This window comes from Antechinus flavipes, chromosome 5 (assembly GCF_016432865.1).
Source record: "Antechinus flavipes isolate AdamAnt ecotype Samford, QLD, Australia chromosome 5, AdamAnt_v2, whole genome shotgun sequence".
NCBI lineage: Eukaryota > Metazoa > Chordata > Mammalia > Dasyuromorphia > Dasyuridae > Antechinus > Antechinus flavipes.
In genome coordinates this window covers 254,664,272-254,736,360 of record NC_067402.1, presented here as the reverse complement: position 1 = coordinate 254,736,360, position 72,089 = coordinate 254,664,272, and the positions used below count along the sequence as shown (strand labels likewise).

Sequence of the window (72,089 nt, the reverse complement as noted above, 5' to 3'; positions counted from 1 at the left end):
TCTCCAGCTCATATTTTACAAATGAAGAAACTGAGGCAAACTGGATTAAGTAACTTGCCCTAAGTCATATAGCCAGTTTCTGAGGCTTGATTTGAATTCATGTAGATGAATCTTCCTGATTTCAAATCCAGTGCTCTATCCACTGTACCACTTAGCTGCTTCCCCCAATTCAACCATTACCTCTAGCCTTTCTCCCTTTCTCCCATTTCTCATGTCTCTGAATCATCTCAATTTCCATACATGTCTAAATATGACATATCCCTACACCTTCCAAAACCTCAATCTATATCCTCAATAATAACTCTTTATGATTTTTTCACCAGATTCCTCTCCATTGTCCTCTCACTTTTCATGCTAGACATCAATTTGCTACTGCACCCAGATAGCCCCAAAGGAGAAAATGAGGCTGGTGACTTTGCACAGCCCTCCCTTCCTTGAATCCAATTCACTTGCATGTCATGGCATTATTTCCTTGATGTCATTGTCCTCCTTGAGAACAAACAATAGACAACAACTTTTAATCTAGTATTTATGTTTCTTGTGCAGCAGGAGCTATTTTTGACACAGTATATAACACATAGTGAGCTAGTTGATTGATTGGTCAATTGTTTCTTTTAAGCTCTAGATGTCATCAAGCTATGATTATGTATCAGTATTGTGATCAGAAGAAGTGAAATTTGGATTCTTAGAACATTCAGTATCTTATATTTGGGGAATCCAAACAGTCAATATATTCAATAGAAAATAGGAGCCTGAGGGAAAGAATCTGATTATAACCAATTTGTCCTGAACTTGCTTTGTGACTGAACTGTCAAACAAGTTCTTTTTTTCCCCAAAGAAAGTTTACAAGTCTGTAGTGGGCCAGCTTTAACTCAGTGGTCCCTTCATTTTCAGTTGTGCAACTCACTTTCGATCATTTTGCTGTGGGTTCAAATTCTGAGATGAACCAAGACTAGAGGTTGCTTCCTGGACCACTACATTAGTCAATACTTGGGGGTTCTTGTGGGTCACTTAGGTATTGCTGATTGAGTCAGTTGGAGTCAAAGAGAACCTGAGAGTTCAGCTGCAACATATCCACTTACTGTTTTTCCTACTGACATTTTTTGTCCCAGATAATGGTGTTAATTCTAAGACAGGAGCTGCTTTTAAAATGCAAATCTACATTATTGAAGTCAGTCCTTCCTATTTGTTAAAGTAAAACATTTGACTTCAGTGGTCATATCCTAGGGATGAGTAAAATGTAATGACCATGACAAGTCTATGAATTACATCTAAAGAGAAAATGGCAAGACTCTTCTTTTGTTTTTCTCCATATATGTAATCCTCACTCCTATAACCATCTGTCTGTCAGTGGATCAAAATACCAAGGGTTACTGACCCCTACTTTGAGAGATCTGGCCTTTAAAATCAAATGTCTGGGATTAGAAGGAAAGCTATAAACTGGGAAAACTTTTTTTTAATAGCTAAAGGTTCTGATAAAGGCCTTATCTTCAAAATATATAAAGGCTCTATACAGGGCAGACCCAAGATGGCAGAGAAGGCATTTTTTAAGCTCCTCTCATGCCCTCATGACCAACATTAAATTCAGCCTCAAAAATAACACTTGACTACTACAATTCATGAAGATTAGAAACACAACAACTTACCAGCTGAAGATAATCTGGAAGATTGCCAGAGCAGGTTTATCCTGAGGGGTGGGAACAGACCAGTGCAGGCAGGGAGATAGGAGAGACTAGCAGCAGACCAGGGACAGGGGTGACCTCTGGCTAGAAAAGTTATAGAGATGGCTCTGCCATAGGCTAACAGCTCTGCTTTGATTACAAAGCAGTAAACTGGCAGAGAATTTAAATCCAAAGACATAGGGTACGAAAAAAAAGTGCCAGAACATAACCACCCAAAACTGGTAACCTCCTAGCCATGAAGGCAGACCCTACAGGCTTTTAAAAAATGAGTAAAAAAAATCAAAAGGACAATCAATAGCTTCTATATAGAAAGAGAGCAGGTTTTCAACCATGAGGAGACTAATAGCAGACAGTCTCCAGACAATTGTTGGTCCCCAACACAAAAGGCTCTCCTAGAAGAGACTATTAAAAACCTTAAAAGAGAATTAGAAGAAAAATGGAGAAAGGAAAGAGAAGCTATGCAAGGGAGCAAAAACTTCCTGAAATGTGAATTGGAAAAGATAAAAAACTTCCAAGAAGTGCAGGGAAACAGAATTTGTGAATTGGAAAAGGTAAAGAATTCCCAAGAAAGTAGGATTTGTGAATTGGAAAAAGAAAATAACTCACAAAAAAAAAAAAAAATTAGTGAAATGGAAAAAAAATTCCATAGAGCAAAACAACTCATTTAAAAACTTAATTGGATATATACAAAAAGAAGTAAAAAGAAGCTAATGAAGAAAATATTTCACTAAAAATCAGAACTGAACAAATAGAAATGACTGATTCATTGAGACATGGAGAATCACTTAAACAAAACCAAAAAAAAAAAAAAATTAAAATTAAAATAAAAAAAAAGTCAAATATTTACTTGGAAAAACAACAGACCTGGAAAATAGATCTAGGAGAGATAACCTGAGGATCATTGGATTTCCCGAAAATTATGATGAAAAAAAGAGCCTAGATACTATTTTACAGGAAATCATCAAAGAGAACTGCCCAGATGTAATAGAACCAGAAGGTAAAATAGGCATTGAAAGAATTCATCGAACACCTTCTGAAAAAGACCCTAAGATAAAAACTCCAAGGATTGTGGCCAAATTGCAGAACTATCAGACTAAGGAAAAAATATTACAGTCAGGAAAAAAAATTCAAATACTGAGGTGCCACAATAAGGGTCACTCAAGATCTGGCTGCTTCAACATTAAAGGATCAAAGGACCTGGAATCTGATATTCCAAAAGGCAAAAGAACTTGGAATGCAGCCAAGAATAAACTACCCAGCTAAGCTGAGCATTTTCTTCCATGGAAGAAAATGGACATTTAATGAAACAGAGGAATTCCATTTGTTTCTAAGGAAAAAAACAGATCTAAACAAAAAATTTGATTTCCAACCATAGGACTCAAGAGAAGCAGAAAAAGGTAAAAGGAACTCTTGAGAACTGTATTTCTGTTGGGGATATACATAAAGATTACATGTATAATTTGATTTTACTGATATAAAAAAAGGGAAGAAGAAATGGAAAGGGAATAGTATTAGAAACAGGGGAAAAGGGAGATAAAAAGAGGGAAACTACATCCCACGATAAGGCAAAGGAAACATCATATCTGAGGCAACTTAGAAAGGGGGAGGAGCACTGTGTGAATCTTACTCTCATCAGAGTTAGCACAAAGAGAAAATAATTGACATATTTGTTTTGCAGAGAACTTCTCTCACCTCATTAAAAAGTGGGAGAGGAAAAGGGAAAAGGAAAAAGAGTAATAAAGGAAGGGTATAAGAAAAAGGAAAATATTCAAAGGGAGGAGTGAGGATCCTAAAGAGGGAGAGCTGCAAGACACAAGTGGGACACATAAGTTTACTACTGGGAAAAGTGGTAAAGGGGGGCAAGAAAAAGAAAAGCATGATCTGGAGATATTATGATGGCAGGAAATACAGAATTAGTCATTTTAACCGTAAATGTGAATGGGATGAATTCTCCCATAAAGCGGAGGCAGATAGCAGACTGGCTCAAAAGTCAGAACCCTACAATATGTTGTTTACACAAAACACATTTAAAGCAGGTGGCTGGAGCAGAATCTATTATGCTTTAGGGGAAGTCAAAAAAGCAGGGGTAGCCATCCTTATCTCAGATCAAGCAAAAGCAAAAATTGATCTAATTAAAAGAGATAAGGAAGGAAACTATATCTTGCTAAAGGGTACTATAGACAATGAAGAAATAGCAATACTAAACATATATGCACTAACTTCCTAAAGGAGAAATTACAAGAGTTGCAAGAAGAAATAGATAGCAAAACTATAATACTGGGAGATCTCAATCTTGCACTCTCAGAATTATATAAATCACACCACAAAAAAAAAGAAAGAAATTAATGAGGTAAATAGAATATTAGAAAAATTAGATATGATAGATCTTTGGAGAAAACTGAATGATGACAGAAAGGAGTGTACTTTCTTCTCAGCAGTTCATGGAACTTATGCAAAAATTGACCATATATTGGGACACAAAGACCTCAAAATTAAATTAAAGACAGAAATAGTAAATACTTTCTTTTCAGATCATGATGGAATAAAAACTACATTCAACAAAAGTTAGGGGTAAATAGACCAAACATAAATTGGAAGCTAAATAATCTCATCTTAAAGAATGATTGGGTGAAACAGCAAATTATAGACACAATTAATAATTTCACTCAAGATAATGACAACAATGAGACATCATATCAAAATTTGTGGGATGGAGCCAAAGCAATAATAAGAGGAAATTTTGTATCATTAGAGGCTTACTTGAATAAAATAGAGAAAGAGAAGATCAATGAATTGGGTTTGCAACTTAAAAAGCTAGAAAAAGACCAAATTAAAAACCCCCAATCAAATACTAAACTTGAAATTCTAAAATTAAAAGGAGAAATTAATAATATAAAAAGTAAAAAAAAACTATTGAATTAATAAATAAAACTGAGTTGGTTTTATGAAAAAAAAAACAATAAAATAGATAAACCTTTGGTAAATCTGATTAGAAAAAGGAAAGAGGAAAATCAAATTGCTAGTCTTAAAAATGAAAAGGGAGAACTTTCCACCAATGAAGAGGAAATTAGAGCAATAATTAGCAATTAATTTGCCCAAATTTATGCCAATAAATTTGCTAACCTTAATGAAATGGATGGCTACCTTCAAAAATATAGGCTTCCCAGATTAACAGAGAAGGAAGTAAATTGTTTAAATTGTCCCATTTTAGAAAAAGAAATAGAACAAGTTATTAATTCACTCCCTAAGAAAAAATCCCCAGGACCAGAAGGATTTACATGTGAATTCTACCAAACATTTAAAGAACAATTAACTCCAATGTTATATAAACTATTTGAAAAAATAGGGAATGAAGGACTCCTGCCAAATTCGTGTTTTGACACAGACATGGTACTGATATCTAAACCAGGTAGCTTGAAAACAGAGAAAGAAAATTATAGACCAATCTCCCTAATGAATATTGATGCTAAAATCTTAAATAAGATATTAGCAAAAATCTATTTTTTCTAAGATATTAGAAAATCATCCCTAGCATAATAACACCATGACCAAGTAGGATTTATACCAGGAATGCAGGACTGGTTCAATATTTGGAAAACAATTAACATAATGACTATATAAATAACCAAATTAAAAAAAAAACCCTATGACCATCACAATAGATAAAGAAAAAGCATTTGGTAAAATCCAACATCCATTCCTATTAAAAACACTTGAGAGTATAGAAATAAATGGTCTTTTCCTTAAAATCATCAGTAGCATCTATTTAAAATCATCAGTAAGCATCATATGTAATGGAGATAAACTGGAACAATTCCTTATAAGATCAGGAGTGAAACAAGGTTGCCCACTATCACCATTACTATTCAATATTGCATTAGAAATGCTAGCTTTGGCAATAAGAGCTGAGAAAGAAATTGAAGGAATTAAAGTAAGTAATGAGGAAACCAAATTATCACTCTTTGCTGATGGCATGATGGTATACTTAGAGAACCCCAGAGATTCAACTAAAAAGCTATTAGAAATAATCCACACCATTAGCAAAGTTGAAGGATACAAAATAAACCCACATAAGTCATCAACATTCTTGTATATCACTAACAAAATCCAACAGTTAGAATTACAAAGAGAAATTCCATTTAAAGTAACTACTGACAGTATAAAATATTTAGCAATCTATCTGTCAAGGGAAAATCAGAAACTATATGAGCAAAACAGCAAAACTCTTTCCACACAAATGAAGTCAGATCTAACCAATTGGAAAAATATTAAATGCTCTTGCATTGGGCGAGCAAATGTAATAAAGATGACAATACTACCTAAACTAATCTATTTATTTAGTGTCATAATAATCAGACTCCCAAAAAACTATTTTAATGACCTAGAAAAAATAACAATAAAGTTCATATCGAAAAACAAAAGGTCAAGAATTTCAAGGGAATTAGTGGAAAAAAAAATCACATGAAGGTGGCCTAGCTGTACCAGGTCTAAAATTATATTATAAAGCAACAGTTACCAAAACCATTTGGTGTTGGCTAAGAAATAGATTAGTTGATCAGTGGAATAGGTTAGGTTCAAAGAACAAAACAGCCAATAACTTTAATAATCTAGTGTTTTACAAACCCTAAGACCCCAGCTTTTGGGATAAGAACTCATTGTTTGACAAAAATTGCTGGGAAAATTGGAAATTAGTATGGCAGAAACTAGGCATTGACCCTCCTTAACACCATACACCAAGATAAGGTCAAAATGGGTTCATGACCTAGGCATAAAAAATGAGAATATAAATAAATTGGAAGAGCATAGGATAGTTTACCTCTCAGATCTGTGGAAGAGGAAGGAATTTTTGACCAAAGAAGAACTAGAAATCATTATTGATCACAAAATAGAAAATTTTAATTATATCAAATTGAAAAGTTTTTGTACAAACAAAACTAACTCAGACAAGATTAGAAGGGAAGCAATAAACTGTGAAAACATTTTACAGTCAAAGGTTCTGATAAAGGCCTCATTTCCAAAATATATAGAGAATTGACTCTAATTTATAAGAAATCAAGCCATTCTCCAATTGATAAATGGTCAAAAGATATGAACAGACAATTCTTAGATGAAGAAATTGAAACTATTTCTAGCTATATGAAAAGATGCTCCAAGTCATTATTAATCAGAAAAATGAAAATTAAGACAATTCTGAGATACCACTACATACCTGTCAGATTGGCTAGAATGACAGGGAAAGATAATGTGCAATGTTGGTGGGGATGTGGGAAAACAGAGACACTGATACATGGTTGGTGGAATTGTGAATACATCTAGCCATTCTGGAGATCAATTTGGAACTATCCTCAAAAAGCTGTCAAATTGTGCATAACCTTTGACCCAGCAGCGTTACTACTGGGCTTATATCCCAAAGAGATTTTAAAGAAGGAAAAGGGACCTGTATGTACAAGAATGTTTGTGGCAGCCCTCTTTGTAGTGGCCAGAAACTGGAAAATAAGTGGATGCCTATCAATTGGAGAATGGCTAAATAAATTATGGTATATGAATATTATGGAATATTATAGCTCTGTAAGAAATGACCAGCAGGATGATTTCCAAAAGGCCTGGAGAGATTTACATCAACTGATGCTGAGTAAAATGAGCAGGACCAGAAGATCATTATATACTTCAACAACAATACTACATGATGATCAATTCTGATGGACGTGGCCCTCTTCAACAATGAGATGAAGCAAATCAGTTTCAATAGAGCAGCAATGAACTGAACCAGCTACACCCAGGAAAAGAACTCTGGGAGATGACTATGAACCACTACATAGCATTCCCAATCCCTCTATTTTTGTCCGCCTGCATTTTTTATTTCCTTCACAATCTAATTGTACGCTATTTCAAAGTCTGACTCTTTTTATACAGCAAAATAACTGGACATGTATACATATATTGCATTTAACTTATACCTTAACATATTTAACATGTATTGGTCAACCTGCCATCTGGGGGAATGGGTGTAGGGAAGAAGGGAAAAGTTGGCACAAAAAGATTTGCAACTGTCAATGCTGAAAAATTTCCTATGCATATATAATATACATAAAAAGCTATAATAATTAAAATAATTAAAAAAACAAAAAACACAATATATAGAGAACTGGCTTCAACTTAGAAGAAATCAAGCCATTCTCCAATTGATAAATGGTCAAAGGATATGAACAGACAATTTTCAGATGATGAAATTGAAACTATTTCTAGTCATATGAAAAGGTGTTCCAAATCATTATTGATCAGAGAAATGCAAATTAAGACAACTCTGAGATACCACTACACAGCTCTCAAATTGGCTAAGAAGACAGGAAAAGTTAATGATGAATATTGGAGGTGATGCAGGAAACTGGGACATTGATGCATCATTGGTGGAGTTGTGAATGGACACAACCATTCTGGAGAGGAACTTGGAACTATACTCAAAAAAGTTATCAAACTATGCATGCCCATTGATCCAGCAGTGTTACTATTGGCTTATATTCCAAAGAGATGCTAAAGAAGGGAGAGAGACCTGTATGTGCAAGAATGTTTGTGGCCACCCTTTTTGTGGTGGCTAAAAACTGGAAATTTAATGTATGCCCATCAAATGGAGAATGGCTGCGTAAATTATAGTATATGTATATTATGGAATATTATTGTTCTGTAAGAAATGACCAGAAGAATGAATACAGAGAAGGATCAATTACATGAACTGATGCTAAGTGAAATGAACAGAACCAGTAGATCATTATACACTTCAACAACAATACTGTATGATGATCAATTGTGATGGACATAGCTTTCTTCAATAATGAGAGGATCCAAATCAGTTCCAATTGATATCTAATGAACAGAACCAGCTACATCCAGAGAAAGAACACTAAGAAATGAGTATGGACCACAACATAACATTTTCACTTTTTCTGTTATTGTTTGCTTGCATTTTTGTTTTTTCTTCTCAGATTATTTTTATCTGCTTTCTAAATTCGATCTTTCTTGTGCAACAAGATAAGGGTATAAATATGTATACGTATATTGTATTTAACATATGCTTTAACATATTTAACATGTATGGGACTACCTGCTATCTAGAGGAGGGGATGGAGGGAAGGAGGGGAAAAGTTGAAACAGAAGTTTTTGCAAGTGTCATTGTTGAAAACTTACATATACATATATATATATATATATATACATACATACATATATATACATATATATATAGTGTATAAAAAGTATAATAAAAAATAAAAATAAAATAAATAAAATGATAAATAAAGCCAAAAAAAAAAAAGAAAAGAAAAAAAGAATGCAAATGTCTAGCTTTCTATTTAAAAAAATAGTGCCCCAATCTGCCCCATAAGGGCTTTATCTCCCAAGTAAAGTGGTGACAAATACAAAACTAACTCCAGCATAAAGAGGTAAAAAGGATTTCTCAGGATCTAATAGCTAGTAACTTTCTGAAGTGGAATTACTATATATTACTATATATTCCATCTTGATACCTCTCTGTAAGTAAAGTCCTTTACGTGTTAATTTCAATATATTAATGTCAAGTTTGATCCTTTTAACAGCCTAAAATGAAGTACTACAGGCATATTATTATTATTATTATTATTATTTGCTTTAATGTATGTTTGCTTGTTTTTACTTTCTGGGGAATGAAAGGAGGTAGACACAACTCTAGACCAGTGATTTCCAATGGTATAGACAATTCCCTCTACTGATAATGATTGGCAATTTATTGATTTTCTCCTGCTTATAATAAAAAAAATTGACTAGGATACTGATCCATTAGGGACTAGATCGGTTTCCCTGTGTCACTGGCCAAACTGTAACAGACGCAGAATTAAATTCAGGGCTTACTTATTCAAAGACAATTGAATTAGCTTTTTATATGTTTTATACACTACTTTTCACCTTCATTTTAAAGACTTTGACTCTGAGGCCTCAGTGTCTAACCACTTGCCTATCCGTGATGAAACAACTAGCTAAGAGTAAGGGTTAAAATTTGAATTCAAGTCTCCTGACTCACCAGGATTAAAGACCTTTATTAAAGAGTTCATATTTTAAACTCACTAGCTATATGACCCTGGATAATTCACAGAATCTCTTATCACCTTTAATTTTTACAATACATAAAATGGGTATAATAAATTTGATGACTTCTAAGGTTTTTTTCTAAATTTAAATCTGTGGTCCTAAATCTTTAATGAATATCAACTGTACTGTTAGAGTTAAATTTGGAGTACATTTTAGTTTCATACCATTTTTATAGGCCTTGTTTGTAGATAATCATACTCACATTCTTGTATCAATCTGAGACTTCCCAAGCCCTTTATTGAAAACAATTGTCTGTTAGAAATATTTTAACTTTTATGATTTTCCTTTTACAGATGTTGAAACTAAAGGAATTTGCCCAGTCACCAGTGTAGTTAAAGTGTTGAAGATTGCTGTGTATAGCTCTCCTAATTCCAAATCCAACTTTTTTACCCATCACCCTTTACATGTTATCAGGTCTGGTTCAAGTTTGTTGTCGATTCATCAATCAATAAACAAATAGTCATTAATTGCTTACTATTTACCAGAGACTTGTCTCCCAGTCTTATCAATGGGCAGCTTTATAACTTGCTATTTGCACCTCACAAAAAGCCAGGCAGCATTATCAAATATTTTCCTTTTCAGAGTCTTTTGTGAAAGATCTTTTGTCTTTTCACATGAGAGATTTTGCTATTCAATCTGAAACAATTCATGTTTACATGTGTTCAGAGTTGCTGCTTCTACCATCTATCATCATAGTCTGGAAAAGGTTGAATCAAATAGTCTAGAGACAGCGGAAAAGGAACCAATAAAGTTACTTCTGATATTGACTTTGTAAGACTCACTCCCAGGAAAGTGAATTTTCCTGACAGTGGCAAAACAAAAGTTAAGCTCTAGGCAGATTGAATAGATATGTGTCTATTACAAATTTGCAGATAACATTGATTGCATCCCTCAGGGATGCATACTTTAAGAGAAGGCATAACAACAATATGTTTTTATAGACTAGGAATTTGGTAAAAGAGAGAGGTCTCGGGTCCCTAATTTACTTAACATTGAATAACATTCTTCTTAGTGGCCCCAGATGTCAGGGCCAAGTGATATACGAACTACCTCAGATACTCTGAATTTATATCCTAAATTATTAGTGCTCAAATATACATTTCTCTTATGGTTAAAGTATTTATTTAAAACAAAGCAAAAGAAAATATGAAAAGAAAAGAACTGAGATTAAAGTTTATGGATATAGTATATGGAAACTGTACAGTATAGTAAACACTTGACACTAGCTGTGTGATCCTAGGCAAATTATTTAATCCCAATTGTTTTGCCAAAATATAAATAGATGATAGATAAATAGATAGATGGATGGATGGATGGATACAGACACATACATACATACATACATACATACATAGACAGATAGATAAATAGATGATAGGTGGATAGATAGAAAATGACAAAAAAAGATAGATATAGTTAATATGGTATTTCTACTTTCACAAGCTCTATCATGTTTCAAGCGCTTACTCTTTCTTACCTGGCATATATTTTACAATAGCTTTGTTATTGGTCTCCTTACCATTAGCCTCTCTTTTCCTCCATCCATGTTTGACTTTCCATTACTCAAATACTTTCTCCAATCAATTTTTGACATTCCAATGAGATTCATGTTCTGATTCATTTGGAAGTTCCTTACATCAGTATGTATTCCAGCTTAATCATTCCTGTCCATTCCATCTGAATCTTGTCTAGAGATTCCCATAAGTCCAGCATAGATGGTCTATTCTATGTATTTGAAGTGTTTCTTAAAATGTCCTGAAATTTCAAGTCCAAAAGTGGAACACTTCAGCCATCTGCCTGTCATTTCTCATTCTCATGACTTGCCGAACTCCTTTTTCTTTCTTATTATGTATTTCCTTGACAAAAGGTAGTGCTTATATTTAATTTTCAAGTTTGAAAAGCATTATTTGCAGAAAAAGTCTGTGAAGTACTGTCATTATCCTCATTTTACAGGAGAGGAAGCCGAGTCAAGAATAGAAAGAGTGATTTATTCAGGGTCAAATATCTATTAAATGTCTGAGGAAAGATTTAGACACTGGTCTTCTTAATTGTAAGTTCAGCCCTATATCCTGTATATTATTTAGCTGATGAGAGTTCCTGTTCTTCAAAATCCCTCAATGCTTATATGTTCCATCCAACTCCCATCCAACATAATTCTTGTTCTTGTTTTTTAGTACTATTTATCTTTTTAATCATTCAGTAAATGTTGTATTCACAATCTCTTAATGTAGAGGAACATTTACCACTATACAGCTCCCAAATGAAATGTTTCTAAAGTACAAATTTGGTTTTATTTTGTCTTACTTTATGAACTTCAAGGACTCTTTATGGACACAATACATATTTTTAGAGCCTAATTTTAGGGCTCTTTATAATATAGCTCCAATCTTTTGTTTTTCATATGGATTTCACAGTAACTTTTCCCTACCATCTCTAATTTATTTATTATAGCTAAAACACCCCTCACTGCTTCCTGTACAAGACATTCCATGGCTTGGCAGTGTAGCTAGCTTATTACTCTTACTTTTGCCTCTGGGACCTTCTAGATCCATTCAATGCTAAGTTCAGTTACAATCTCCTTCAAAAGATCTTTACTGATTTCCCTAATTAATACTTTGTTTATTATTTTGTTTTTTTGTTTTTGTTTGATTTATTTATGTATTATGCAGGTTGTTTTCCCTAAAGGAAATTTCCCTTGATAGCAGTGGCATCTATTCTTCCCCCTCAATATTCTTAGCACCTAGCATGCTATATACATAAATAAATAATAAATGCTAGTTAGATTGACTAGAATACTTCCTAGATACCTTGATTTTTCTCCTCATAAATATGGTTATTTTCTTTACTGGTGCACATTGCAAACCATTTATGTCTTCTGATCACCCCTGATCCTTGTCATTGTTCTCATATAAGTCCACTTTTTAAGAGTTATTCATTGACCTAGAGATTTTCCTCTAGATCTTTCAAGAATAGCTGGCTTCTATATTATCTTTTTTCTCTGTTACATGACCAACAATTCTCTTTTCTTATCACCAATTTTTGATGGTACATTTCATGACACTTCCTGCAAACCCATCATCCTTGGTAACATACTATCATGTACTCATAGTCACAAATCATTTCCTCTTAAATGTAAACAAAGTTAAATCCACTATTCAGGGTTACTGAAGAAAGCTAGACATGTGCTTTGTATAAGTTTTCATCTTTGATATCCCAAGACAGAGGATCATACAAAAGTGAAATTAGGCTTTATTTCCAAATTAGCAATATGTCAGCAATGGAGCAACTGCTAAATTCCCAGCTTCTCTCCTGATGTGGTCCTAGTTATCCAGTAAATGTCTTCCATGAGCTAGAAATAACCATTCATAATGTGATAATTGTTGAGAAAAATCAATGTAGCAGCCATCACATGAAAATATAAGGAAAAAGTAACATTTGGAAAGGGTAGTATGACTTTTTACATGTGTCTTTCAGTTTAGAAGAAGCGATATAACTATTTTAAAGGGAATAGAATGTTAGGTATATTGGAGACAATATCTTTTTACTGTAATCTATTTAACTATTCAATGTTACAATTTTTCTATACTAGTTTATGTCTTGTGAATATGGTTAAAGTTATAGACCTGAGGGAGAGAGGAAAAAAAAGAAAGTATGAAAAGAAGAAAGAAAGAAAGAAAGAAAGAGAGAGAGAGAGAGAGAGAGAAAGAAAGAAAGAGAGAGGGAGGGAAGGAGGAAGGAAGAAAAGAAAGAAGGAAGGAAGGAAGGAAGGAAGGAAGGAAGGAAGGAAGGAAGGAAGGAAGGAAGGAAGGAAGGAAGGAAGGATTTTGAATAGATACTCATTAAAGTGGGTAGATTCTTATAATTCAGTCCTTAGGTGACATTTCCCTCATCATTTAGTCTATCTTGATTAAGAAGTGACATTCATGCCAAAGTGAACTGTTATTTTTATAGGGGACAAATTGAAGCTTAGATAAGATCATCATAATCATTCTTCTTGAGACTGAAGAATGCTTTCAGTGCTATAACTCATAGTCTGACAGACTAAAGCACTGAACAATCTTGCCAACCACTTTTTCTGTGGTTGGGGAATTTGAGTTTTTAAAAAGAGCATTCAGGCTTCAGGACTAGAATCAATAAACACTGAACATTTATTAAGTGCTTACTACATGCATTACACTATGCTCATTGTTAGGGACACAAACAGAAAATTCATTATTTATTGATACTTGCTCTCAAGGAACTATTCACAGTCTAATAGTGGGATCATCTGCAAATCAGCTAGTAGTCCTTACAGTACAGCAGCAAAGCAAATGGCAACATATATTCTTTAGTATTATTTTCACTGATAATACTATATCTATCTTTAACATTAAACTATTTCACTGTGACAAAGACTTTAGTGGTGAGAATTTTTACTGGGTCTTCCTTATGTTTGACTGTGCCACCAACAGAAGCCCTTTGAAGGGTCTATTTCCATGGGAGTTACTTCCTTGATTATGTGTTCAAAGTCTGGACTGGAAGCAGGACTAATGGTCTGGGTTCTATTACTTCTGGGGCTAAGAATAAAAGTCATTCCTAAATTGACAAATGGTCAAAGGATATGAACAGACAATTTTCAGATGACTTATTAAAGTCATCTATAGTCATATGAAAAATTACTCTAAATCACTACTAAAGAAATGCAACTTAAAACAACTTTGAGATATCACCTTACCTCTCACATTGGCTAAGATGACAAGAAACAATAATGATAAATGTTGGAGGGGATATGGGAAAACTGGGACACTAATACATTGTTGGTGGAATTGTGAAATGATCCAATCATTCTGGAGAGCAATTTGTTACTATGCCTACAGGGCTATAAAATTATGCATACTCCTTGTCCCAGAAGTGCCATTACTAGGTCTGTATCCCAAGGAAGTTATAAAGGAGGGAAAAAGACCTACATGTACAAAAATGTTTGTAGCAGGTCTTTTTGTGGTAACAAAGAATTGGAAAATGAGTAGATGCCCATCAATTGGGAAAGGCCAAACAAGTTGTGATATAAGAAGATAATGGACTATTATTGTTATATAAGAAATGATTAACAAGCTGATTTTAGAAAAGCCTGGAAATATTTTCAGGAACTGATGATGAATGAAACAAGCAGAATCAGGTATATATTGTGCACAAAAACAGCAAGAATGTGCAATGATCACCTATAAAAGACTTGATTCTTCTCAGTGATTCAGTGATCAAAAGCAATCCCTGTAGGCTTTGGACAGAAAATTCTATCTGCATCCAGAAAAAACAAAACAAAACAAAACTATGGGACCTGAATGTAAAGCAACAAATACTATGTTTACTTCTATTTTCTGGTTTTATTATCTCTCCCATGGTTTTTCCCTTTTGCTCTGATTTTTCTCTCTCAATGATTCATAAACCAATGTTTACTAAAAAAAAAAAATACATTTTAATTTTTAAAAAATCATCAATCAAGTCTATTTAGTCAGTCAGGTTTGAATAGTTTTTAAAAAGAATGTGTTTAACTAGAGCGAATGAATGAGGTTACTATTAAGGTCTTAGTATATACAAAGCACTGAGAATTGAAAAGTAAATGGAAGAAAATTTCTCCTCTAAAGGAGCTCCCATTCTAATGGGAAAGACAGCACATATATGGTGATAATTTATGGAATAGTCGGTATGAAACATCTCCAAAAATCTGTGGCATACTCTCACACTAGAACATACAGACAGTAAGGGAAAGTAAGATCAAGGTTACAGATCACATGTGAAAATGGGTTAGTTTACAACTTCCGATTTCTGGAAATTGTTTTCTTCCTTTTGTGAGATGCTCAAGAAATTCCCTTAAAACAAATATATGTCGTATTTGTTTTGTTATGATATTTGTAGAGCCAAGAGTCTATATCTGATCTGTCCTAGGCTTTCCACATACATTTGATGCTTTTGAAGCTCACAATTCCTTCCTCTGGTCAAAATAATGACTGAGGTAATAGTGGAGAGAAGGAGATAAAGAACAAGATCTCTTCCCCCTTTTTATCCATCTAAGTAATTCTTCTTTAAGGACCTTTATTGAAAAAAACATGGTTCTTGCTCCAGTATCTGGAGTAATCCCAGATCTAAACTATCTTGATATTTTATGAACTGCCCCCTTGGGTATAACCAAGTTTCCTTAGAGCCAAACAAAATTCCTACACAGCATCCTTCCCACTGTAAAGACTTTTTGAACTTAATCTAAAGTCAGTATTGATTTATTGAGTTATGCTTTCACTTTGTAGAGATATAAGGATAGTATTTTATCACTTACTTTTAGTAGGATAGTGTGACCTGAATGATTTACTAGATCAATACCCCACCATTGCAAATTACAAAAAAATAAAATGCATCAGAAAAAAAAATCCATATTATAGTAGTCAGTTCTAGAAGAAGCTATCCATGCTCTGTCTCCAGAAAAAAAAATGTGGCCACAATAGCAACTAATATATGAGGAGCTGATCTTTCTCTTTTTTTTTTTTTTTTCAGTTAGATTTTTAGGATTCTTTCTGGATTTTTATTTGAAAAAAAAAAAAAAACAACTTAGAATTAAAATTATGTGATAATATATTTTTATACAGAGAGACCTCAGAGGTAACCTATTCCAAACCCATAGTTTTATAGATTAGCAAACTGAGGCCTTGAGTGTGATAAGTGACTTATATCAGTTCTACAAATACTACTTGGTAGCAGTGAATCTTTTAACCCAGGTCTTCTGATATCCAAGGGAAAAAAAAAATTGTTCATCATACTGTGTGATACCAAACAGTACTTCTGCCTCATTGTTGAACTTCAGATATTATCCCTCTGTTGTTTCTTTTTATACATCTTATATTGATAAGACTCTGATTATGTCCCTTACTAGACTTAAGAAAGATGATTGGAATTGTCTAGTCTAATCCCCACATTTTAGAGGCACATTTTGCCCCCACATTCTCTCTCTTTTTTTAAATTTTTATTTGATAATTACTTTATATTGACAGAATCCATGCCAGGGTAATTTTTTTTACAACATTATCCCTTGCACTCGTTTCTGTTCCGATTTTTTTCCCCTCCCTCCATCCACCCCCTTTCCTAGATGGCAAGCAGTCCTTTATATGTTGGATATATTGCAGTATATCCTAGATACAATATATGTTTGCAGAACCGAACAGTTCTCTTCTTGCATAGGGAGAATTGGATTCAGAAGGTATAAATAACCTGGGAAGAAAAACAAAAATGCAGATAGTTCACATTCGTTTCCCAGTGTTCTTTCTTTGGGTGTAGCTGCTTTTGTCCGTCATTTATCAATTGAAACTCAGTTAGGTCTCTTTGTCAAAGAAATCCACTTCCATCAAAATATGTCCTCATACAATATCGTTGTCGAAGTGTATAATGATCTCCTGGTTCTGCTCATTTCACTTAGCATCAGTTCATCCCCCACATTCTCAAATCTTGAACCTACCCAAAACTATAGCCAGTCATGAAACTGGAACTTCTGCATTCTGACACCATGTCCTTATCTTCTTTATGCCCAAAGAACAATCAAACTGTGCATACTCTTTAATGCAGTAATACTACTACTCAATCCATTTGCCAAAGAGATCATTAAAAAAGAAAATAGGACTTACATGTACAAAAATATTTATAGCAGTTCTTTTTGTGGTGACTAAGAATTGGAAATCAAAGGAATGCCCATCAACCAAAAAATAGTTGGGCAAATTCTAAAATATTAATGTAATGGAATATTATAAATGATGAGCAGACAGATCTAAGAAAAACCTAGAAAGACTTACAGAAACTGATGCTGAGTGATGTGATCAGGACCACTGTATACAGTAACATTAACATTGTTTAGGATCAACTACGATTGTCTTAGTTCTTCTCAGCAATACAACAATCCAAAACAATTCCAAAAGACTCAGGATGGAAATTGTTATTCATATTCAGAAATAGAACTATAGAATCTAAATGTAGATGGGAGCTTACTATTTTATTATTTTCACTTTTTTGTGGGGCATTTTCCTTTTTGTAGTTTTTCTTCTTGCACAAGTTGACTAATATGGGAATATGTTTACATGATTGCCTATGTCAGATTGTTTGCTGTCCTGGGGAGGGAGCAGGTAAGGGACAAAGGCACAAAAAATTTGGAACTCAAGATTGCACAAAAATGAATGTTCGAAATTATCTTTATATGTAATTAGAAAAAAATAAAATACTATTTATAAAAAAGGGGCTTTGTGTTCTTTCTATGACACAGCACTTACAAGTAACATCCTTCTATCAAACAAAAGCAAAAACAAAACTTAGACTTTCATTGATATCCAACTGAAAGAGAGTTCCATCTTTTAAGTGACTTTACTATTATCTAGCACAGGGTCTTAACTGTTGGTGACTTGGTATCTATCTGGCAATGTATGATGAAATCAGACCCCAATAGACTATTTATGGTTACTCCCCATATTTTCCATCTAAATCAATATCACGAACCCAGTATTTTTGAAGTTTTACAATAATTTTTGGGGGGAACCCAAAAAATCATATGTAAATTCACATAATCCAATTCCCATTTAATACAGAATTGCTGTAGTTTGTCCTTTCTTCTCAAAGAGGACCAAGACATTAGGGAGATGATGCCATGACATGCAAGTGAATTGAATTTAAGCAAGGAAGGGTTGGGCAAAGTCACCTGCTCTTGAGTCATATGGGTCCAGTTGGCAAGATACAGATCATGATGATTGCAGATGGCCCTGATTGAAATGAGGAGACCTTCAGCTTTTTAAACTAACGTCTTCAATAGGTCTCAGTTTGACTGAGATTTCACCCAGTTACTGATTAAGACTAGGTTATAAATGGAGGCAAAAAAAAAAAATCTCCTCTTTTACCTAGGCCAAAAAAATATATATATAAATAAATAAATGAATCTGGGAGAAGAAGACCCTCAGGATTTTTGTCCAAAGGAAAAATGGCTGCTATTTACATTCAATCCAAATCAATCAGGACCCAAACAATGACTAAATAGTGCTTGGCCTAGGATATATTGGTGATCAGCTAGAATCAGATTGGTTTTGGCTTAAGGTATGGCTATGCAACATAAAGCATGTAGTATTTGAAGTTGGAGAGATGAGAATGAACTCCATTATCTTCTTTTCTAGTTCCCTGTGTGACCTTGGAAAAGACATTTACCTCTCTCTTAGTGTCACTTTGCTCATCTTTAAAATGAGGTTGTTGGACCTCTGAATATCAAAGAGCTATATGCTTTTTTTTCTTTTTTCTTTTCTTATAATTTACAATTCTATCTGTATATAAAACTAACTATTTTTGGTGAAGAAACTTCCTCTTCTAATGTAAACCAGCAACTGTTCTGAAATGTATAGTTTAGAGAAATGCTTGGGGCAATGTGAGATTAAGTGACTTGCTCATGGTTATATACATAGTAGTCTTAATGTTGTTTGAGAGAGGTTCTGAATTTCAGGTACAGTACAAGCAAAGAACACAGTAAGGCAAACCACAGCACAGGGGTTAACTAAGACACAAAACATAAAACTTACAAGTTTTGTTGGACAAGGAATACTCAAAATGGGAAGGAATAGTCAAGAAGAAGGGAAAGAATTCAGGTCTCACTAGGTGCTTAGTGAAAGGGGTTGCCAAAACCAGATAAACTCAGTGAATATTTTATGTGATTCTTATTTTGCGCTAAGCAACATTAGATATTAATGGGGAGTACTCACTTAGCAAGCCTGGACCTCATGTGCAGCTTATAGTTAGTGAATAATGATGAATCATGCTGGGGGGAACTTGGGAAATTTATGATTAACTAACATTGAAAGTCTTTAAAGAATTGAGGAGAGGGAGTTTGTTGGTTTGTTTGTTTTTTTTCCCTTGAGCCATCCTTGGTAATTATTTAAAATGGTGAGGTATTCTCTTGATCCATAGAACCTCACAAAATCATGCAAGTCAGGAGGCTCAAATCTCTGGATCCACTTTAAGAACATCTGTGAAAACAACTAAACTATTAAGGGCATGTGTACCCAGAAAGCTACCAAGTATTTGAAAGATGTCACATTGAAGAAACAATGTGTTCCCTATTGCTGATATAATGGAGTTGGCAAGTGTGCCCAGGCTAAGCAAGGGAGTTGGACACAGGGTCAGTGGCCCAAAAGAAAAGTACTGGGTTTTTGCTTCTTATGATCAAATTTAATGTGGATTCTCTTATCAAATGAGCATTTCCAGGATAACAAAGCTCCCCAAAATGTAACTGTGCTTACAGGGCTAATGGTTGAATAAAGCCATACATGAATTCTCCTTACTATATTGAGATGATACTTAGTGAAAAGGAACAAATTGTTCCTAAACCAGGAGAGGAAGTTGCTCAAAAGAAAAAAAAAAAAATCACCAAAAAAAAAAAAAAAAAAAAACTGAAGAGACAAAAACTTAGGACATGAGAGTAAATGTGATAGTGAAAGTAAAAAGAAAAGAAAGAAGGAAGAAAGGAAAAGAGGGAAAGAGGGAAGGAAGAAGGAAGGAAAGAAGGAAGGAAGGAAGGAAGGAAGGAAGGAACGAAGGGTGAGAGGAAAAGTGGGAGAGAGGGAGGGAGGGAAGGAGGAAGGAAGGAAAAAAGGGAAGGAAAGAGGGAGGGAGGGAGGGAGGAAGGAAGAAAAAGATAAAGAGAGAGAAATACCAAAGACCTTTCTTCTTTTCTTTACTTTAGTACCAATGTGTTATTAGTGACACAATGAATTTGGGCTTCTCAGCTACTTCAATTAGTATAATGGATAGGTTTTGTTGTTCACATTTTCAATATTTCTGACTCTTTGTGACCTACAGTGGGGTTTTCTTGGCAAACATACGGAAGTGGTTTGTCATTTTCTTCTCCAATTTATTTCTCATTAAAAAAAAAAAAAAAACTGAGATTTTTCTAAGGTCAAATAGTGTCTGAGTGAGATTTGAATTCAGGAAGACTCATCTTCCTGACTTCAGGCTCATATTCTATCTACTTTATTACTAAGCTGCCCATGGAAAGGCTGCTGAGGTCTACTGAGGTCTTTATAATAATCATCAGAGATAGATTTCAATCTAGCTTTTTTTGATAACAAGGACAATTCTCTACTTTTCAAAACTCTCTCTCATATCCTGCTTCTTGTCATGAAATTTTAAGTTTAAAAATGCCAATAATTTCTTTATGTGAAGAATTTTAATTAAAAAAAATCTACAAGCACACATACTAGAAGGGAGCCAAAGTGTATTTTACCTTCTCTAGGGTCTAGTACCACTTAAGTTGATAACCAAGAAGTTATTAGAAATTCTCCCAGTTATGAAGTTCTAGCAACTAAGAAAAAGGCCTAAACCTAAAGGTTCAGATTCCATTTCCCTCTCAGAAAGCAAATGTAAATATAGAAAGCAAAGATCCTGGATCTGGATGAATACAGATCAACAATCTTTCTTGGCTTAGGTGATAAAGTCTAGGTTATTGACTTAGTAGCCATGTCATCCTAAGCTGTTTGTCTCCAAAAAAGAGGAAAAAGTAAGGGAAAGTGAAAAAAGGAAAAAGGGGAATAAAGAGCAATGAAAAGAGAAAAGAAAAAGGTAAACAAAGGAAAGGGAGAGGGAAGGAAGATAAGAAGGGGGGATAAAATCTTCTAAATGGGATCACAGAGAATTGGAGATAAATAAAAACTTTGAACTCTTCTTGACTTTAGTCCACTGCTAAAGCAGTCAAGTGTTGGGAGAAACAAAATAAAATTGAAGATTGTAACCCCCCAACTCACTCCCTAGTCATTTTTTAGGTTAGTAATTCTTGCTAGGAAAGTGTTAAACTCAGTTTTTTACTAAAGTATTGGAGAAGCATAAGTGTTATCAGAGATCTCTAAATCCTGACTCCCTGGGGCAGAGTTCCAATAATGCTACCTTAGTTTTTGATTGTTAACAAAGATTATACTCTTCCCTTCATATTTTCTGATTCATGTTTTAAGCAGCTTCTATAGCTCAAAATTCATAACTTCTTCCATCATCTTGTAATAGCATTAGGAAGAACAGAACTAATCACTCACAATCATCTCCCTTCTCTGTTGTTTGTGTTCTTTCTTATTAAATACTCATTGAGTCTATCCTTGGATGGGACATTTCAGTTTTCCTCTTTCTAAATGTTTCATGCTTCTCTAAGTCAGGCCTGTAATCAATAGGTATAAGATTTTGCTGCTCCCCCATCAAGAGAATAGGTCAGTTGGGAGACTAAAGAAACAGTGCTCCATTTTCCCCAGAAAACCATTTCTCTGGCCTGATCATGCTGTCTTGATTATTGCCTCCTGGGAGGTTCACTTTAGCTCACTTGGTCCCTATGAATGTTTCCTAAGTAGCTGAATGTGACAAGATATTAAATGCTTCACTCCAAAGCCATACCCAATATTTAACAAGTGGGGTGGCTAAGAGCTTATCTACTGACTACTGATTATCACTGCACATTGCTGTAGATATAAAAATTAAAAGAGATTAGTCTAAATCTAGAGTGACTTTATGATATACCAAGGAAATTGCTTTTCTGAATGAATCCCTGCTATCAACTTGTTTATTTGTCATTTGTATCTTTCTCATAAAAAGAAAAGGAAAAGGGCATTCAATCTTTCCCATGGGAACTCTGAATAAATGGAAATGTACTGTAATTGGCTAGTCAGACAATCCATTGACAAAGGTTATATATAACTTTTCAGGCTAAAACTATCAGTATTCAGGTACTGTTTTTTAAAGTCTATCCTCAGCAAATTTTTATTTCCTACCCTCTTCTCTTTGTTTCTTAATAGAGTTACCTTTGTGTTTGTCGAGGGAAAATCAAACAATCAATAGGCATTAATCAAGTCCATTCTGTGAGACAGTTACAGTGCTAAGCACTGACCATACAGATACAGATGTGAAAGGATTCCTGCTTTCAAAGAGCTTAAATTCTACTAGACAGCCATAGTTATTTCATTATAAATGGTTCGTTTATATCTGTGTCTGTCTAATAGCTGTGTGTTATGAGGAGCCAGGATAGATAAGGAGCAGAAGCCTAGTTTCTCCTAGCTATAGAGGATGCATTTGTTTCAAATCTGAGACCTACTGTTTCTTCCTGTCTCTTAATATCTTTCTTTCTGTCCTTGTCTCTGATAATATAATTTTTACTATTCCTCTTGATCTTTCAGTCTCTGGTTTTCTCACTATCCATGTCTGTTTCTGTTGATCTCTATATTTCCTGCCCTTCTTTTTCTCTGCTTCTGACTCTTTTCTCAATGTGTTTTTCCATCAGTCTCCATCTCTTATATCCCTCTGCCCATTCATCTCACTGTTGCTTTTTCTCTCTTTGCCTCTGACTTTGTTTTTCTATGTTTATCTTTCTATCTCTATCTCTATCATCTCTGGATCAGTCTGTCTGTCTCCTTCATGTATAAACATAGTCACAGTTTGCTGATCTATGCATTTCACTCTTGAATTTTCTCTTGACCTGAGCAGTGGTGATTTTTTTTCCTAGGATTTTCTTTTTACTCAATTTCAATTGAGTATTCTAAGTTATTTCCCCTTTTCATTTTGAGAAGATCAGTTACATTTTACATGATTCCTATAACATTAGCCACTTATTTGTCTTTTTATGTATGTATGTATGTATGTATGTATGTATGTATGTGTGGGGGAAGCTGATGAACACACAAAGTCACTATATTTATTGATCCATTTTGTAAAGCTGCATTCCTATCACCAGAGTTGTCAGATACTAAATGTCATGTTACATGCTTCTTCGAATAAGCAAAAATGTGAGGATAGATTTGTTATTACAATGCAATTTAAGTATGGTGAAAGTTATTAGAATATGTACGTTGACATGACTTGGGACATCCCATATCATGATACAAAGTCTTTATTATTGGAATTATCAGTGAGACCTTGTAATAAGAAAATCATTTTCACATATGAAGTTTGCCAAAGATGGCTTTGAGAAGTGTAGATAATTTAATCATGGCATATATGTGGTTTAGGTGGATACTGGAAAAAAAAAAAAAACTACTGCACAAATACCCCAAAACATTTTGATAAATTTAGTTAGAATATTTAAAAGTTTCAGAAGAAAAAAAAAGAGGTTTGAGAGTTGGATCAGCCTTGATACTTTTGGCAAGCCTCCCTCTGAGAAGAACTTTATTATATGCTAACTGATCTGACCTACTAAGACAAAAAATGAAAAATTTAAAAAAGGAGCAGATGCAACAACAAAAATCCATAATGGACCAGGTGATGATGTCTTTTTTTTTTTAACTGAACTAAGCAATCATCTGAGGTGAGTAGTTTATTATTTCAACACTATCCTCTTCCTCCCCCTTTTTTGGGGAGGAGCAGAGGTTTTTAATGGTTGGTTTATTTTTGTTATTGTTTTAGATAACAGATCTTAGTGGTATTTTGATGAAAATTATAGAGCCCTTCCCTGAATAATAATCTTGAATACATGAAGGAAATACTGTATTTAAGTTAGAGGTTAATTAAATTAAATATGAGCTTCTTTTATTTTCAATGTGAGAGATCCTCTGAAATCTCTCCAGACACTTTTTTGTGACCTCCACTATGAGAACTTCTGCTTTAAGAGTTAAATTGTCCTTTAAACTATCCATAAGAATGGTCTGATGGCTAAACCCCTAACTCTTCTCTTCAGAAAAAGGACTAGTTATAACTTTGAAATGAGTAGGGTTACTTTTCATGTGATTTCAGAGGAAGTGTTGCATTTGGTTTTGAGGCCAGGAGGTAAATGTTAAGTTTATGTAAAATGTCTTTAAAAATAGTTCTATCTCTCAATATCTCTAATTTCCTTCAGAACTCAACTAGGCACTACAACATAGTGCCAGTGTTTCCCTGGTAAATTTATCATTTATTCTTTCATGTGTATACATATATGCATATCTTAATATATAGTATATGTTTATGTATTCCATATTAAATCATATATCACAATTACATTATATGTGAAAATTTAAAGTTTTATATATATATGTAAATGTTTCTAAATATATATATATATATATATATATTATATATTTCTGTGTGTGTGTGTTTGTGTGTAAACACATGTATTTATTGTCTCTTCCACTAGGATGTAAGCTCTTCAATGTCAGGGACTGCTTCATCTCTGTCTTTTTATCTCCAGCACCTAATGCAGTATTTGATATATGGCAGGCTCTTAATAATACTTGTTAATTCATTGATTTATAAAAAATGCAGTTTCACTGGATCAAAGAATACATATTAGAGAATAAGTTATAAAAAGACACTGGAAAAAGTGAGGTTTTGAAGGGATTTGAATGCCTAACAGAGCATTTTGTATTTCATCCTGAAGGCAATCAGGAGTCCCTAAAGTTTATTGAGAAGGGAAAGGATATGGTTGGAAATGTGCTTTAGGAAAATCATTTTGGTGCCTAAATGGAGGATGGATTAGAGTGAAACAGACTTGTGAAAAGAAGAGCAATCAGCAGGGTATTACAATATTCCAGGTATAAGGTGATAGGGCCTCATTCCAGCATGGTGGAAATATCACAGGAGAGAAGATAGTATATTCAAGAGATGTTGAAAAAGTTAAATTAACAAGTCTTGGCAATAGTTTTGATATGGGGACTGAGAAACTGATATATGTCTAGGCTAATTCTTGGTTTGTGATTTTGAGAGACTGGAAAGATATTGCCATCTGTGTGATAGAAGTAGAGAGAAGTTAGGGGGAAAGAAGATGAGTGTGATTTTGGGACATATTTAATTTAAAATGTCTAATGAAAATCCAGTTTAAAATGTTTAAAAAGTGGTTGGAAATGAATAATTTGAGATCAGTACAGAAGTTGAAGCAAGATAGGTAGATTTAAGAATAATCAGTATAACAAAATGGTAATTAGATTCCTGGGAGCTAACAGGATTATAGGAAGCCTATAGTAAAACAGAGAGATCTAGGTCCAAACTTCTTAAACTATGAGTCACAACCCTATATGGAGTCTTGTAATTGAACTTGGAGATTGTGAAATTATGATTTATTGTGAGTAAATGTTTGATTTGAATAACTATTTTATACACCAGCAATACATAAAAATTTCTCAGGTGAAAAGGGATCAGGAGTGGAAGCACTTCAAAAAGTCCTGATCTAAGTGAACAAGTCCAGCAAAGGAGGCTGAAAAGAAGTAAGATGGAAGAAAAGTTAGGCATAAGAAGGATCCTAAAAATCTAGGGAAAAAAGAATATGAAGAAGGAGAGGGTTATCAGTACTGTCAAAGGCAGCATCAAGGTGTCAAAGAGAATAAGAATTGAGAAAAGGCCATTGAATTTGGTAATTAAGGCATCATTGGTTACTAGAGAAAGCAGTTTCCAGTGAATTATAAAGCTAGATTGCAAGGGGTTAAAGGGTTGAGAAGTGGGAATCAGCTATTGTAGAGATTGTAGTTCACAGGAATAGAAGGTTCAAGTAAGGATTTTTTTCATGATGGGAGATACATAGACATTTTTATAGTCAAGTAAGAAATGATTTAAAGAAGGGATAAAATGGCATTGAAAGGGATGTAGTCTATTGGAGATAATGAGATGCAATGGGATTAGTTGAACAGGTAGAGGTATTACCCTTGGTAAGCAATAAGATCACTTCATTATATTAGACAAGCATAAAGGAGGAGAGAGTTGTAGAAGACACTTGAGTAATATGAGTTGAAAAAGAAAGAATATGGAGCTCATGGCGAATGACTTTTTTCCCCGTAAAATATGAGGCAAAGATCTTGAGAGAGTGGCAGAAGAGAGTTATGAAAACTCTGAGGAGAAATGAAAAGGTTTAGAAATATGGAGAATGAGGTAGGGAGTTTGTAAGGAACACATAGTAGGATTGCTTAAAATTAGTGATGACCCATGTGAGGTTGAGTAGACCATTTGTAATACATCCATTCAAAACAGCCAAAATATTTTCTCCACCTGTGTTAAGCAGCTATAGAAGTGAGGATAACAAGCAGTGAAAGTGAGCTCAAAATGAGACTTGGCAGGACATAATTGATGACGTGAAAGAAGGCTAGGGAATTAAGAAAGGATAAGAGAGTTGAATTGTATTAGTTCATCAAGGGTTCAAGAGGGGAAGAGAGACTTGTGTAGGAGGAATAAACTGTGGGAGTCTGTAAGGGTCAAGGGATTAGAAGTCACAATGTAGATGAAGCGTAAGGTTTTGTAAGCATTATACATACACACACACACACACACACACACACACACTCTATATTAGGTTAAATACTTTACATGTTACCTTATTTGATCTTCCCCCAATCCTTGAAGGAAGTTGTGATAATTTTCCTCACTTAGCATATAAGGAAATTGAGATTAAACAAGGTTAAGTGATTTGTCCTAGTGAGGCAAGATTCAAACTCAGGTCTTACTCCATTTCCCAGTGCTGCCTATGACAACAGAAACTAGTCCTTTTATAATAATCCTCTCTGTATTTAACAAAGCTGGTTCTTTGAACAAAGCCTCTCCATTACAGGACATTCCCTAGTGCTTTTCAAGATTGGGAAAAGGATTGGGTCCTGCATTTTCACATGGGATTGCTGGAGTGAGCTTGAACTGACTCACCATGGTTAATTGTTGAATTTTTTTTTCATTGTGAGCATTTTCATGTCAGAAATCTACAAATGCAACAATCAAGGACTAATATTTTTTGTGGTTTTGATTAATTGAACTTATAAAAATGAGAAGAAAATATGAACATAGAATTTAAAAGTGATCCTTTAATATACACACTTACAGACTACTTTTTTTAAATCCTTAAGGAAGAGCTGGTTGTTAAACATTTACCAGTATATCACTAGTCAACAGCCCTCAAAACTGAGGGTCATCTCCATTTTGCATTAAGATATAATGAGGAATCCATTTATTTTATCCAGGTGTATTCTCTCTGAAAGTGTTAGGTTTTTCAGCCTTTTTTTTTTCAGCCATATCTGACTCTTTGTGACCATATTTGGAGTTTTCTTGGCAAAGATACTAGAGTGTTTTGTCATTTCCTTCACCAGCTCATTTTACAGATGCATTTTTTCTTGCCTTAGAAAACACATTCTCATGATCTGAAATATACAATTAACAGCAAAATGAGAAATAGTGTGAAGTAGATGCTGTAACCAGGACAACACAGGTCCCACAATTTCATAAATTAAATTTAATTCAATAAACATGTATTAATTACCTACTGGGTACAAGGAACTATGCTAAGCTCTAGGATCACAAAGATAAAAATGCTGGTATCTCTCACCTAAGGAACCTCCAATTTATCAAAAAGAAAGAATCTACATTTGGGTACATTTACATGATCAATCTGTGACATGGTCAATTTGGAAGCTACCTCAAATACTAAAAGATGCAACCTATCATTCTTGTCCACTCACAGGGGTTTGACTCAATGTACTGCTCTCAAGAAGCCTGTTTTTTCTTCAGTGAAAAGGGGGAGATATAGAACATTCCCTATACACAACTAAGTTTAATGGATTAGTGGGTATTGTATCACCAACATGGTGAATGGCTTCAAGCTCCTAACACACGGGTGGCAAAGAATGGGATATTGAGGGAATGCCCATCAATTGAGGAATGGGTAAACAAATTGTTGTATGTTATTGTAATGGAATATTTTTGCACTATAAAAATAATGAGGAGCCAGATTTCAGGAAAAAAATAGATGCTGAGTGAAGTGAGAACTAGGACAATATTGTACAAAGTAATACCAACACTGGGTAATGATAAATTATGATTGACTTAGCTCTTCTCATTAATATAATGATGCAAGTTCCAAAAGACTTATGAAAGAACATGATGTCCATATGTAGGGAAAAAAAAAAAAAAACAACTATGGAGTCTGAATGCAGATTAAAGCATACTATTTTCACTTTGGTTTTTTATGTTTTTTTCTTTTTTGTCTTTCATGGCTTTTCCCTTTTGTTCTATTTCTTCTTTCAAAGTATGACTAATGTGGAAATATGTTTAACATGTAAAACCTATATCGGAATGCTTGCTATCTTACAGAGGGAGAATGAGAGTGAGGGAGGGAAATTTGAAATTCAAAATCTTATAAAAACTTTTAAAAAGTTCCATTTAAAAAAGAGATTCTGACACATGGGGATCAATGCAAAGAATTAGACTATTTTGCCCGAAGAGAAAAAAAGAAAGGGGAAAGATAGAGCATCATAGCAATTTTCCATTTGGAAAAAAACAAATGTCACGTGGAAGAGGAATTAGAGCTGTTCTATTTGGCCTTAGAGTTCAGAGCTTAAGAGAAATGTGCAAAAATTGCAAAGTGGCAAGTTTATGTTGGACATTAGAAGTCAGCTGCAAAGGGGTGAGAGAGAGTGGGTATTGAGGAAATGGAAGATAAACTATAGGTTAGACTTCCTAAAAGTTTTACACTGAAAAAGAAAGAAACGAGAGACCACAAGTGGAAGGGATAGCACAATTGGGTGAAGAGTTTTATCTATGTGTGTGAATATTTAGTTGGTAAAGCAATTATTAGGCACACATTTTGCTAAGTACTGGGGATACAAAGAAAGATGAAAATTTAACACCTGTCCTTTAAGACCCTTTAGGCCAAAGCAGGAGATAATATGCAAAAACTTATGTATATAGAAGATCTATTTCTCTGAGTCATCTAAGAGAAAAGGCCATGGGGACTAGGGGGGCAGAAATTAACAAAAGAAAATATTACAGACAAAAGGGAGAAGAAATAAATGAACTAAGCATTTTATTAAATACTTACTACATGTCAGGTACCATTGTAATGGTTTTACAAACATAATATCATTTGATACTCACAACATGTAGGTACAGTTGGGCAGCTAGGTGGTACAGTGAATAGAGTGCCATGTCGGGGCTCTGGAAAACCTGAGTTTAAAAATTATGTAACTCTGGTCACGTCATTTAACCCTGTTTGCCTTAGTTTCCTCATCTGTAAAATGAACTAGAGAAGGAAATATCAAACTGCCATTATCTTTGCCAAGAAAACTCCAATGGGGTCATGGAGAGTTGGACATGATTGAAATAATAAGCAGATGCAGTTATCATACCTTTTATTAAATTTGTGGAAACTAGAGCTGATGTAGTACAGAAATAATAGCTGTCTGAGGATAGATTTGAAGTCAGATCTTCCTGACTTCAGGTCTACATCTATCCACTGTGTCATTTGAAGAATAACAAGAAGGTTAATGTTTTTGGATCAATGAACATATGTAGAAAAGGGTTTAAGGACAAGGAAAAACTGAATATGTTTATAAGCAGTGGAGAAGACAAGAGAGGAAAGATTTTCAAAGAGAAAGAAAAATTAGTATCATGCTCAGATTCCTGAAAAAAAAAGTAAATTTATGAAGGATCCTAGCTAGATCAGAGGGCTCCTACCTTGATTTGAAGTACAGTGGTTTCTAGTTTTAGAAAGCAGTGACTTATGAATACATGAATGCACTGGAGTTAAATTCTACTTCAAGGTACAGAAAATGATTAGTGAACTATTGAATAACTTGGTTCAGCAGCACTGACAAACTAATAGCCCTTCTATCTACCAACTTCTAAGCATCTAAACTTACCTAGCAGCTTCTGGAAGGAAAGCTAATGCCTTTACATTGTTCATTTAATGTTTCTTCAAATTTGACCTAGTAAGTAGCAGGTGATATAATTTTTCATTGTCATTAAATCAAAGCTGATCTGCCTAAAATGATAGTTCAGTGCACCAGTTTTATCCAAAACTGTATATATTAGTATCTTCTTGTCATTTCCTCTTAACTTAATAACTTATCTTGAGATCTGAAACCTTACTGACTTTAGAAGAATCATTGCACCTTTGTGAGATCATATATTAAGTTGAACAACAAGTTCTTAAATGACTTATGAGGAACTGTTGTAAATTTATCAGTTCTTCTGCCCTAACATCAACAACAATAACATTTATATAGCACTGTGCTTCATATTACAGGCATCGTGCTATGTGCTTTATCATCATTTTCCTATTTGAACTTCACAACAATATGTGAGGTTCCTGGTTTGTTATCTTTATTTTACATCTCAGGCAAAAAAAAAAAAAAAGGTTAAGTAACTTGATCAGGAAAAAAAAAAGTAAGTATTTGATTTAAGATTTGAACTAAAGTCTTCCTGACTCTAGATCTAGCCCTCTATCAATATGTCACATTCCTGCCTATACTGTCATGGAGAAATGATTGTATTTTTAAGATCTTCTGAAAGGAGGGAGGGAAAAAGGGAAAGAGAGAGACAGAGACAAAGAGAGACACAGAAAGACAGAGAGATAGAGACAAGATACAGGGAGAGGGAGAGAGAGAGAGAGAAGAGAAGAAGGAGGAGGAGGAAGAGGAAATGGAGGAGAAGAAGGAGAAAGAAAAGAAAGAGGAGGTAGAGAAAGAGGAGTAGGAGTAAGAGGAGGAGGCTATAGAGAAAGACAAAGAGAAGGAGGAAGAGGAAAAAGAGAAGGAGAAGGAGGAAGAGGAGAAGGAGCAGGAAGAGGAAGAGGAGAAAAGAATGAACATAGTAATGGCACTTTTAGAAATGGTTGACTATTTGTCATCCTCATGGTCTGAGCTGGTATAGTAAAAGAAGTTGAGTTCTATCACACTATTATGAATTTGTAGGGTATATAAAGGAATAAGGCCAGAATATTACTAACTTGTTTCCTCTATGAAATCAATATACCTGCAATTTCACTGAGAATTCCTAAATGAAAAAAAATTTCCTCTGCCAAGGAGTGTTGGCCACTTCCTTCCCTTCTTATTTTCTTACAATTGTTCAGTCCCACAAACTATGCTTTAGTGTCTCAGCCCTTCTTGACTTTCTCATACAGGATACTCTATCTCTCAACTCCCTTTATTTTTCTTTTTTCTCCTTCCTGGACATCCCTTTCCACTCATCTCTGATTTTCATCTCTTTCTTCAGATATCAACTAAAATCCCACCTTTTACAATACCTTTTTTTCCCCCCAAGGCAATCGGGGTTAAATAACTTACCCCAAAGTCACCTAGTTAGTGGGTATTAAGTGTCTGAGGCTGAATTTGAATTCAGGTCCTCCTCACTCTTGGGCCATTGCTCTAGCTACTGTACCATCCAGCTGCCCCTGCAAAAAGGCTTTCTTAATCCTCCTTGATTTTAGTACTTGCCCTCTGGGATTATCTTCAATTTATTCCCTCTATTTCCTAAGTGTACACACTTACTGGCATGTTGTTTCCTTGCAAGAAGTGACTTTTAATAAAATCTTTCCTTGTATCTCTAACACTTAGGTGTCTTGAATATAGTGGATGCTTAATAAATGTTTTCTGATGACTCCTTTGAAGCTTTTATTCATATAGAACACTGAAAGGGGAAAAAAAAAAAAAAACTTTCCTCAATACCTCCTGCTTCTCCTCCTTCTCATTCTAGTTCCGGGATCAACTTTCTATCCTTTATGATCAGTATCCTAGTGGAATAGATATAAAAAGTATGGAGTAAGAAAATACAGGGGATGTTTGATACACACAAATAATCCAGAACATAGCTAAAAGGCTAAAATATAGGCTAGAATATAAAATACAGCATGAAGATCAGTATAGGGGACAGGAAGCTCACAAAATAGTTCATATGTGACTTAGACTCCAGAATGATGATGCCATTGAAGTGACTTTACTAGCATGGAGCGCAGGGGAGATTCCATTAATTCTTCATAATTAGACTATTCATAAGAATAGCAATCTATTTAAATATCAGGCTTAAAGAAAGTTGTCCCAAGCTCATCATAACCCTCCTATAGTTAAACACTTAAATAAGCCAGCTAAATCAACTGAAACAATGTCATTCTGAAATCAAGAACTGAACAATAGTTACTGATTAATTATATACTATGTAATAGTCAGAGATAAAGATAATTCATTTAAAGAAAGTAGTTGTGCTTTAAAAAAAAGGAGGAAGAGAAGAAAAAAGAAAGAAAGATGAAGGGGAAAAAGGAAGAATAAGAAGAAAGAGGAAGAAGGATAGTAGGAAAAAAGGAAGGAGGAAGGAAGGAAGGAAGGAAGAAAGGAAAGAAGGAAGGAAGAAAAAAGAAAGAAAGATGAAGGGGAAAAGGAAGAATAAGAAGAAAGAGGAAGAAGGATAGTAGGAAAAAAGGAAGGAAGGAAAAAAGAAAGGAAGGAAAGAAGAAAGGAAGGAAGGAAGAAAGGAAGGAAGATAGAAAAAAAAAGAAGGAAGAGAGGGAGGGAGGAAGGAACTTAAAAAGGAAGGAAGAAGGGACAGAGTGGCATAGGGATGGATAGGGAAGAGAGAGTCTTTATAATATAAGGTGTCAAGATAGTCATAAATGCATGAGGAGGGGAAAAGGAAATGTTCATAGGCAGACAGTGAGGGAATTATATATATATATATATATATATCTATTCTGTTTCATTCTGAAGATTAAAGTACAGAAGAAGAAAGTATTAAGAGAAGGAGGAAGATGACGCCTTTTAAATATAAGAATGCAATATATTTTAAAGGAAAATATACATATGTATATGTATATTTTATATATTCATGTGTAATGCATATACACATGTACACAAATGCGGGTATTTGTATGCATGTTGTTTGCAGGTATAAATTCATGTATACAATGTGTTATACAAATTTGGTAAAGCATGTGTGCATATATGTACATGTATATGCTTGTGTATCTATTTGTTCTGTATTTAGGTGTGTACATGTATGTATGTGTGAAATATAGAATTCCCTCAGGTAAGACATTATCTGGAACGTATCTTTTTGACCACTGACATTAATTCAACAGGTTAGATATACTTTCTCTCTTTTTGGACTAGGGCTCGCAACTGTTACTAGGTTCTTGATTTCTTATATAAGTTTCCATTATGCGTAAAATGGTATGTGTTCAGTGGGATTTTAAGAAATTGATTCTTTTTCTTCACTTGCAGAATGATTTTATTATTCTGTTACATGAGCATCCAAGTGAGCTGAGGGTAGTCAACCAATTGGTCAGTAAGCATTCATTAACCACCTACATTGTATAAGGCAATTTGTCAAACACTGGGAGTACAAATAAGGCAAAAGTCATGTCTGGCTTTCAAGGATTTCCAAGACAAAGCAAGTGAGAATTGATGTGATCTTTCAATGGATAGTTTAAAGATAGGCAAAAGGGGAAAGGGAGGGTATTCTTTCATTGTAGAAGGGGAAAAACATAAAAGAAGGCTTACCAGTAGGAATTTAGTAGATTATAAACAGGATTATTATTACATCAATTTTTGTGCATTTCTAGTGTCAAAAATCATCCCTTATGTGGTTTAAGTGCTCATTAAAAGCTATTATCATAGTTTTTAAAAATAATTTCCATTTTAATACTTTGTTATAAAGTAACATATACAATATAAATAATAAACAGACATGGGAATAGCTGGCTTTTTTTAAAATAAGTTTTTGCAAAATATTCCACCCAGTCCACAACTGTGGGAGGTAATATAATTTAAGACCCATTTTACAAATGAGAAAACCAAAGCCCATATATAGATTAAGTGACTTGTCAGTGAGCACAGAGCTAATAAGTGATTGAGGAGGTATTGAAAACTGGACTTCTGATTTCAAGTCTGGAATTCAATCACATTGATTGAATTGTATTGAATTGAATGAGATCCTTGTTGTCATAAACTAGTCAAATGATCTCTTATTAAGACATACTAAAATTATAGGGTTTATAGTTAAAAAGGGCCTATAGATATGTTCATATGGTCAGTCATACTGTATGGGTCTCCTCTCAAAGTTCATCAACACAATTGCTAAAATTTAAGTTTATTTAAATTTCAATTGAACAAGCATTTCTTGACTACCTACCATATCCAAAATACTGGGCCAGATGCCTAGGAGAAATGAAAATTAACCCATTGTCCCTGTCCTGTGGAACTCAGAATCTTTCAGAGGAAGGCACATACAAGAAAATGTTTCAATCCAAAATAATATATGATAATAAAGTGAGATGTATAAAATGTTGAGATTTCAAATGAGAAAGGATGCCTCCAGCGAGGGGAAGAAAGGCAGATTATAAAATTCAGTGCAAAATTTTAAAAGAAATAACATATCTTACTAAAATGGTGAGTTTATGATTTTAATTGATTTTTTTTAACATGCTATGAAATTGATTCTTTGTTTTAAATTAAATTTTGAACCTTTTTTTCCCTTTATGTCAGTAAATTCACTTTTTGAAACATATAAGGAAGGATAATTTTCCCTGTGCCTCCTTATAAATTATCTTTTGAAACCATATGTGATTAACCTTAAGAGGAATAATTGCTGACCTCTTTTTGAAATTCTGTTGAATCACAGAACCCAGAAAAAAGAAAAGCAGAGGGGATGAATAAAGTTAAGGATTATTAAAAGTTCTAAGTAAGCAAGGATCAGCTGTTCTCTAACTCCAAAAAAGAATATGCACTAAAATCGTGGAAAGAAAAACTAAGTTTGAGTTACAGTATAGTATAATGATTAGTGTATTAGATGTGGAACTCAGTTCAAATTCTGTCTCAGACATTAGCAGTGTTTTACCAAGCAGCCACTTGGTGGCTCTATGGGTTGCCATTCTTCGTCTGTAAAATAAAGGGTTTGGGGATTGATGGCTGAAAAGTCAATGCCATTCCTAGACTTATAATCCTCTGGTTAGATACAAGGAACACTAATAATGAAAATGACTTAGGAAGTGAAAACAGACATGAAGATCATGATAGCTTTGAAAGCACTTGCAGAAGTGGAATCAATGGGATTTAGATAGCTCTTTTGGGAATGAGAGTGAGGGGATAATGACAGACATGCTGTTCTTGGGAGACTGAAAGTCTATATTGGTCAACAGAAACAGGGAAATTAGAAAGAAGAGCTGATTTTGGAGGAGCTTGTGAGGGAAGAAGAGGATGAGATCAACATTCGGCATGTTGAGTTTGAAGTACAAAGCAGAAAGATAAGACTGGCATTGCAAATATGGTTAGTTCCTGGAAAGCATTCTGTTGAAAATAATAAGTTTGAAAGCTATTAGCATAGAGGTGATTTTTAATATGGAATTAAAGACACTCTGATTTGATAGGGCCTTACACATAATTCTGTTGTGGGTATTTGGGAAATTAATTTCAAAATGAAATTTCAATTCAGAATTAGGAGTTTGTATTGGGGATCAGGAGGTTTTGTTTTGTTTTGGTTTAAATGTGTGATTTCATTAGAGTGGGCAATTCTATATAAGTCCCAATATTTATACATATAATAGTTGTTGACATTTAAAGACTTAGAAGATTGTCCAGAAATTGAGAGGTTAAGCCCTGGGTCAGAAACAGTGATTGAATTCAGGTCTTTTTATAAGAACGGATTTCTCTATTTACTACTCATGCTATGTCTTGTTAAGAAAATAGTCATACTTAAATATGTGTTTAAATATTATAAAGTGTTAAGGAATATTATTACAGCATAATTTTTAAAGTCCTAATCTCTTAACCAATTGTAAATATTTTATCATTTTCATCATACTATTCCATGTTCCACCTTTATTCTTTCTGAACAAAAAAGATGATGTATTACAATAATTTTTAAAGAAATATATGAGTAGCATGAAAAATATTTGTTATAAAATGCCAAATAAACTGGAATAGATGATTATAAGTTAGTGACCATGTAAACAGAGCTGCCATCTTGTGGATAAGTAGGTAATGACCTGTCAGAAAGTAGTAAACTGATAAGTTCTGATATCTCTAACTTTCCTGAAAGTAAAATAAAATTCATAACATTTTGTACTGTTTAAAATTCTTCAGTCCTATTTGTAAAATGATTACCTAAAGGGCATGTAATTTTTTTTCTGAAATTAGCATTAACCTAAATCTTTTTAATATGTTGGTTAGAAAATCTTAGAGGATGATGCCTTTAGTTTAATTAGCCTCTACTGCTGATTTGTTTTGATAATATAAATAATTAGTTTAACCACTAAATTGATGTAACAGAAATAATTGTCAAGCAATTAAATACTGCAATGATTTCAGCTCCTGGGAAATATATAGTGTGTAAGTGTGGTAATAAAAATGAGATGTTCTTGGCTTGAACTCCAAAATATTCTTTTTGATTGGTCAAAAGATTTTTTATAGCCTTCATGTTCTCCAGACATACTAGGGGAAAAAAAGTTCAATAATATGGATTGCATCAGAATAAAGCCAGGATAAATGTCCCTTGCTAAATCATTAAATGAAGAACCTTTGCAAATATTCTATTCTAGATTTGGCATGTTCTAACTAGTCATTCAAATTAACTAGTCTATCTAAAACCCTATAATCTAATAAAAGTACATACAAATTATGTTCATAGAATAATATTTTTAAACAAGTGCATATTTGTTGACTATCAACACATATTAATTAAATATATACTATGTGATGAGTGCTACACTGTTTGCAGAGGACACAAAAACAAAATTCTAAAGAAGCTTGAATTCTCTTAGGAGAAGTAACATGAATATATTATATATATATATATATATATATAAATTAATATAAAACAAATGCTAAATAAATACATGGTAATTAAATCCAGGGTTGTTAGAGAGGAAGGGTACTAGCATTTGAGGTAATTGGGGAAAGAATCAGATGGAAAGTGGTCCTAGAGTTGTTTCTAAAATATCAAGACTCCCCCCTCAAAAGCAAAGATTCTGTAGTTTTTATCAAGACAGGTAGTACAAGATGCCGTTTTGGCAGACTATACCCTATCTTTATTTTTATAGGTAAGTCTTAGGGAGTGGTCAGAGAGAAGGGTATGTAGGAGAAATAATGCTGGATTTATAATCAGAAAAACTGGCTTTGATTCCTGCCTCAGATAATTTAATCAATCAATAAGCATTTATATTATTGCTATTTAATTGCTTCAAGCATATCCAACTCATTGTAACCCCATTTGGTGTTTTCTTGGAAATGATATTAAAATGGTTTGCCATTTCCTTCTCCAGTTCATTTTACAGGTGAGGAAACTGAGGCAAGCAGAGTTAAATGACTTTTCCAGGGTCACACAATTAATAAGTTTCTGAGGCTGGAGTTGCATTCAGGAAGATGAATTCTCCTGACTCTAGATCCAGTGCTCTATGCACTGAATCACTCAGCAAAGCTGAGGTCTCTGCTAAGTGCTGAAAGAGAAAGGAGACAAGTACACATTAAGTGTGTACTAGATGTTTTTCTAAGCACTTTACACATATTATCTCATTTTATCTTCACAGCAACTCCCTGAGGTAGATGAAACCATTAGTCCCCAGTTGAAGAAATTGAAGCCCACAAAAATTGAATTAAATTATTTGCTCAGATCTGGAATTATGCCCCAAAAGTTATCATACCCTTTGCATTCCTTTGATCCAACAGTGCTACTACTGGGCTTATACCCCAAAGAGATACTAAAGAAGGGAAAGGGACCTGTATGTGCCAAAATGTTTGTGGCAGCCCTGTTTGTAGTGGCTAGAAGCTGGAAAATGAATGGATGTCCATCAATTGGAGAATGGCTGGGTAAATTGTGGTATATGAATATTATTGTTCTGTAAGAAATGACCAGCAGGATGAATACAGAGAGGCTTGGAGAGACTTACATGAACTGATGCTAAGTGAAATGAGCAGAACCAGGAGATCATTATATACCTCAACAACAATACTGTATGAGGATGTATTCCAATGGAAGTGGATTTCTTTGACAAAGAGATCTAACTCAGTTCCAACTGATCAATGATGGACAAAAGCAGCTACCCCCAAAGAAAGAACACTGGGAAATGAATATAAACTGCTTGCATTTTTGTTTTTCTTCCCCGATTATTTCTACCTTCTGAATCGAATTCTCCCTGTGCAAGAAGAGAACTGTTCGGTTCTGCACACATATATTGTATCTAGGATATACTGTAACCTATTTAACATGTAAAGGACTGCTTGCCATCTGGGGGAGGGGGTGGAGGGAGGGAGGGGAAAAATCGGAACAGAAGTGAGTGCAAGGGATAATGTTGTAAAAAATTACCCTGGCATGGGTTCTGTCAATAAAAAGTTATCTAAAAAATTATTTGCTCAGAGATTTAAGCTGGTTGATTGTTATCCTTTGTCCTTGAAGAGGACCATAATGACATTATAATATTAGTCGAGTTCTGGTGTGTTCAATCGTGACTGATCAGAACAGTATGAGTTTTACTCTAGGTCAAACACAAATCGTCCCTATGAACATTTTGGGTGGACTTCTCTAATCTTGTATTTCTTCTGAGCTAATTTGATTCTGCTTTGCTATGATGAAGGCACACCATCTTAGGCAGTCTCTCCCAGTCTCTGGTAGCCAGTGTCTCCCAGGTCATACAATAGATTCTAAAGTTCTTAAGAAAGACCTTGAAAGTATTCTTATATTTCTTTTTCTGACCACCTGGTGAGCACTTGCCCTGTGTGAGTTCTCCATAAAACAATCTTTTTGGCAATTATACATTTGGCATTTGAACAATGTAGCCAGCTCAATGGAGTTGTGATTGCACAGGGGTATAAATTGGTAGGTATCTAAGGACAGATTTAAACTGAGGCCTTTACTCCAGACCTAATGCTATCGAGAAAGGCAAAAAAATAATACATACTTTAAGAATGTCACAGTTTAAGTTACTGTCTATGTGATTTTGTTCAAGGCTCTTAGTTTAACCTGCTAGGACTCCTTTTTTTCTCATATATCTAATCTATCATAGTCTAATAGTTTGGACTAGATCATCTAAAAGACCCCAACTAACTTTAAATAAGTGATCATAAGATCCTGAGGAAGGATTTGAATCCAGATCTTGAGTCCAAGATTACTGTCCCATCTATTTTACCCCCCACCATGTCTCTATAAATACAGAAATAATATGTATAAAATAGTCTGTGAACTATTTTGCTTGTAATGTTTCTGGTTTTCAATATATTTGCAAAAAGCACCTGATACCAAATGGCAAACTATTTTCTCCCCATTAGACACTGTAAGAAAGTACCTTTTAATCACCCCATTGTTGATTCAGACAGGAAAAAATATATATATTATTTAAGACTGGATAGTGTTTTTGTTATGTTAAGAAGGCCTTGCCTTTGTCTGACTATCACAATTCACATCACATTCAAGATGTCTTATTATGGTTGGCTTTAGTCCCAAGTACATGTTCAGACTAATGTCAGGGTGTCATTAGACTTTTCAACAGGATATACAGCAAATAAATCTACTGGAAGAGGTTGACCTTTAATAACTATAGTCTTCAAAGGGAGACATTACCATTGAAATATTACATTATTTACTTATACTGCTGCTGTAAATTGCGTTTATCCCATTCATCAATAATATTACAAGGTTACTGACCTATATGAGAAACACAAATCATGATATGTTCTAGGTATGAAAAATGTGATCATCTAGTCATAAGCTGATTATCATGTAAGACTTAGGGATTTTACTTAATAACAACATTTATATTATATCTGTACATATCCTAATATAAATATAAAATAAAATACTATAAATGTAACATGTGTATTTATAATAATATATTATGATAGAGATCTATTGTAATACGTAATGCATGTATATTATAAAATATAGAGAATATATACATATAATTTTGTTATGATATAGAATATATATGTAATAAGATTATAATTATATAAACACATATATTATTCTCTTTAACTAAATATGAGCACTGTGTTAGACTCTAATCTTAAAACTAAATAGAAGCTAAAAGGTCATTTGTTCTAGACAATTAATTTTACAGATGAGGAAACTGAGGCAGATAGCCAAAAGTTGGGTACATGGTATAACTGTTTAAGCATTGCCTCTACATTTGAATCTTACCTCTGATAATTGCTATGGATGTGATGTTGGGCAATATGCTTAACTACCCTTTATCTTAGTTTCTTCAGTTGTAAAATTTGTAGGCTTAACTACAAAGCCTTCAAAGTATATTTCAGCTACAGATTTATGAACCTTTCATACTAACTGCTTTTTCCCAAGGTCATTCCAGCTTGGTACTTATTACTTGCAACTGAGATTCTAACCTAATTCTAATAAATCCAAATCAAGTTAAAATGGTGGTGTAGTTTAAAAAAAAAAAAAAAAAAGAACGTTTGAGTTGGAATCATAACACATAGATTTGAATCTCAGTACTTACTGAGTGACTTGGAACATATCAGGTAGTGTGATAGACTTATAGTAATTATATACATACATACATATATATTCACACAGAGAGAGACCATACAAAATGCATGTGTGTATGCACATATATGTGTGTTTATATGCATGTGTATATGTATAAGCTGATGTATATTATAAGCTGATAAAATAGTTAACATAATTATTGTATACTATATATTTTATGTAATATATAACTATATAATGTATGTATGTGTGATTATATAATACACATATACCTGTGTGTATGTGTTATAGATACATAAATATCCACCATAGTATAATATTGCTGTTTCTTGGCTTTTATTTTGCCTTTTATTTACTTGCACACTTTTGTGTATAAAAGTTCTTGCAATCCTTTATCCCAAATGAAAAAAAAAATATATATATATATAACAGCAATCACATAGGACATGAGAGAAAAGTTTTATTTTTGTCATTAAAATTAAGACAAATATTTTTATGTAAAACCAATTAACCTCCCTTTACCTCAAGATCCTCATTTCTAAAATAGATTTTTAGACTCAGTGACCTCTAAAGTTTGAGGTTTTTTTTTCCATCTCTAAATCTATGATCCTCAGATATTTACATTCTTTTCAAGAACAATAGATAATGTAGTCAAAATATATACATTATTTATCTGTGAAAATAAATATTTATTACATTAAATTTCACATATCATAGATATCAGCATATTTTCCCTTAGATATTTTTTACAGACTCATATCTTCATAGCAGTTACTATGTCTTACCTTTTTTATTCATCAGTCAGAAACATAATGGGTATAATCATTTTCCAAATTTGTCATTCTGGTCTTTAATCCAGTTTTATTACCCTTTGGCATGGCAATGAAATTTATTTTTAAATATACATTTCCTATTGAAATTTCATCTGTTTTAAACATAAAAAAATAAGTAGGGGCTTTTACTTTGGCCTAAAACAAATTTTGACTAATAGACTTGCTTTGGGATTCCCACCTGGGACTGCTATTATAAAATCTCCATAATTTAACCTTTTGATCCTTTGTGAAAGGAGAAAAAGATTGTATTGGGACTATACAATGATGTGCAGAAGAGATTTAATTATTTTTTCATAGTAGGTGTTTATGCTACTTTTCATTCATCAAAAAGCATTTCCAATTGTCTCTTCTGTATCAAGTTCTGAACATAAAATCACAAAAATGAAATATCTCCTGACCAGAAAGAATCTATATTTTAAGAGAGGTAAAAACATATGTTCAAAGTAAATATAACTTAAATAAAAAGTAATATTCAGTATAGGATGGAAGGATACTGATGACTCGGGTATTTATGAAAGACCTTCTAAAGGATGTGGTATTTGATCTGAGCTTTGAAAGAAGAGATTCTAAAAGGCAAAAAGGTATAAAGAATGTGGTCCAGAAGAAAAATTATTGATCCCGAAGTTAGGTGATTGGTTCAAATCTTAATTCTGATATTCATTATCTATCTAACTCTGGACATCTTAACCTCTCTGCATCATAGTTTCTTCACAAGTAAAATGAAGGGGTTGGCATAGATAACTCCTTTCCTTATTCATGTTTTATGATTTTTTCATTAACTACTGTTATGATTTTTTTCTCCCTAAATCTATGATCTTATCTTAAGATAAAATATTTCTATTCTCAATAATTGAGGAAATAGAATAATACTTTTATCACACACACACCCATATATAAAATTTAAAGTACATTTCTTAAAATTACCTTTAAACCCAGATAATATACTGAGACATTCATTGATAAGAATTTAAAAGGTCATTGTATTGACACCAATTAATCAGTGATTTTTGTTGCTGCTATTTGTTTGATTTGTGATTGATCTTTAGAATTCTCTTTAGAAATATAAATCAGTAGAAACAAGGTAGAGAAAATTGGTGATTCATCCGCCAGATTCTCTTGTTAATGGGCACAAGAGTCAAGGTGATAGCATGCATGTCTCCAAAGTCTCAAAGGTGTAAGTGAACTTCTCACTAATTGCCCAGCCACTGCACCAATCATCTGACTTAACAACATTTATGGAGTGTGATGAGATTATATGAAACTTAAAGGTAATTGTAAATTTGTTCTTTTATCAAGTGTATTAGGTAGAGTCTTGTCTATTATTCTGCCCACCTACTGCTTTATATCTAAAAGAAATGTTTGTGTTAGGTTAAAGACAGAAACAGACTATAAGAATGAATATCAAGGACCCTTATAGCCCCACAGAAAAAAAGAACATAACAGTATCATAGGAACAACCTAGATTATAAATAACCAAATTGACACTCTATGGAGTTCCTCTGACTTATAGAATAACCTTAGGCATATATCTCCACACATATCCCTATTATATTGAAAATATTGTACTTTTGATATGATGTTAAAAACTGTATTTCCAAACTACTTTCCAGAAATAATACTTCTCAAAATTCCAATTTTATTCCCCCCCCTTTTTTTTCATTCTACTTAAAAGATTTAAAATTCAGGCATCTGTCCTACTCAAAGGCATCACATTTGTCCATAAAGTACCCCAGAGTTTCAAAATTTGTTTTCATTTTAATTTTATAGAGAACAATAAAATATTAACTCCAAGAAGTGAATGGCCAGACGCTTATGTGTACATTGCCATTTTTTTTAAATATCATGCTGTATAATATTTTGATGATTACTGTCATTTAGTGAACAGATTATGAAAATTCAGTTCCCCAGGGCTCCTGTTTAATTAATTAGGCAAATTAGTCTTTGAATTTTTGTTGTTGATGTTATTTCCAGTGTGTGATTATTATGTAGCTCCATGCTGCTTTTACCCCGCCCCTTTCCCCAATCAGGAGGAAAAAAAATACAGTCAGAGCTCAGCTTTTCAATTTGCAGCTGACAGGTTAGGGTTAAGATATGATTCCAGGTAACAGAAGCCAATGAGAGTACACCCAGTTGATGTTTGTGACATCATCTTCGAGTCAGAGTACATAGAGCAGCTGAGGTAGCTTTTAGCTCTAGTACCAGAGGCATTATGATGAATGTTTACATCTCTTCATTGAGAGCCAATTATCTCTCTTTTGTGTGAGGCCCTAGGATCACTCATGCTGCCCGCCTGCACACAGCGCGGCTGGATCTAGCTGAGAGAATTGTTTTCCCTGCCTCTGGTAAGAGCCTCTTCTGATTTTCCTTCTCTTTCCAAATAAAGGTGATGTTCCTAACCTAGGAAACTACAGAGGAAACTGCTTTCAGAGTCCAACAGGATTAGCCATCAGGGAGATTGGAAGTAGAAAGATGTTTAAAACAGACAGTGAAAGGAAGAGCGGGTTTTAGCAGAGTGAAATTTAAAAAGGGGGCATGCAAATAATGTACACCTGGAAAAGTCTCATTTGCAGTAAAAAATAATTGCCAATGAAATCTAGGCTTTTCTTTTGAAATAGAAAAGTAATTGTCATGACAGGGCTGTTATTTGGAATGAAACTTGCAACATATCACTCAGCTGGAATCTTTTGACATTTTGCTTTAAGGGTGAAGAGAGAGAGAGAGAGAGAGAGAGAGAGAGAGAGAGAGAGAGAGAGAGAGAGAGAGAGAGAGAGAGAGAGTAAAATGCTACTAGAAATGTACAGTAAGTTCAACTTTGTTAATTGTGATTGTTTTGTCAAAGTTGTTTCTGTGTTAGCAAAAGAAAGCCAATTTAGTGAGTAAAACGTTTTCAGTTCTTAAATAAAGTTACAGTACTTTAAAATTTTTCTTTTTGCTTCTAGTTCCCTCTTGACGATACAGGAAAAAAATATATAATAAATGGCTTCAGGGTGCAAATGTGAGTCAGGAAGTAGGAAATAACTGTTTGATTTATTGTCTCAATTGCTCTGATTGAATGTGTAAAAAGAAATATTCTATATTTCTCTATGTAGGATAGCTAATTTTTTTTTTTTTGTCCAATGTTTAATCACTTAGCCTTAGCGCTCCGGTTCTTTTACTGTGATGATTCTCCCAGTTTTACTTACAAGTACAATACATCTGCTCAACTGCTGCTGTAGATGGGGAGGATTAACAGTGACAATGATACGATACTGAAAAATCAGATATGATAATGGTTCTTAATTGACTTAGAGGGCTCAAGTATTGCCTGATGAAGGTTCCAGTTGCAAGTTTTACTAGTGAAGTCCTGCCTGTGATCAGACATAGTGAATAGAAGGATGTTAATATGAAAACTGGCAGCAATGACTTATGGGAGAGAGCAACATGAACCGATCTTAAATGTTTACTATTTTAATTCAATAGTCCTCAATTATTTTGATACTGCATGATTGAAAGATATAATTAAACTTTTGAATGATGATCTATATTAAAGGCTTTTTGTGTGCTCCAGTTATTTAGATTCATTTCATTGAGTCTGGTATGGTAACATGTATTTGTGTTTATCCAAACAAGCATTTTTGATAATTAGAAGTCAGGGTTTGAAGGTGTCCAAGTTGCATTTAAACGCAGCAGGGGGCTTCTCAGTGATGTGACACTTTTATGTCTTTGACGAGCCCAGTCCTGTCTCTTGGTTCTGAATAGCAGGAGTATTTGATTTGTCCCTTTCAGCCAATTCAAGTCCAAACAAAAATGTGTTTATAGCAAGTGTCAGATACATGCTAATAGGATTTTAGTTTTATGCATGTTTTCTCTGCCAAAATGAGAGGAACTATTATAAAACTCCAAAACCCTATGAATACCCACCAAAAGTTTTTAAGGTTTTTGAGAGTACCTTTTAATACCATAGTAATATACATCAATACATCTAAAAACAAGGACCCACAAGTTTTAAGTCAACTTTCTGGTATAGTGTAAGTTATCTTTACAGTGATATATACATATATAGGCATATGTGTGTATTTATTTATGCACTGGTGATATATGCATCTGTATGTGCATTTATGTTATAGTATCTAGTTGTATATGTGTATTTCATATATGTATGCATAGGTACATATGTGTATATATGTATATATACAAATAATTCTTTTATATAGTAGAGGAAAATAATCTGTCTATAGTCACAAAGATAATCGGTGCTTTATCCTAGCATACAAGTCATCAGTATTGACCTTCTTTATTCTCTAATGTTATCTTTGGCATAAGAGGGAAAACAGAATATGGATATTTTGTTTAAAAATAATTTTTTTAAAAAAGTTCTTCTGATCACTGAATCAATTGTGAAAATATGGCATGCAATTAAAGACAAAAAATGGCTTTATGGTTTATATATGTGTATATTTCGACATTAACCTCTCTAATGATATGATATATTGGCATTAAAAAGGGTGATAATAATCATAACAATAATAAAGATAATTATAATAATGATCATAATAATCATTAGTACTAATAACAGTTATATTTTTAAAAAACTTTCAGGTTTGCAAATTATTTCACATATATTATTTTGTTCCAGAATAGGTTAAATACCCTTACCATTTTTCTTAGTACACATATTCACAATCTAATGTGCCTGGAAAATATATTCCATTATTATTATTGTTATTATTATTATTATTATATTTAGAATCACATAAATTAGAAGCTAGATAGAATCTTAAAAATCATGCAGTTCAGCCTCATTCCCAGACACTCTCCTTTTTATTGAAGCCCTGGGAGGAGCAATGGTTTGAAAAGGTCACAATATGAAGTGGTAGTGGAACCTAAACATAAATTTCCATCTATTGATCCTTAGTAAACTCTTTCCAGTAGGCTTCACTGCCAGTGAATTATGAGCACAATCCCTTACACAGAGGAAGTACTCAGTTATATTTATTGAATTAAGATCATTGCTCTAGGCTCTTCCTTTGATGTTTTTGAGCTGCCCAATTATTTGATGGCTAATCAAGGAAACATGAGAAAGTACCTTTGATAGCTAATGTGAAACAACAACAAAAAATGGAGTTTATATACGTACATAAGCTCATTCTATAAATTCCCTGAATATCACTACTTAATCATTCATTCATTGTTACTTTCAGTGTCTTGCTTCTAATTTTTCTTTGTTTGTTTGCTTTGAGAGATAATTGGTATTGACTTTCCCAGAGTCATACAGCTAGCAAGTGTCTGAGTACCAATTTGAACTCAGGTCCTCCTGGTGCTGTATTCACTGTGCCTCTTAGCTGCCCTTGGCTTGCTATTTTAACCAGACTTCTATCACTGAAAATATTGAACATAGAGAAATATGTAATCTATCCCAGACATTCATCATCTACTTTTCTATCCCACATAAGATATGTAATTGACAAGGGAAGGGTACCTGAAAATTTATATATCAATTAACATATTAATTTTATTTGAATATTTTTGAATTTCTTCATATGTACCTATACTGTGTCCCCCAAGAAGAATAGATAGCAAGCTTTCTGAAGGAGGATACAATTATACTTCCTTGTTTACAAATGTCCAGAGGACATAGAATGCTACTTTCCCCTTGGGTGGTACTATATAACTTGTAGAGTTGTACCTCCCAAGCCAGATTTTATCACAATCACATTATTAGTTTAACTTCACCTAGTGCAAATATCTGTGTTTGGTGATGATTTTTTTTTAACAACATAAAGCTCTGAATGTTTTTATTTTAATTGTCTGTTTACTTTTACTTGCTTTTGATATATTATGACTATGTCCTTGCCATGTCAAAATATCCTGTATATTTTTGCTCCCTTGGTGGTGGAGATAGAATGAAGATAATTAATCCTTTTAAAGAGAGAGAGAGAAGAAGAAGAAGAAGAAGAAGAAAGGAAGGAAGGAAAGAAAAAAAAAGAAAAAAAATTTTTTGAAAAACCAATAGTTTCTGTTCTTCACCTAGCAATAACCTATAGCTCTCTTCTCTTTTACAAATTCATGGAAAACTATGTACTCTTCTTGACCTAGTTTCCTCTAAATCCATTCACTTTTTAAATGAAATTTAATGAAGTAATGAATTTGAATTTTAAAAGTTAACCATGTGATCTTAGGTAAGTCCCTCTAACCAGAATTGCCTGTTTCTTAATCTATACAATAGGAATAATAGCATCCATATTCCAGAAGTGATGGGATGATGAGATAAGATAATATCCAAAAAAAGTTTTTAACTAGATTTTATTAAGAAAAAAGTTATTGTAAATGAACTATGAACTTCAATTGAATATAATTTTAAATGTATGGTTTTATACAGTAGCAGACCTTTTCTGAATTTTCCTCTGATCTCTTGTATGTATTCTTAAAATGTTTCATTTATTTACTTTTTTTTACATCATTACCACTACGCACTAACTACCATCACTGTGATATCCCACCACTACTAGAATTCTGTTTCTTTTAACAGATAAATGTAGTCAAACAAAACAAATTTACACATTGTGTCTGAAAATATACATCTCATTCTTCATTTCTAGTCCATCATCTCTTTGCCAAGAGTTAGGAAGTAGGCTACATTATATGTTTTCCAAAATCATGAGTGTTCACTGAATTGATGAGAGTTCTTAAACCTCTCAGGTCTTTAGCTTTTATAATATTGAAGCCACTGTATAAATTACTCTCTTGGTTTTATTCATTTATCTCTACATTTGTTAATACCAGTCCTCCTCCCAAGTTTCTTTGAATCCATCATCTTTGAAAAACTTCTTACAACAAAATAATATTCCATTACATTAATGTCATATAATTTGTTCAGCCACTTTGGGGGAACACATTCTATTTTCATTGCTTTGATACAGAGAAAAAATGGCGCTACATTTTATACACACATACACACATGGTATGTTTGCATATATATATATATATATATATACAAATACATATATACATATGTGTGTGATTGTATGATTACTTGCCTCTCTATCTTTGATCTCTATGACATATATACATATGTATATGTGGCATATATACATATATATATACATGTATTTATATGACATAAATACGTAATTTATCATGGGGTAAAAGTATATACAGAATTTGATGATCCATACTTTGATGTTTTGAATTTTGGGACTCCTTAGCTACAAATTTTCTTCCTAAATATTTGGATTAATCTACAGCTCCATCAGTATACTTTAGTGTGCCTCAGTCACCATCAAAATTTCCTTCAAGATATATACATTTGTAATACTCATCAGTCTAATGGGTATGAGAAGGAAGCCTGGTTTTACTTTAACTTCTTTCTCCCTTTTCAACTCTTTGCAATCTCATCTTCTAGCTACATAATTAAAATGACATTGCTTAAATCAAAATCATCAATAATCTCTCATTTGTCAAATCTGATTGACCTTTTGTCATCTTCATCCTTCTTGACCTCCACTCTCCTGCCCTATTTTTATTTTTTATTGTCTCTGAGATTAGCAAGCTTTCTCTATACCTATCTATACCATCGTTCTTTGTAGCTCTAATACTACAATTGGCTGTCCTATAATATTCCAAAATAGATATGCTCAATACAAAACTGTTATCATGCATTAATAAATATTTATTAAATGCTATGTGTTAAAACAGTGTATTAAGTGCTGGGGATATTAAAAAAAAAGTGAAGGTAGCTTCAAGAGACAATAGTACACATTTATGGGATTTAAACAATATTTTAAAAGAAATCCATTTTGGACACCAGCAATTTCAGAAAAGGTTTTATAAAGAAGGTAACATATCAGCTAAGTATTGAATGAATCAGAAAGTCCAAAAGGAACAGAAACAATCCAAGACCACACCTGGAGATGGAAGAGGGAGCACCAGTCACTGAGTCAATATGACTGGAGCACAAAGTATATGGAAATGACGTTAAGTTCAACCAGCATAGGATGATCATAAGGGATAGGGTGGTATACCATTTCAAATGTTGAGAAGTTTCTATTTGATGCTAGAGTTTTGGGAAGTGGGGGTAAGAAACTGATTAATGTGCTTGGTCCTGCATTTCAGTAAAATGCCTTTGGCAGCTGTGAGTTGGAAGGAAAAAAGGTTTGAGTTACGGGGGAGAGGAGGGGAGGGAGTTAGGAGAGGAGAGGCAGGGAGTTAGGGGAGGAGAGGGAGGGAGGGAGAGAAGGAGAGGAAGAGAGGGAGAGAGGGAAAAGGAGGGAGAAAGGGAGAGGGAAAAAGGAGGAAGAGAGAGAAGAGAGGAGAGAGGGAGGGAGAGGGAGAGGAAGAGGGAGAAGAAGAGGGGGAGAGAAGAGAGAGAGGAGAAAAGGAGAGAAGGAGAAAGGGAGAGGGAGAAGGAGAGGTACAGGGACAGGGAAAGAGAGGGGGAGAGAGGCGGGGAGAGAAAGAGAGGGAAAAGGGAGAGGGAGAAAAGTAGAGAAAGAGACAGAAAGGGAGAGAAGAAGAGAGATGGAAATGAAGAGGGGGAGAGGGAGAAAAAGGGAGAGAGGGAGATTGAAGGGAGAGGAGAGAAGTAGAGGGAGAGAGAGGGAAGATGGGGAAGGGAGAATGAGAGGAAGAGAGAAAGAGGAGGGAAAGAGTTTTAGGGGAAGAGAAGGAGATGAAGGCAGGGAGACAGAGAGAGGGAGAAGGAGGGAGAGACAGAGAGATACAGAGATAGAGAAAAGAAAGACACAGAATCTGAGAAAGACAGAAAAGACAGACAGAGGGGAAAGAGGAAAGACAGAGATAGAAAAGAAAGGGGGAGGCAGGCAGAGTGAAAGAGAAACAAAAGACAAAGATAGAAAGATAGAGAATTACAATGAGATAAGTGAGAAGTGATGAACAAAAGTGATTACATAAGGATAAAGGAATACCTAAGTGAGATAGTGTGGAAACAGACACAATAAAAAATGCCTATAGACTAAATGAAAATGAAGAGTTGAGGACTATACCAAGATAGCAAATGTTTATCTTTCTGCAATGTAGTTTTTGGATATTGTCAGGGAGAATGCAACTTCACCCCTACACAGACAGTATATGTCAGAAGTGGTTCAAGATTTTTTTTTTTTAATTTTACCTATTGTTGCACAAAGTTAAGAAACATGATCTTTATTTTCAAGAATTTTTCATTTTTTATCTAGTTATCTTTTAAAAGACAATTTGGTGTTGATCCCTATTTCCAACCTACTCTCCCGCAAAGGCAATAAGAATAAACTACCTTTTAAATAAATTGAATTTACTAATAATTTTAATACAAAATTATCTAATCCTTTAAATTTATAAAAATGTGCCTTCTCATCAAACTGTTCTGGTTTTTGTGATACAGGAGCCACCTGCCAGTGGATGCTGGAGGTCTACCTGTACAATGGATCTCTTCATGTGAGAGGATATTGATGTTACAAGGAGACTGAGAGGCAGTTGCTATTCTCTGACCTCTCCACTGAGAGGCAGTTGTGTTCTCTGACCTCTCTCCTCTTGCCTCCAATTTATTTCATTCCCACTCCACAAGGAACATCTGGGAAGGCTACTTTGCAACTCCTTCAAATTTATGATTCACAGCTTTGGAGGCTCTCAGAGAATTCACCTGCCCCTTCACCTAGGCATGGTCCTTAACAGTGGTAAAAGAGTATGACTAATATTATTCCCATTTTGCAGATAAGTTCAGAGAGGAAATTATTTGACCATCTAAAAAATTCCCAGGCTGAAACCTATTGACTCCAAAGTTTTATAGATTGATCTGTCTCTATCTCTGTACACACACACACACATGCACACACACACATGCACATACACACATGAATACATATTTATATATATATACTAATTTGTATATATGCATGTATATATGTGTTTTATATGTGTGTGTTTTCATATTATGCTGTATTATCTATTATATCAGAAACTTTGAAATTCACATAACAAAATTCAAAATAGTATCAAATTTTTTGAATACAAAGCAAATATATATCTCTCTCTCTATATATACATATATATATATATGTGTGTGTATGTGTGTGTGCGTGTGCGTGTGTGTGTGTATACACACAACACACATACCCCAATAAGGACTGTGATACAATCTAGTCATTTTAATAAATCTCTTTATGGTCATTTATCAAGCATTGAGAACTAAATTTACTAATTACTTTAGATAAATGTTTAAATTATATTAAGAGAGTAGAAACTAGAGGAAACATTATTCTTTAATCACTAAAGAGGAATCATTGATTCCAGAAGCTACAGGAAATAGATAAAAAGATGGAAAGTTCAGTTCAGTATTTGAATTGATATTTTGTGCTCAAACATTCTGATTTTTTGACAGTTGAACCTGAAGTTGATATTTACTATAGACAAAATTAATATTTACTGTAGATAAAATTCAAAATATAGTTGTTTCAGTAAATAAAAGTACTTACAACTCAGCCCTTGCTCACTGAAAATCAATCAATCTGTACACAGAAGCTATCGGTTTAAGATGAACTGTTTCAGATGTTATCTTTTAATTAGCCATGGAAGTTTCCAGTGCCCAACACATATAAATCTTGAAATAATTAATAGTTCCTTCTCCTTAAACTAAATTTTCAGCAAAATATCGATTGCTGACAATACTGGAGGAGGAAGAGCTTTCTTGAACCCTATTCTTGCATTTGTCACCTTTAAGTGATTTATGCTCAAAATGAGAGAAATAAATATTTCCAAAATATGTTCAATTTGTTTCACTAAATAAGCCCAGCATTCCTAACAAATAACATTAGTGTTAATATCCTTCACCTCTCAGGGGTTAAGAAATCATAAATTTTACTTTTATCCTTTCAGGTTTGATTATAGATGAGGCTGATAACACTGAATTTGTAACGCCAAAAAATCTTCCCTAATGATATTCACTGTATTCTTCTTCAGGTTATTTCAGTCATGTCCAACTCTTGGTGAACCCATCTGAGATTTTCTTGGTAAAATTATGGGAATGGTTTGCCATTTCCTTCCCTAGCTCATTTTACAGATTAGGAAATTTAAGTAAACAATGTTAAGTTGACTTGCCCCAGAGTTACCCATGTAACAAGGCTGATTTCAAATCAAAATTTCCAGACTCCAAGCCTAATGTTCTATTATATCACCTGACTGCTCTAATATTCCTTGTAGTGGAAGTCTCCCTCCAACCCCAAGATGATGGTCATTCATTTTAGGTACTGGATCCTGAATTTTTAACTAATTTTCCCTAACACAATAATTGATTCAGATGAAGATCCAGAATATTTTAATACTACATTTTAAAATAATATATTTATTTTTAACTAATACTTTTGATGTTCAAAGACAAATTTTCTGATATCTAAGGCAAGTAAAGAAACAAGATTTGAAAGTAGATTTGGTCTGTCTATATCTAGATTATCCCTAAAATATTGGTCTTCAGCTGGCCAAATGATAGTCTTAGTCCTAGCATTTATGCAAATAAGTCACTTTACTTTTCCCCCTGGAAAAACCATAGGATTATGTTGGGTCATATCATAAATAAAAGTATCAAGAGAGAAAATTTCTGGGTATTAAAAATAGATTTATTAGCTAGACTGGTCAACAGTCAATAAATTGGTGATTAGTGGTTACTCTTAATAACAAAAGATAAAGATTCAGTTTCTTGCATCATCTTAAGTGTCCTGCTATCTTCCTGGCTGCTTATTATTGAACTCTCTCCAAAGAGCAAAAGGCAACCTTAATTGTAATGAAAAGGTGGGCTAAAATCAAGAGATTTTAACTCTTCCTGATTATTCATCTTTGCAGGGAAAGAATGGAAATGGGGAAATAATTGAGAAATGATACTTGGTCATGAGTTTTGAAGCCCATTTAGCAATTTGAACACCCCAGTTAGATTCTTTCTGATTTTATTTCTTCTTCATGAACCAGTCTACCCAATATTCATAAGAAGGGAGGGATAAAAGACTTTTTGGTCATGTTTATAGAATTAATAGAACTCAGGTTCCCAAGTGACTGGGGTCCAAAACAACCTATCTAAAGAGGAGATGCCTTGAGAAGACATTTAATAGAATGACATTCTTTAATTGGAATTGACCAGGAGAAGGTCATCTTTGAAAGAGATACACTTTCAACAGAAAAGAGAACAACTTAATGTTAATAATGAAATGACAGCATTAAAATTAATTATTCTTGTTATCAAATAAGCAGAATATGCAGCTACATGTGGCTCACAGTATTCCTTAGTATGGCCCAGACCATATTAAAATGCAATAAGGAAATATTTAATAAATTAAATTGTAAATAAAACAAAACATAGATCATATTACATTTTAAAACTAAAATTATATTTTTTTCTTTGGATTTAATTTTATGGTTATAAAATGAATAATTTATTACTGTGTTTATTCTTAGCTATAATTAGAATGGTAATGGTTGACTTGATTTTGTTTTCATTTTCATATGTTATTGGTAATTTTGGAGGACAAAAGTATAATTGGGAATATGAGGTAAAGAGGTGATTTGTGGGGAAATTTAGTAGATAGTAGTGAGGAAGCTCAGAGCCATAGGGTGAGAAGGGTGAGAAGAAGAATGATGGAAAGGAGGCCCACTGAAGTGGAAATTGGAGATAAATGTATGGCACATAGAAAGCAAAAATCAGAAACTCACATACAAACATATAAGTAATATAGCAAAACAAATCTTATGTCTCAAAGTTCACAACTAAGCACTTGCTTTTGCAAATCTCAATCTGTTTTTGGTGAAAAATACAGATAAATATTTCGGACCAAAAAAACCTCTGTGATATTTCTAATATTTGAAGGATTATTGGTAAAAAAGTAGGAATGCTTGTTCTTTGCATTGTAGCTATTATTGTGATACTGTAAATAGGATATATATTTTATTTGACCAAGCACATTGTGGTCATGATGTCCATTCTGTGTATAAGGTAATGTTGCTATTCTACAGTATTTAAGCATGTTGCAGGCTAGATACCCTTGTCTATTAAGTTGAAATTTCATACACATGGGCAAAGCATCATGTTAGTATCAAGCAATCAGATTTTGTATGAAAACTAAGAAGATCAGAGAATATTTTGTTTTTGTTTTTGTTTTCTGAGAAAGTAAGTGAAGCCAAAAGTGATGTATGTGGACTCTACTTCCTTTTTTTCAGTTATTGTTCTTAACCTATGGTCAGTTTCTTGCACTATGAAATGGTTGATCATGTTTTAAAATCTGCTCCTCAGTAGTCTAGTGGGGGAAGATTTTGATCCATCTCTATAGACTGCAAGGTTCCTTTAAACACAGTTAATGCAACTGATCTATAATTTTGATCCATGAATCACTGATTAAATAGTATGCAGAAAATTATATTTTGTTGTTTGTGGATTCAATGAGTCTTTACTATAGATAAAAGACCTAAAGAGAAAGAAAACTGTACTAGAGTTTATGCAAGAAATAATTGTAAATTATTTCTAAATAGAAATATTCAAGTATAAATTAAAACTAAAATATTAGATATGAATTATTTGTTCTAAATTTTTATAAAAATATATAAATAATGTCATTCAAAAAGCAATAAGAAGTGATTCATACAAGGAAATAATTTGTTCATGCATTAGATTATTTCTTTTCTAAAGGTAAAAGAAAGATATTATGTGTAATTTTTAAATACAGTAACAATGTTCTTCCAAAATAAAATTTAAAACACCGCTATGAAATATAGCATTTTGAGTCTGATTAATAGTTAAGTAAAATAAATCACGTATTATGAAATCTTTATTACCAAAAAAAAAAACAAATACAAAAATTCATGAAGACACTGAAAATATAGTCAAAACAGCTTGTTATATTTTAAAACTCGTAGTTGAGCATTCAGAGTGTTTTTATTGTTGTTTAGTCATGTTCAACTCTCAGTCACCCCATTTGATATTTTCTTGGCAAAGATATTAGAATGATTTGCCATTTCCTTCTCCAGCTTACTTTACAGATGAAGAAACTGAGACAAAAAAAAATTAAGTAACTTAATCAGGGACACACAGCTAGTATGTATCTGAGGCAATATTTGAATTTAGATCTTCCTAACTCCAGAGCTCTATCCATTATGCTACCTAAACAGTCAAATTTGTGAAAGTATAAAATTAATGAAAATTGTGTGATAAAAATGGCTGAAAATCTCTTTTCCAAAAATGTTAAAACTTTTTAGAATATGTCATTATTATATAACACTGTTGTGGAAAGAATTGTTAAAATTGACAATAACATCAGTAGGGGTTGGGGGTGGAGGCAGAGCATAAAAAACTGCCTGACTTTTTCAATTGCCATCATATTTATTTGCACATGATAACAAAAATATTACAGTGAGTGAAGTATTGAACAAGTGAAAATATATAGTTTTAGACAAGCATACTCTAAATAATTCTAAAACATATAATCCAGTTAGAATTTGTAGCTAAATTATTGATATAGAAGAATGAAATTGCTCCTTATAGTAAAGTCCAACATGTTCACTGCATTAAATAATAAGTGTTTTTCTCAAAAGTAGTCAAATTGGAACATATGCTGAAATTTAAGAAAACCATGAATTGTATATGTTCTTGAGAGAAACAAAAAGTCTTAGAAATCAGAACTGAGCGTGAAGCTTTACTTTATTATAAAGGAATTCACTGGCATTCCTTTCCTAAAGTTTGAAGCAATTCTGGTAACTTTCCATAAAATCAAAATGTTTTTCAAAATTAAAAAAGTCAGCAGTAGAGCTTAAAAACTGGTTTCAGGATTTAATTTTCATTATACATATTACAAGGCATTTAAGTGAGTCAAATTTAAAACTTTAGTGTCAAAATCAGTTTATAACGTTTACATAAGAATGCATTAATGCTTTTAAAATAAAATGATCTTTAGGAAAATATATTAAAATTTTTATTTGACTCATTTTCAAAATTATAAAAATTATCAAAAACCATTTTGTTCTTGTATTTTCAGCAAGTATGGCACAAATATTCAGGAATTACTATTTGAATTTGAAAGGCAATTTGAAGGATTCAAAATGTGTGAAAACAATTTTTTACTATTCAGGGCTCCATTTTCTTTTGATGTTGAGAGAACGAAAAGTAATATTCAAATGGAACTTTTTGAAATTCCGTGTAACAAAGAGCTAAAAGCAACATATAATGAAGTTAGTGTTCCAGATTTTTATTCGTACTTGCCAAGATATTTTGTTAAATATGCGTGTTTGCTATAAGAATCTTAACAATGTTTGATGGTCTGTACCTTTGTGGGAAGTTATTTTTGCTCTTAAAGACTGCTGCAACTTCACATAGGTCAAAATTAATAAATAAGCATGTGTTATACATAATGAAAAATTTATTATCACAAAAGCTCATAACTAGTAAACTTAATAGTGGTAAAAGATGTCAAGTTTTTAACAAATAATATTACTTAGAATCTTCCTGTATTGATATGTTTTGTAATGATATTAAATGCATTCAATATTAAAACTAATTATATACTTCTTTTTATCTAGTACTAGTTCCTACATGATTTACATACATTATATATATATATAATATATATATATAGAGAGAGAGAGAGAGAGAGAGAGAGAGAGAAAATAAATTGTCAAATTCATCATAATGTTTCTTTTTATATATTACTTTCATGTAGTTCCTTTCTGATTTTAATGTGCTAATATATCAACTGTATATACATATGTGTGCATAAAAGAGTGTGTGTGTGTGTGTGTGTGTGTGTGTGTGTGTGTGTATGAGTATGTGTGCATAAGTACACATAGGGTTTTCTAGTTTAATGGTCCCTGTTTCTGTTTGAGTTTGACATCACTGCACTACATGGGCTTTTGGGTTCCTAACTTTATGTGATTTAGGAATTTATTTCACATGCCAGAAACAATCAGAAACTTTAATATCGTAACTCCTTCTCCACTTTGTTGCCTATGAATAGGGTGGTCTTGAATAATTTCAATACAATAAACAGGTGTTGAGGTGCACTCTGAAGGTCCTCCCATGTGAGGGTGATCAAGTAAATATAAGAAGAATTTGGCTCATCATTTTCCCTTCTGCATACATAAGTTTATTCTAAACATGTTTATTGTCTTTATAATATATCTATTGGATTAATCTCATTATCCTCTAAGAGCTACACCCACTGCCCCTCTGATTGGTGAGTGGGGCCATGGAATCTAAAGCTTCATTTAAGGAGAGAGCACAGCTCAAATGTCTCATTTTCCCCAGGGCTGCACTACTTTAGGAACTCTGTATTGTCCTTCATTCTTGAAGACAACCATGATATATCAGAAGGTAATACCATGATATGCAAGTGAATTGGATTTGAGTGAGGGAGAATGTGCAAGCATATATATATATATATATATATATATATATATATATATATATATATATACATATATATATATATATATATATATATATATATATATATATATATATATATATCCCTATATTCTCTTCAGGAATCATCTCAATCCAATGATCTGGTATGGAGACAACTGGAAATTTACTTAAATGCATTGGGAGACTGTGGCCTTTTTAAGACAAGGTTTTTAGTTCTTTTTCTATCAATTTAAGGTTTGCAAAGTTTTTTGAAATGATATCTCATTTGGTCTTCACAACAACAGCAAATTTAAGTTACTTGCTCAGTATTTAAAAGATTTTTTAAGCTTTTAATTTTCAAACCATGTGCAGAGATAATTTTTTAACATAGACCCTTACATAGCCTTGTGTTTTAGATTTTCCCCTCCTTCCCCCCACCCTCACCCCTAGATGGCAAACAATCCAATATAAGTTATACATATGTTAAAATATGTTAAATCCAATATGTGTAAACGTATTTATATAATTCTCTTGCTGCACAAGAAAAATCTAATCAAAAAGGAAAGAAAATTAGCACAAAAACAAAATGCAAGTGAACAACAAAAAAAGTAAGAATGTTATATTGTGATCCACACTCAGTTCCCACATTCCTCTTTCTGGGTATAGATGGCTCTCTTCATCGCAAGATCACTGGAACTGGTATCAATCATCTCATTGTTGGAAAAAGCTCACATCCATCAGAATTGATTGTCGTATAATATTGCTATTGCCGTGTACAGTGATCTCCTGGTTCTTCACATTTCATTTAGCATCAATTCATGTAAGTCTCTTCAGGGTTCTCTAACATCATAGGATTTAAAAGTCAAGTAAATGAGGAGAATTCTGATAAAGAATTCAGATTCATTCTTCTTGACTTCAAGTTGTTCACCTATCCTAAGGTGGTGGCAATAAGAACAGAGAGGAAATGATAGCTTCTAAGGATTTATAGTAATGCTATTGACAGGAATTGTTGAGAGTCTGTAACAAAAATAATCAACACTCATATAGCACTTTGCAAATGTTATGTCAATTGTTACATTACTTGCCTGGAATCTTTCTGACTCCAAATCCAGCAATTCTTCACTATGCCAAGGAAATTAAATCTGAGGGAACTGAAGAATTATTAAAATAAAGGATAAGAAAGGGGGAATGATGTATGAATTGAAAAAAAAAGTTGGATTTGGAATCAGAACATATAGATTCAAATTCTGACCAAGCTACATATTTGTTATTTATCTGAAAATTGGGCAAGACACTGAAACTTTCTGCGTTTTCATCCTCTCATTTGTAAAACTCAGAGGTTGTATTAGATGGCCTTCAAGGTCCCTTTTAATTTTAAATTCGTGATCATTATTATCCAAGAATTCAGGCAGGTAAAAGGGTCTAAAACTTAGGAAACTTGATAGACTCACTAAAAAATAAAATTAGTGATAATGCTTATCAAACTCTCAACCTGGATTAAGTATTCGTACTTAGTCTGCTATTATATTATATTATATTATATTATATTATATTATATTATATTATATTATATTATATTATATATATGCAAGCAAAGAAGAGCTTGTAGAACCATATTTAAAGCAAACAAGTGAGAAGATTCAAGATTATGTCAGGTGAGTCTATACTAGAGCTAGACTTTATTGTAACCCATAATGTTACCAAAGTCTTGCCTCCATCAGCAGTTCTCTTCTCAGACTTTTACATGTATCTTTCGTCTGTTCCACTAATGGTCAACTGGAGCAAATTTGCCAGACTTTATGACTCCACTGACAAATAAAGATGTGAATGTGTTCCCTAAATGTTTAAAGATTATGAAGAGACAATTTTCAGATGATGAAATTAAAGCCATCTATAGTCATATGAAAAAATGTTTTAAATCACTATTGATTAGAGAAATGAAAATTAAAACAACTCCGAGTACTACATCACAGTGCTCAGATTGTCTAAGATGACAGGAAAAGATAATGAAAATGTTGGAAATGTTGGAATGCAAAAACTGGGATACTAATGCATTGTTGTGAAGTTGTGAAATGATCCAACCATTCTGGAGAACAATTTGGAACTATGTCCAAAGGACTATAAAACACTGCATACCCTTTTACTGGATTTGTATCCCAAAGAAATCATAAAGAAAGGAAAAGGACCAACATGTGTAAAAACATTTGTAGTAGTTTTTTTTGTTTGTTTTTGTTTTTGTGATAGCAAAGAGTTGGAAACTGGATGCCCATCAATTGGAGAATGGCTGAAGAAGTTATAATATATGAAGATAATGGAACATTATTGTTTTATAAAAAATAATGAACAAGCTGATTTTAGAAAGACCTGGAAAGATTTAAATAAACTCATGCTAAGCAAAATAAGAACCACCAGGAATACATTGTATACAATAACAGCAAAAAAGTGCAATGATCAGCTATGAAAAACTTGGTTCTTCTAAGTTGTTCAGTGATCCAAAACAATATCAATAGATTTTTGATAGAAAATGCCACCTCCACCCAGAAAAACAACCATGGAGATTGAATATAAATCAATACATGTTCATTTCTTTCATCTATTTTTTTCCTCTCTCCCATTTTTTTCTTTTGCTCTGTTTTTTTTTCTCACCCAACATGATTTATAAAGCAATGTGTATTAAAAAGAAATGTAGAAAGAAAGAAAAAAGAAGATTCAAGTCAATTTCAATAGACTTGTGATGAAAAGAGCCATCTGTGTACAAAAAGAGGGCAGGGGTGGGGGAAAAGGAGAGAGAAAATTTTGGAATACAAGGTTTTGCAAGGATGAATGTTAAAAACTATCTGTTTCTATATTTTAAATTTTTTTTAATGATTAAAATATAAAAAAAAATCCCTCCCTTTTCTCTTCCCACTCTCTATCCCCTTAGCCTCATATCCCTTTATATGTTGAAAAGACTTTTATGTGTGTGTATGTTTGTATGTGTATAGATATACATACATATATATATATATATATATATATATATATATATATATATATATGCCATTGTCTTGTTTACTTGCTTTTGTTTCTTAGCTATGTCTAAAGTTATTATTTCTGAGACATATGGTAGTTAAAGACCATGCCTAAGTGAACGGGCAGGTCAATTCTCCAAGAGCCTCCACAGCTGTGAATAACACTTGAAGGAGTTGCAAAGCAACCTTTACTAATGCAGATGTTCCTTGTGGATTGGGAATGAAATAAATTGGAGGCAAGGGAGAAGAGGAGAGAGGTCAGAGAACAGCAACTGCCTCTCAATCTCCTTGTATCATCATCATTCTCTCACATGAAGAGATCCATTCTACAGGTCTGAATTAGACCTCCAATAGCCACTGGCAGGTGGCTCCTGTATCACATAATATTAAAATATTTAACAATGTGAATGTTTTTGTCTGGTTTAATTAAGATGTAGTAATAATGACTTTTGGAGAGGCACTGATATAAAATGTAGAAGGGGATGACAAAGAACTAGAAAAATAAAGTTGTAGTTCAAATATTTCAATTATGTTTGAGTCTTCATGACCCCATTTGGACTTTTTTTGGCAGAGATATTGACGTGCCCTTTCCTTCTCCAGCTCATTTTACATATGAGTCTCTAATATAGCCCGGTTAGCTTAGGGCCCTCCGAATGTCTCTAAATCCAAAGGTTTTGTCCTTCAGCCTCTGCCTCTGCTTTCTTCAGCCTCCAGCCAGCACAAAAATGGAATGAATCTCTTGTCTCCTTCACTTGGGGCTCGGCTAGCTTTCTGATGAGTCTTTCAGACCAGCTTGGTCTCAGTGGGGGAAGTGCAGGAGCCCAGCCACCAACCACAGTGGTGTGAGATGAAGATGAATCTGGTTGTCCACTGAACTCTCGACTTGTAGCTTCTTCCTCTGAAAACTCTTTCTTCCACCACCAGCCAGCCAAGTGGAAAATATTCTCTCTTGCCTTGGAGAGAGGGCTTCTGGCGTAATTCCGCTGAAATCTCCCAAAGTGCTCTGTGTCTGCACCAGAGTGCTCCTCTCCAATCCAGCTCTCCAATCCAAACAGCAAACAGAGTTAAATGACTTGCTCAGTATCACACAAGTAGGAATTATCTGAAGCTGCATTTCAAATCAGGAAAATAAGTTTCCTCAACTCCATACCTGGCGCTCTATCCACTGCACCAGCAGCTGTCCCTAAATGAGAGACCAATTAAAAAATTAACAGTTTCAAAGAGATTTTCATATCTTCATTCATTCATTCATTTATCTATTTATTCATTTATTTATCTGTTTGTTTGTTTATTCAATTTGTTTATTTGTTTATTTCACCGAGCAACCCTAAGGAGCAGAGATCCAAAGTTTAGACAAAGTTCAGTTGTATATATCAAGAAATTTACAGAATTTAAAATCTATTTCATGCCAAAAATGCTGTTAATACAGCAAAGAGCAAGACACAGACAGTGAAAGGCAGTTGCTAGGATCAGCAGAAGCATTCAGGAAAAAAAATATATTTTCTAATTTAATAAACTTGTTAAATAGCCTTAGAGAAAAATTTTGGAGAGTAAATTCAAAGGAGTCCAGAAAAAGAATGGTATGAAAAATTAGAGCAACATTCCAGTAATAAAGATGTGAAAGAAAAAAAAAAGCAGATGAATTGCATAGTTCAAAAGTGTTTGGAAGGAGGGAGAACTGGATTTATCTTCATTCTGTCACTTAATAGCTGTGTGTGCTAATTAACTTTATTGAGATTTAATTTTGTGAAACAGACATGGGAATACATACTCTAGTGAAGTTTATAAGACAATCAAGTGAGATAGAATTTCTATATTCTTGTTATTATGAAATTTAGAAATTGAAAAATTGATATTAATATAGGAGGAGAAACAAAGTATTCTGCTAGATTAGATCCCACATAAATAGGTTCATCGTTTGTATGTACATATGTATAAAGAATAAATCTAATTTTTAAGAAAGTGACTACCCATTATTTTAAAGAAATCATAGATATAGTTAAAGGATCAGATTTTTGACTCTGTCGTACCTCTTAATTGTCATATCTGATATTATCACTATACTAATGACTAATAATCACTATATTAAGCAGCTTTCCATCTTTAAGAAAGAGCATTCTGAACAGTATTTAAATATTTACAGAACAATTCATGGTCATTATAAATAGCACTAAATATATTTTTTCACTATATAATAATCTATTTGAGAGATTATATCTTAATGATGTTGCTGTTTTACTTATTGTTTTTTCTTTCTGTCTCTTGCCATAAGTCTATGATTAGCTATTTTTTGATTTTGTCAATGTGCTAAAGTTGATTTCTAATTTGTTACTTTAAAATTATGTTAGCTGGGAAACTAGATGATGAAACATGTTTAAAGTAGGTCTAAACTATCAGGAATCAAACTTGGAGCAAAGGTCATAGGGATAAAGTACATATTTGACTTTTTGCTACCTGGAACTTCGAGGTTTTTCTTAGTAGTTTAAACCTCTGCTCATTTTCTTTTCTTCACTCTTCTATGAGTTCTATGAAGTTGAAATTCCCAGGTAATGGAATTTCTTTAGCATGGACTCTTCAAGTTTTGAACTTGATAGATATAGTCCTGACCTAATATCAGGGGATAGAATTCAGGGCTTCTCAGGTGTGATAAAACTTTCTGATTTTTCCTGAATGAGAGCAAAAGAAAGAAAAAAAAAAGGAGAAGTAAAAAGATTTCAGTTCTATTTCTGTCTTTTCCTCATTTCTTTGCAATTCAACTACTCTTCCTGTGCAATATTTTACCCACTTTAAAAAAGAATGAATAACATTTTTTAAAATCGAGCTTTTTCACAAAGACTCTGAGGATTAATTTTTATTTTTATTCAGATTCCTCTGTTTCTTGAGTAAAAACTATAAAATAAAAATATAATAGGAAGTGATAATATTAAAGACAAATGTAAGATACGATTTTTGGAAATATTGTCATCTATCAGTCAGGAAATAGGAAAATGATTATAAACACTTTACTTCATAATAATCCTTTTGTATGCCTTAGTTGAAAAAGTGCTGACTTTGGAGCCAAATTGACAGGATAAAGAAGAGCAGAAGTGCTAAACTTCCCAAAATATATCAGGACTATTCTCTTATAGTCCATCAAATGTTGGGGAGTGGAAGTTGGACCCCAAACATATATTGGAGTCTCAAGACAGTGTAATGAAGTATCTCAAAAGAATTTGTAGGCTTAGACATCTCCAAATCAAGAGACAAAGATTTGAACATGTGGCTGACTTGGGCTATTTTGCATTTGGAGTTTTTAACAGTTAACAAGGAGAAAGACAAACTAAATTCCCTAGTGGAACCTGCCATTAACAAGAATTAAGATCATATGAACTTGCTGCCATAAGGAGATGGTTTCTAATAAACCTGCAAAGAATTGGAGGATTATGCCATTGGCTGCTGGATTAAGAAAAGAGAGTTAGCATCTTAAAAGGAGTTTTAAAAGAAATTGGGGAATGGATGGAGGGAAGAGGGGATTATGCCATTGACTAAAGAGCAATGAACCCACAAGGAAATGTGGTACGGGCATGTTTTTAATAGGAAAAATGTAACCTTGGTATTGACATCATATATAGTCGTCTTAATGGATACAGTAACTATGGGGTAATTGGATATAGTAACTATGGGGTGATGATTAGTTACAAGATAATCCTGTCAATACTCCTCTCTGCCTACTTCTAAGAGTAGCTGTGGGAATTCCACTAGATAGGGCTCACTACAACAAAGGCATACTTAAATTCCACAAAAGCCTTCTTCTGTCAATTAGCATTGCCGATGGTCCATCTAGACACTGGATGCTTATCGAGGACAGAGCTTTTTACAGGCATCTTAGTCATTTCATCAAAATGACTTGAGTGCAAATTCTCCCTCCATTGTTTAATACTTGTATGAACCAGGATAACTCACTTAAAGACTCTGGGTTCTCAGTTTCTTCATTTGTAAAATGAATCTAGATGGTCTTTGCATTCCCTTCCAGCATCAAATCTATGACTATGTCCCCCAGAATTCCTGTATAATTTGGCATTTTGACCAAGGTATATATGTCCCTCTTCTACAAACTTCCATGGGAACACATTCCTATGCCATCAGAGTCAGAATTATTTAGACATCTAAAAAGTGATGTCTTTAAAGCCAATTATCTTGCACTTATTCCACTGAGATTGAATCAAAGTCTATTATATTCTCTGAATGTTCTTTTGGACTAGCCTATTTTAATAATGCAATCTCATGGAAGAAAACAAGGAAGCAAACTGAATACTATGGCATGAAAACAAAACAAGTTAAAAGAGAGTGTGTTCAGAAAATTTTAAGGGTCAATCTTTAAAAATCACAAAAGCAATAGAATTCAAGGTTGAAGGTGAGACAAAGGACTTTAGGTCTCTTTTTGTAGAAATGAATACCAGAGTCCTCAAGGAACTTTCAAAAACCTATATATACACATGTATACATACAGAATATGTGTGTATGTGTGTGTGTATCCATCTCTCTCTACACACACACACATACACACACACACACACACACACACATTTAGTCAATAAGTCACTATATGCCAGGCACTGTGCAAAACATAGGAAATACAATGAAATGAAAAAAAAAAGTTCTTAACCTCAAAGGGTTTATGCTACTTGGAAAGAATAACATTTTATATATTTTTTTAATGAGAGTCCCTTGCAATTTTTTGAAAATAATAATTTTATGTCTTTTCAAACATTGTTGTCAATTATTTGATTGGTACAATTTCTGTGAGATAGGTAGGAAAACTAAAATATGTATTTCTGTATATGCATACACATAGTAAATATATACATTTACATATCTATTAGCAAGTACATGTACATATATATGTATATACACATATATGTGCACATGTGTATATATGTATATATATATATACACACATTTATCTATCACTCACTTTTTTTTTTTTAAGTTTTTTTATTTAATAATTACATTATATTGACACTCATTTCTGTTCCGATTTTTTTCCCCTCCCTCCCTCCACCCCCTCCCCTAGATGGCAAGCAGTCCTTTATATGTTGGATATGTTGCAGTATATCCTAGATACAATATATGTTTGCAGAACCGAACAGTTCTCTTGTTGCGTAGGGAGAATTGGATTCAGAAGGTATAAATAATCCGGGAAGAAAAACAAAAATGCAGATAGTTCACATTCGTTTCCCAGTGTTCTTTCTTTGGGTGTAGCTGCTTTTGTCCGTCATTTATCAATTGAAACTCAGGTCTCTTTGTCAAAGAAATCCACTTCCATCAAAATATGTCCTCATACAATATCGTTGTCGAAGTGTATAATGATCTCCTGGTTCTGCTCATTTCACTTAGCATCAGTTCATGAAGGTCTCTCCAAGCCTCTCTGTATTCATCCTGCTGGTCATTTCTTACAGAACAATAATATTCCATAACATTCATATACCACAATTTACCCAGCCATTCTCCAATTGATGGGCATCCATTCATTTTCCAGTTTCTAGCCACTACAAACAGGGCTGCTACAAACATTTTGGCACATACAGGTCCCTTTCCCTTCTTTAGTATTTCTTTGGGATATAAGCCCAATAGAAACACTGCTGGATCAAAGGATATGCACATTTTGATAATTTTTTGGGCATAATTCCAGATTGCTCTCCAGAATGGTTGGATTCGTTCACAACTCCACCAACAATGCATTAGTGTCCCAGTTTTCCCGCATCCCCTCCAACATTCATCATTATTTTTTCCTGTCATCTTAGCCAATCTGACAGGTGTGTAGTGGTATCTCAGAGTTGTCTTAATTTGCATTTCTCTGATCAATAATGATTTGGAACACTCTTTCATATGAGTGGTAATAGTTTCAATCTCATCCTCTGAAAATTGTCTGTTCATATCCTTTGACCATTTATCAATTGGAGAATGGCTTGATTTCTTATAAATTTGAGTCAGTTCTCTATATATTTTGGAAATGAGGCCTTTATCAGAACCTTTAACTGTGAAAATGTTTTCCCAGTTTGTTGCTTCCCTTCTAATCTTGTTTGCATTAGTTTTATTTGTACAAAGGCTTTTTAATTTGATGTAATCGAAATTTTCTATTCTGTGATCAGTAATGGTCTCTAGTTCATCTTTGGTCACAAATTTCTTTCTCCTCCACAAGTCTGAGAGATAAACTATTCTATGTTCCTCTAATTTATTTATAGTCTCGTTCTTTATGCCTAGGTCATAGACCCATTTTGATCTTATCTTGGTATATGGTGTTAAGTGTGGGTCCATGCCTAATTTCTGCCATACTAATTTCCAATTATCCCAGCAGTTTTTTATCAAATATTGAATTCTTTTCCCAGAAGTTAGGGGCTTTGGGTTTGTCAAACACTAGATTGCTATAATTGACTATTCTGTCTTGTGAGCCTAGCCTTTTCCACTGATCCACTAATCTATTTCTTAGCCAATACCAAATGGTTTTGGTGACTGCTGCTTTATAATATAATTTTAGATCAGGTACAGCTAGGCCACCTTCATTTGATTTTTTTTTCATTAATTCCCTTGAGATTCTCGACTTTTTATTGTTCCATATGAATTTTGTTGTTATTTTTTCTAGATCAATAAAATATTTTCTTGGAAGTCTGATTGGTATAGCACTAAATAAATAGATTAGTTTAGGGAGTATTGTCATCTTTATTATGTTCGCTCGGCCAATCCAAGAGCACTTAATATTTTTCCAATTATTTAAGTCTGACTTTATTTGTGTGGAGACTTTTTTATAATTTTGCTCATATAATTCCTGACTTTCCTTGGTAGATAGATTCCCAAATATTTTATGGTATCAACAGTTATTCTGAATGGAATTTCTCTTTGTATCTCTTGCTGTTGGGTTTTGTTGGTGATGTATAAAAATGCTGAGGATTTATGGGGATTTATTTTGTAGCCAGCTACTTTGCTAAAATTATGAATTATTTCCAATAGCTTTTTGGTAGAATCTCTGGGGTTCTCTAGGTATACCATCATATCATCTGCAAAGAGTGATAGTTTGGTTTCCTCATTGCCTACTCTAATTCCTTTTATATCTTTCTCGACTCTTATTGCCGAGGCTAGTGTTTCTAATACGATATTAAATAATAATGGTGATAGTGGGCAACCTTGCTTCACTCCAGATCTTACTGGGAAAGGTTCCAGTTTTTCCCCATTGCATATGATGCTTACTGATGGTTTTAAATATATGCTCCTGACTATTTTAAGGAAAAGTCCATTTATTCCTATGCTCTCAAGTGTTTTTATTAGGAATGGATGTTGGATTTTATCAAATGCTTTTTCTGCATCTATTGAGATGATCATGTGGTTTTTGTTTGTTTGGTTATTGATATAGTCAATTATGCTAATAGTTTTCCTAATATTGAACCAGCCCTGCATTCCTGGTATAAATCCTACTTGGTCATAGTGTATTATCCTGGTGACAATTTTCTGTAATCTTTTTGCTAATATTTTATTTAAGATTTTAGCATCAATATTCATTAGGGAGATTGGTCTATAATTTTCTTTCTCTGTTTTCAGCCTACCTGGTTTAGGTATCAGTACCATATCTGTGTCATAAAAGGAGTTTGGTAGGACTCCTTCAATCCCTATTTTTTCAAATAGTTTATATAACATTGGAGTTAATTGTTCTTTAAATGTTTGGTAGAATTCACATGTAAATCCATCTGGTCCTGGGGATTTTTTATCACTCACTTTTATCCTATAATTTGCAGATAGGGTGCCAGACTTGGAGTTAAAGCAACTTTGGTTCAAATTTTGGTTTGGTTTGGTTCGGTTCAAACTTGTCTACTTTGTGATCATCAGTATGTCACTTAACCACTCTAGGTTGTTTTGTTTTTTTTTTTTCTTTTTAAATGAAAAGACTGGATCCAATTATCTATAAGGTCCTTTCTAGTCTCATTCAATGATATTTAGATTCTTTTCCAGTCATATATTCCCTGTATGATATATACTTCTACTATTTTTTGTGGTTGTTGTTGCCGATGTATGTGTGTGTGCGTAAATGTGCAGGTCATTTTTGATGACCTTCTATAACTTCCTTATGCTCAACAATGTCTGTAAGAAGAAAGACATAACAGGAGGATGACATGCATCTTCAAGTATGTGAAGCACTTTTACATATAATTGGAGTAATGCTGATTCTATCTGACCCTACTGGGCAGAAAAAGAATTAATGCTAATTGAAAAGAGCTGGTGTCAGCTTATAATCAGATCATCAGATCTTTTCCACTTCTCAACTCTGTCTTTTCCTTTCTTCTCTTTTCTCCCTTCTCTTCCTTCCTTCTTTTTTTCTTCCTTCCTTTCTTTTCTCCCTCATTTATCTTCCTCTCTCCCTTCCTTCATTCCTCCCTCCGTCCCTAGTCCCCCCTTTCATTTTTTTGTCTTATATCCCTCTCAATAATAATAATTATTATACAATAATTATACAACACATTGTCTGATCCTTTATAGTCCTTATAAATGTTGGTGAATTGATTACTGATTGAGAAGTGGAAGAACTGGGAATTTAAGTGATTTTCCAAATATCAGAAATCTAGTTAATGATTGAGTTTAGTTCTACTCTTCCTTACTTTTCAAGCTTTTTAGCAGGACATATTACCCCTCTAAAACATTTTCCTTCTATTAGCAATATATTCATTTTTATGGTGATAAAAATTGTGTTTTATACAGCACAAAATATTGACCACCGAATAAAAGAGCTTGACAATTTGGAAATACTTTTCACTACAAATTTGAATCTGCAAGAAGAAATATTAGTTTTGTTTGGATTTTGAAATATATTAAAAATAAATCTTTAGAATTGCCATTGACAGATATGCCAATTTTATAGAACTTGAATGAATTGGAACTCCATACTCAGTGGAATATTTCAAAATGATACTATCTAATGAATAATCCTCAATTTATAGTGTAATGTATCGTTCATGTTTGGGTAAACTGAAAAGCTGTCATGGAGAAACATCAGATCACAGAGTATCCTAAACAAGGAAGCCATCAAAAATGAGTAAAAATGGATCTACAAAACTATGAAGACAGCTAAATTGCTTCAATCACTGCTCATTCTTTGCAAACAACTTAAGTATCATCTGTGTGCACCCGTTCTCTCAATGCTTGACTACACATTGGATGAGCAGCAGGGTTTACAGGCTGACATCTTTGCCAACTCTCACTTTGAAGATTCAGTTTCCTAAATGCAATGCCTGGTAGGAATGGCAAAGGCATTAATTGGCTTAGATACTGACCCTTTTTTCCTCTCCCTCTGCCCATCATCTTATTCTTTCACTTAGCTTTTCAGGACAAAAAGGAAGATCACAAATTGCTATTTCGTAACCATCATTCGGCATTGATTTTGGTGAGAAGTGATAGTGGAAAATGACCTAAGTCTTAATAAACAATTATGTAAAATTCCTGTGCTTCCACCCCTACACAGCACTTATTTAAAGCATAATTATGCCCTTGAGATGCCAAATTTTTCAGAATGCAGAGGAGGAAGAACAAAAGATTTTTGACAAAACTTTCATTTTTTTTTTTTTTAAAGCTGGATGAATGGTATTGTTGCTTTTTACACTTAAATGCTGGTTGATACTGTTGTCATCACTAATAGTGGAGATATTCCTGAAATGGTGAATATTAACTCTGAAAAATGGTGAAGAATTAACTCTTTATTGCATCCTTTGAAGACATGTTCTGCAGGTATACTTTGTAGAGTATATAAAATTTTAATTGAATTTAGGAAGTATATATGTATGTATACACATACATAAATGTTTATGTATGTATATGCATGTGTATGTGTGTATATATGTATATACTTCCTAAATATATATGTGTGTTACCTCTTTGTGTCATCTAGCCATTCCCTAAAAAATGGAAATGAAGAAATTCCTCCTTTCCGAAGCACTTTGAATAACTCTTAATTTTTTAGACTTTAAGTTCAAGTTGATTTCTTTGCTATGTGCATTCATTATTCCAAATTCACAAAATTATGAATCATGGAGTTGTAAGGAAATCCTAGGCCACCTAGTTCAACCTGAAATTGAACAAAAACCCTTCTTAAGCAAAGCTAACAAATAGTTTTCTGTATTTTATTTTAAGAGTTCCAATGTCTTTTGACACAGCACTTTTTACTTTTTATTTTTGGATAGTTCTAATGCTAGGGAAGATTATCCTTGCCTCAAGACTAAATTTGTTCCCTTAAAAATTCCTTCCATTATGTCCTCTAATTCTGACATCTTAGACAAACAAGATTATTTCCTATATTCCTATGACACTCTCTCAAGGTCTCTGGACTCAGTTTCTTCTCATGTAAAATGGGATTTGAAATACTTACTTTTGTAAGAATCAAATGAAATCATGGTAGCAAAACACTTTGAAAAACTATAGGTACTAGAGAAGTAACAGGGATTTTTTTTTTTTTTTTTTTTTTAGATTTTTAACTTGTGGGGCAATTGTAGAAACTTTATCTTAAAATAGTGACTTAAATTTTCTTGTCTATCAAGAGTTTTGACAGTTTAAAATTTAGGTAACTGGATCCAGTATATACTTGAAAATTTTGTATTATCAATTTTTTGACTAGTACAAAGAGCATACGGAAACAAGATTTTTGCCTTTAATATTCTGTTTTTCTGTAACAGATTGGTAATAACCTTTTTTGGATCTGGAGTGACAGTTGAGCTGTAGTATTACTCTATTGCCTCAGCTGAGTGCATCATTGTTGATAGTCTCTCGCCAGTGTGCAACCAAGGTTACAGTCTTAGGAATCAGGCAGATCTGGATTGAAAATCTGAATTTCTCAACAGACTTCTGCCAAAGACTAGGTGATAAAAGTTTGTGTTTTTGGTTTGCTTTTTTGAGAAACATTTTGAGTATCAGCTGGTTTATTTTTTTATATCACTTCAATTTC

The 72,089-nt window shown here is 33.4% G+C and overlaps 1 pseudogene; it reads left to right on the top strand.

Annotated features, from left to right (window-relative positions):
• Nucleotides 1-17,891: 17,891 nt before the first annotated feature.
• Nucleotides 17,892-20,327, top strand: LOC127539490 (60S ribosomal protein L17-like; annotated as a pseudogene).
• Nucleotides 20,328-72,089: the final 51,762 nt, after the last annotated feature.